At 47.8% G+C, this 66,969-nt stretch overlaps 5 protein-coding genes across 8 annotated transcripts in view; 4 read left to right on the top strand and 1 right to left on the bottom strand.

The window, feature by feature from the left end:
• LOC139337156 (RNA-binding Raly-like protein) overlaps positions 1-1,429 on the top strand; it is a 36,063-nt gene extending 34,634 nt beyond the window's left edge. Inside the window, exon 7 of the mRNA XM_070971602.1 lies at positions 1,322-1,429. Within this exon, the coding sequence (XP_070827703.1) occupies positions 1,322-1,360 (39 nt within the window). The 3' untranslated portion in view covers positions 1,361-1,429. The remainder of the gene's footprint in view (positions 1-1,321) is intronic.
• A 5,427-nt stretch (positions 1,430-6,856) lies between these two features.
• On the top strand, positions 6,857-8,078 carry LOC139337994 (5-hydroxyisourate hydrolase-like). Its single transcript, XM_070972865.1, has 3 exons — positions 6,857-7,116; positions 7,292-7,427; positions 7,959-8,078. The coding sequence occupies exons 1-3, from the start codon at positions 6,983-6,985 to the stop codon at positions 8,046-8,048; spliced, it is 360 nt and encodes a 119-aa protein (XP_070828966.1). The 5' UTR covers positions 6,857-6,982; the 3' UTR covers positions 8,049-8,078.
• A 1,094-nt stretch (positions 8,079-9,172) lies between these two features.
• afg3l1 (AFG3-like AAA ATPase 1) lies at positions 9,173-16,707 on the top strand. Its single transcript, XM_070971600.1, has 16 exons — positions 9,173-9,445; positions 10,460-10,544; positions 10,818-10,891; positions 11,144-11,293; positions 11,388-11,459; positions 11,728-11,852; positions 11,933-12,203; positions 12,343-12,480; positions 12,573-12,726; positions 12,800-12,907; positions 13,002-13,127; positions 13,242-13,352; positions 13,440-13,555; positions 13,922-14,122; positions 14,204-14,398; positions 14,741-16,707. Exons 1-16 carry the CDS (start codon positions 9,314-9,316, stop codon positions 14,966-14,968), a joined length of 2,286 nt encoding a protein of 761 aa, XP_070827701.1. The 5' UTR covers positions 9,173-9,313; the 3' UTR covers positions 14,969-16,707.
• A 1,019-nt stretch (positions 16,708-17,726) lies between these two features.
• Positions 17,727-64,246, bottom strand: LOC139337153 (voltage-dependent calcium channel subunit alpha-2/delta-4-like). Of its 4 annotated transcripts, none has more exons than XM_070971596.1 (40): positions 63,690-64,246; positions 59,547-59,628; positions 57,915-58,031; positions 57,530-57,589; positions 56,043-56,205; positions 55,823-55,954; positions 55,120-55,180; positions 54,080-54,230; positions 53,891-53,965; positions 53,261-53,350; positions 52,968-53,081; positions 52,181-52,259; positions 51,940-52,073; positions 51,689-51,706; positions 51,112-51,189; positions 50,398-50,478; positions 50,243-50,317; positions 49,871-49,957; positions 49,506-49,577; positions 48,776-48,837; positions 48,441-48,508; positions 48,142-48,187; positions 47,688-47,785; positions 47,479-47,569; positions 47,190-47,282; positions 46,891-47,012; positions 46,743-46,811; positions 31,027-31,088; positions 28,309-28,323; positions 28,081-28,125; positions 27,931-27,993; positions 22,101-22,171; positions 21,831-21,906; positions 21,412-21,464; positions 21,227-21,282; positions 20,780-20,800; positions 20,340-20,457; positions 19,169-19,289; positions 18,885-18,962; positions 17,727-18,013 (listed from the first exon to the last, which is right to left on the bottom strand). In XM_070971596.1, the coding sequence occupies exons 1-40, from the start codon at positions 63,809-63,811 to the stop codon at positions 17,912-17,914; spliced, it is 3,321 nt and encodes a 1,106-aa protein (XP_070827697.1). In that variant the 5' UTR covers positions 63,812-64,246; the 3' UTR covers positions 17,727-17,911. The 4 variants fall into 4 exon arrangements, with proteins under 4 accessions (XP_070827697.1, XP_070827698.1, XP_070827700.1 ...); XM_070971597.1 differs by having other exon boundaries at positions 18,885-18,967; positions 19,174-19,289; XM_070971599.1 differs by lacking the exon at positions 20,780-20,800.
• Positions 36,356-45,909, top strand: LOC139337155 (leucine-rich repeat and transmembrane domain-containing protein 2-like). Its single transcript, XM_070971601.1, has 4 exons — positions 36,356-36,867; positions 42,907-43,046; positions 43,506-44,189; positions 44,505-45,909. The coding sequence occupies exons 2-4, from the start codon at positions 43,001-43,003 to the stop codon at positions 44,984-44,986; spliced, it is 1,212 nt and encodes a 403-aa protein (XP_070827702.1). The 5' UTR covers positions 36,356-36,867; positions 42,907-43,000; the 3' UTR covers positions 44,987-45,909.
• Positions 64,247-66,969: the final 2,723 nt, after the last annotated feature.

The raw sequence follows: 66,969 nt of genomic DNA, 5'->3' as shown, positions 1-66,969 counted from the left end.
TATACCTCCACTACCCCCACAGCTACCCCCACAGCGTAAATATATATCTCTACTACCCCCACAGGGTAAATATATACCTCTACTACCTCCACAGGGTAAATATATACCTCCACTACCCCCACAGGGTAAATATATACAACTACTACCCCCACAGGGTAAATATGTACCTCTACTACCCCCACAGGGTAAATATATACCTCCACTACCCCCACAGCTACCCCCACAGCGTAAATATATATCTCTACTACCCCCACAGGGTAAATATATACCTCTACTACCCCCACAGGGTAAATATGTACCACTACTACCCCCACAGGGTAAATATATACCTCTACTACCCCCACAGGGTAAATATATACCTCCACTACCCCCACAGTACAGAAGCATCTCTAAACCTCTCAAACAAACCTGCCCAGACTTTCTAAATTAATTACTCGACAGCGTCCACACAAACCCCCACAGAGGTGACTGACAGCCTTACCAGCTGCCCCCCCCCGTGCTGAGCTCCTCTGTAGAGCTGATGCGATACTGCCCCCTTGTGGATCATCTGTTATTAACTCCTGTCTCCTCATCAGGCTGAACTGAGTCTGTTTTAAAACATCAGAAAGGACTAAAAACTGTCTCAGTTCCCTGAGACAGACGGTGACGTCTGGACAGACCGACGGTCCAAAACACAAAGACACTATTCCTGTAGCATTAATCTGGCTGAGTCCGTCCCCTCACCTGTCAGTCCTCGCTCACCTGATCCAACCTGAAACACTGTGAGTGTGTCTCGCTGCACAGCGGCCCAAACACAATTTGCATAATCTGTGGAGAATGATGTGTTTACTGTCGCCTCGCGGCTCTTTTTATTCAGCAGCTCGCCGGCGTGAAGCAGATCAGCGCGTTTCTGTTTCTTCACAGCGAAACGTAACGATTCAGAATCAACCTGCAGGCGTCCACCTGCCCGACACAGCGAGCCGCCTCATTAATCTGAGCCAGGCAGCCGACGGACGGCCGTAATCTGCTGCACTGTTCCTCTGACAGGAAGTGTGTCTGTGAATACGAGAGAGTGTGTTAGTAATCACCATTTGTCAGCGCGTGTGTGTGTGTGTGTGTGTGTGTGTGCATGTGTAAGAACAGGGGTTGTATTGTGGTCTGTGGGTACAGATGACTTGAAAACATACGTATGTGCAGAAATGTGGCTGCAGTGGCATCAGTGAGGATGATGAGGATGATGATGATGATGATGATGATGATGATGATAATGATGATGATGATGATGCAGGGTGCGTTCACTGACCCGCTGCCTCGTTAAGAACTGCTTCCTCTGTGTTTCCAGATAAAGCAGCATCAGTCCGATCTGGACGACGACCTGTGATGTCGCGGCTCAGATATGAACTCGCACCAACCGGACAGGTGAGTTCAGGTGATGCGGCGCGTTAAAGGACCAGGCTGTGTGTATTCTGCATTCTGCTTCCTGTCAACAAAAGTCATTAAAAGACAAACACCAACAATGAGACAGTCTGTCTCTCAAAACCTTCAGTCCTGAGTCCGCTGGTTCCTGCTGAAGGTGTGAATCTTTACAAGCTGCTCACACCTGTAGCGTTTCATCGTAGACATGCTAGCGGCTCTATGGAGGGACGTTAGCGGGTCGGTTGGTCCGCCACTTCGCTCCAGACTGAAATATTTCAGCAGCTGTTGAGCATCAGCCTCTGCTGTGCTTCTTAATTCAGTGCTAATTAGCATATGTTAGCATGCTAACATGCTAAGATCTGATGTTCAACATGGTAAACATAACCTTTGGAATATTAGCGTGTTAGCATTTTTATTCTGAGCGTGCTGATGCTGACTGAGCATTGTCGGGGACTATTTTCAGCAGAGGATGAATTTGTTTGGAGTGTTTCAGACGGTGTGTGTTCAGTAACGTGTGTCGGCTTTGGATACACACACATTGCTCGTTTCATTGTTGGTTTTGGAGTTTTTATCGGATTTGTTGACAATAAGAAAACTATAGTCTGACCCTTTAACTTAAACCAACGTCCACACATTTTACATCAATGTATAACCATTGACTTCCAGTTTTTCAATGGTGCGTTTAAGGAGGCTTGAACGTCTGACGATTGTTTTCTTTTGCATGGTGGAATAAAAGGTAGATGTTCAGCAGCTGACTCGGGTCTCAGGTGTTGAAGTCCTTACCTGCATCAGCAGCAGTCTTTTGTTATGTTCGTCACTCACGACTCGAACACAACGCGACAATAACGTAACTATGACAAAGACGAAGAAATGCGACAAACTCTCAGCCGAGCGGTTCGAGCTGCTCTTCAGAGAGCCGTGAAATGAGCTGAGTCCAATGGCTGCTTGGAGGTAAGACGCTGATGGTATGCTTTGGAGAAGAGCAGTAATGTAAAGTACTCTTCACAGTCTGGAGTTAATTAGATCAGAGGCACAATCTGATGCGGCAGAGGCGCTCTCCCGCTGAGCTCTTCCTCTTTCATTAACTCCTGATGGGCTGAAAACATCACAACTTTTGGTTCAACTTATTTGGGATAAACTGTTTGATTTTTACGCAGAAATCTGGATTCTTGCATTCTTCATGTTTCTCTGGAGGTCCACCTCGTCTCAGACTCTTCTTCTTTCACAGATCCTTCCAGAAGCAGAAGCTCCGGTCGGGATCAGCTGGGATGGAGGACGCTTCGTGGAGGCTTGACAACATGAGGAGCCTGAACTTCTCTCTGAACCTTCCCTCACCGTCAGATTGATCATCGTTGATTTGTAGCCTGTTTCGTTATCTCTAGTTCTGGTTCTCAGTCCACGTTGTTGTGGTCCTGGTCCTGATACTGACACATGGGACAATATGGCTGAACTCCTGTGTCTCTATAAATCTACACTGATGTTTTTACGTTGCTTTTAGAGGATTTCTAACATTTCATGCAGCCATTGACTTCATTTATTCTAAAAACGAACCTGCAGAGACGTCAAACTTTCCGTGGACAATTATTTGACTTTATTTTGGCCTCTCGTTAGAAGAAGAAGAAGAAGAAGAAGAAACTGTACTTTATCACAACATCACATGCACACGCCATGCTTCTTGTGAAATGAATTCTCTGTGTTTGACCCATCTCGGTCCGTTGTTCCTCCGCGGCAGACTGGGAGCGGTGGGCTGCCAGCCGACAGCGGCGCCCAGGGACCCATCCTTTTTTCGTCACCATTGGTGACACGCCACCAGCGCCCACAGCGGGATTTGAACCGGGACCTTCTAGCTGTGAGGCGACAGTGTTACCACTTGTACCACCGTGCCACCCAAGTGGTAGTGGTCAATAATTTATGATCAGTAATAACTCAATATCTTAAAATTAATCGAGCACCTACCCAAAAAAGCTGAAAATTCATTGCAGATTTTTTTGTAGCTTTATATTATATTATATTATATTATATTATATTATATTATATTATATTTCTTACTCCATGCCCAGATTTTTAGGAAACCTTTGCTAGCGTTGGTAATATGGGCTCCATTTGTCACCGCCCTCGCCTCCCTCGTTGCGCCTCCCTCGTGGCGCCTCCCTCGTTGCGCCTCCCTCGTGGCGCCTCCTCTGTGGCTGATGTTGATGAAGTCATCGTGCAGCAGCTGGCAGCTCGTCATCACACACTTTACTCTCACCAGGTGTGTGGTCGTTATGTGTAACCTGTGTGTGCAGGCAGCGCTGTGGGTCTGTGTTAACGGCTCGCTGAGCACAGCTTTATGACGCTCTGGGTGAATTACACTTTAATTCACGCAGGAAATCACTGATGAAGTCACACGTAGACAATTTCCTGAAACGGGCATGAAAAGTACACACAGAGGAGGAGATCACGCTTCCACCTGTGGCTCAGTTCAGCAGGTGAAGTGTTCGTACAGGTCAGCGTGAGGCTCTCGTCCAGGCTCAGTGAGTTCATGTAGAAGTACCAAAAGTACCTTTAAAGTACCTTTATGACATGAAACCCATGTGTTCACTCTGGAGGTCCGTTCAGCAGCATGTTTGGATTTGTGTCCCACTGTCTTCTGTCCATCCGTCCCATCGTCCGTCCGTCTGTCCACGCTCTTGGCCAGATGCATATTTTGTGTGAACGTCCTGCTGCCCAGAAGACAAATGTGAATTATTGATCCCGTCCAGACTCACACCGCTTCCTGTTTCAGGCACATTTATGACATCATGTTTGTTTTTTCGGGTGTTGCGGCGAGCGAAGCCTCGACCTGTTGTCAAGTCAACACGTAGAAACTCCTCCTCTCGCATGTTTACCCAGCTGGACAACATGGACAACCGTGACTGACTGTGGACACGTGTGGAGCTTTGGTGTGAAATGCTCGTCGCTTTGGGACATGAAGCGATGTTTATGTGTACAGTAGTGGCTCTTTATACTTCAACAGTATTTGAAACTTTGAAAAAACGACGCTGAGCAGAATCGTTTGGCTTGCTGTAGTTTTCGTGTTCGTCCTCAGTGCTAAATGTCACCTGTGTCAGTGTGAGTGTAGTAAAAAGTATTTTTCACAAAACGTTTTGAGCTTTGTGTGTCCGATGACATGATTCTCTGTTTATGTCTGCAGTGACTATGGCTCTCTCTGAAGGGAAGCCGGAGGTCAAAGGTCAGGTTTGGGAGAAATTTGGCATCTTGCTCAAATAACTCTTAACCTTTTCAGTCTTTGTGCTAAGATAAGCTAAGCTAAGCTAAGCTAAACTAAGATAAGATAAGCTAAACTAAACTAAGCTGAGCTAAGCTAAGCTAAGCTAAGCTAACATGCTGCTGGCTGCAGCACTAAACCCGTCTTTAGGTTTCTAAAGCAAATAAGCACAAATGTCAAACTGTCCCTTTAAATCTGAAAGTCTTTAAGAAAAAATCCATATTTTCCGACGCCTGCTGCCTCACGATCAATGGATTTAAATATGTGAGAAAACTTAAAGAAATAATCCTCAAGAGTTTCAGAAGTCTGAAAACACTTGAAATACATTGAAGCATGAAGTGTTGTGCTGCAATAAAACCTTAAATCATGTGATGAGAGTTTAATTAAAGAGCGGTTTGACGCGACGAGCTCCGTGTGACTGTCAGCGTTTAATGAGATCAGCTCGACCTTATCGAGGACAAACAGTTTGATGAACCTCAGTCAAACAGAGCTGTTGACTGAAGGAAGCTGCACTCTGCCGGTTTTAGTGATTCATTAGAGCCGGGGCAACCTTTGACCCCAGGCCCGCTCACAGTGCATGCTGGGTAAGCGGTTCGGGCAGTGGGCGTGCGCAGCGGCGGTACAAACTGGTTGGACGAGGTTTCCAAACTGAATGAAGAGGCTGCAGCAGAGAGGTGCGTTCACAGCAGGTAAGACTGAGGCGGCTTCACTGTTCAGAGAGTCAGCGAGCGACTTCAAACATCAGACGACAGTTTGTTCAGCCGCCATCTGTTTTTACTCTGATCTCTGGAAGCTCCTCGTGTGTTTTTGTGTCTCTGTGCTCTTTAATGTGCACGTTGGTGATCACTGCTCAGGTTTCCTCTGCAGGGATCAGCCTCTCAGGGTCGGGGGGGTCCTTCATGCTGTTTATATGTATTGAGATTTATTTCCATTTGAATGTAAATGAGCTGTGCTGCCTTCACATGACAGCTCTGACTGCAGGGGTCATGAGATTTTGGTGAAAACAGGAAGAGTCAAGGGTCAAATGTCTGAAAGTCCTGGTTTGTTTAACAGACTCGGTTTAATCTGCTGCTGCTTATTGATTTATTCTCGAAATCGTTTCAGCAGATTCCTGCGACGCGTCTCCAATCTGTTCAACAAAGAAATCCACTTTAAATCCAGATTAAGCAGCGGTTTGGATCGTTTCCTCTCACGCTGTCCTGTTCCACCCTGATGCCGTCCCTCAGTCTGCGTCTCGTGTGTCTTTTTAAGTCGTCCTTCCTCGCAGACGTTACGCTCACAGAGTGAAGACGTAGGACTGTGGACGGTGCAGCGGATCGTCCGTCCACACTTCCTGAGATGCTGCAGGACCAAAAACCTGCTTCACGCTGGAAGTGACGCATCAAACTTACAGCTGCTGCTGGCGTGAAGTGTGATTATTATGGGATGAGATCAAAGGCACTGCAGCGTTTCACACATCACGGTGTGTTTAACTATAAAAACTTTAGTTTCTCCACTGCAGCTTTAAGCATCACCTCTGCTGCAGAATAACACGCCTAAATCTAAACCGTCGAGCATTGTGGGTAATGTAGGCAGCTGGTTTTGAATACATCTTTATTGAACGTGCTGCTCTTCACTGCTGTATTTGCACCATTAACGCTCGCTGCGTTACTGGTTTCTGCATAACGACGTCCTCAGAACTTAAATAAGGACGTTTTACTGTCGGCCTCATGAAGCCTGAACACGTCTGTGGGCTCAGTTTGGCCATAAATGTTCAGAATCCACAGAAAAAGGCTTGAGCATGGCGAGAAATGAACCCGACCAATCAGAGGACTGAACGTGAGGATGATGCCAATCCAATCATCTTGTGGTTGCCCTCAAAGGCCTTTCATGGTCTGACACATACCTCTCTCCACCAATCAGGATTTAGAAGTATTGGAAACAAAAGGACAAATGACAGGTGATTGGTTGTTGATGGCTGTCACTCAGGTCTGATCCAACCACGCCCACAGTCCTGAGGAGGCTCGTCAGCTGAGCGTTGACTGTTAAACTCAGCGAAAGCTAAAGCTAAAGCTAAAGCAGAAACACTTCAGCAGGTTTTCAGGGACTTTGAGGATCATTAACTGTTTAATTCTATTCAGATGAAAACTTCAACATTAAGCTTTAATTGATCTGAAACTTCTTAACGAGCGGCGTCACCTCGCTCTCCTGATATCAGATGACAGATTGATGCTGGAGGAGGAACGTGGCTCCATCATCATTTATCGCTCCATGCTGAGGAGTCGTGATGTCCACTGAGCCTGTAGACGCATTAAAGGCCCCACAGGTAAAGTTTACCTGTCCACACCTGTCCAGCAGATCATGGCGGCGGCAGAGTCCAGCCCTCTGACCACTCACGTGCTGAACACCGGAGACGGCGTCCCGGCGTCCAGGATGGCCCTCAGCCTGCACCGACTGGACTCCAAGCTGATGATCTGGAACCTGCTGAACGTCGGGTGGGTTTGAAAAACTGAAACTGAAGCTGAATATTAAACATCTGCGATCAGCCTGAATGAGAATGTTTGTCAGAGACGACCACGAAAACCGAAGGAAAGCAGTTTTTCTTTGTTCATGAGAGAAACTCCCGAGCTTCACTGAAACTTTACAACTCAGCACTTTGATGATTTTTAGGACAACAAATCAAGATGGCCGCTGCCCAGGACTCATCAGCCAGCAGGATTTCACCCCCGGCATGTACAAGCTGCGCTTTGAGACGGGCTCGTACTGGGAGACTCTGGGACAGACGTCCTTTTACCCATATGTGGAGGTGAGCTTCAAGACGGCACTCTGATCTGTATCAGGACGCCATTTACACACAAAATATGTCTGAGATCATTCAGCTGACGGTCCGTTTACCACGACTGAAGAGCATTTTAAAAAATCCTCTGAATAAGACTGTTTTTAATGAATCACTGGAGGAATGTGTGCTTAAAGGATCTTTTATTTTAGAGTTAGATGTTGTTATTGTTGTTTTTAGATTATGAATTACTGCAGACGAATCCCATGAAAAGACTTTCTGCTCTGACTGCAGCTGAGTTTCACTTAAAAAAGGTCAAACATTCACTAAAACAGATGAGAGCCGCAGTTTTCAGCCAGCGTCAGCAGTGACATCCCGCCAGGCGTCCGCTGCCTCTCAGCAGCCGCTCCTCAAACGACTGTTGACATGACCAGTGATCACCACAAGGTGTCGCCAGAACGCTGAAAGCAGGTTCAGGATCAGGATGAATAATGTGTGTGTGTGTGTGTGTGTGTGTGTGTGTGTGTGTGTGTGTGTGTGTGTGTGTGTGTGTGTGTCCAGGTTGTGTTTACCATCAGTGACCCTGCGCAGAGGTTCCACCTGCCTCTGCTGATGAGTCGCTTCTCTTTCAGCACCTACAGAGGAAGCTGAGCGCTCTGAGCTCGACCAGCTGCAGCCAGCGGTGGACAGATGTTTCTGTCTTCATGGAGATTTTACGACTTGATTCATCCTGTCACAGCTTGTCTTTGACCCACCTGAAAAGTTTCATTACATTTGCTGACTGTTGAGTTTTAAATACTTGATTATAGAATAAAACGTTCATGTGAAGTTGTTTTCCCTTCAAGCGAAGTTACTTATTAAATACATGTTTAACACATACTGTATGTCTATTTAAGTGCTATTTCATGTTATTTCTTATAACACTGCAAACCAAACTGTTCTTTCAGAGTAAAACCTTAATTTACATTTTCCTGCAAACCGCTGATTGATCTGCCTCTGACTGAGACTGATATTGATTTTGTATAGAATTTGTTGTATGAAGCAGCTTGAATGGTGAGATAATTTCTATTTCATGTTTTCTATTTCAATTTATTGTATATGTTAATAATTTAAGACAATTTTCAAGCAGAAATGTGAAACATTTGATAATTTCAGCTTTTTCACTCTCAAGATTTACTGATTTTCTTTGTCTAATGTGACAGCAATTTAAAACTTGATGGTTTTTCCTACTGTTGAATAAGGATGATTCATTGATTCATCTAAACTTTTCAATCAAAAATCATTTTAATGTGATGTAATGTCCGTGACTTTTTGACCTCTTACTAATCTTGTATTGGCTTGTATTCCTTTCCGCGACATGTTACATAATATTTCCAACATTTTTCTGCTTTAATCAGTGTTAAACTGCGTGTTTTTTATGTGTAATGTCAGGAACGTCTGAGGAAAAGCGCACAGTCACGCCATGTTTTGGTAACTGTTACATGACGTTAAAGCAAGCGCTTGAGAAAATGCCTTTGTGTCTCAGCCAATCAGAGAGAAGGGGTGCTGTGAGGACCTAGAGCTGGCTTTTGTGATGCCTGAATGTAAAAAAGTACTTTTAAAAAGAATCAAACGTATTCACGGGTGTCAAATCGGTAACATGCCTTTTTGCTGTACTATAGTGACCTTTTTATGCCTAATATTTTTTCCAGAAGTAATAAATCGCTTTCTTCTTACGGTAATTTCCGGCAGGTATTTGTAGGGGTGAAGCCTTTCGGGCCTTTACATCATCCTCATTACATCCGACCGGTGACATTACATGCTTTGGCTGTTATTCAATAACACTTGTAGGAGGTGCGCGATGGAGCTCTGAGGAGGAAACTAAACAAAAAGCGTTGTGTTTCGGACTGAAAGACTGGGCTCGCGGTGCGGGGAGGATGTCTCAGGTGCTGAGGCTTCTCTCGGCGGCCGCCCTGCCTCTCTGCCGGGCTGGAGGAGCCCGGCTTCGGCTCTCCGCGATGACGGCAGGTCGTCTCTTCACAGCCGGATACCGAAGCTCCGCTGCCCAGGTGAGTGAAGGTGAAGGTGGTGTCTGTTGTGTCTGTGTAACGTACGAGTCCTTCAGTGACTGAGTGACCTAGATTGAATCCTCCATTGGGTTGGAGGTTAAATTTAAACCCCCGTATTTCTGTGTAGTGGAACAGATATCTAGCTAGCCGAAATACGAGCCTTTGAAAAGCCGTTCAGCTTAGAAGTCTTTTGCTTCATAACGAAGCAGCACATCCCCTAAAACTCTGTGTAAGACTTCATCTGCATGACTAGAACCTACTTTTTAATTCGGCATAGATCCGATCCAGTAAATAACATCTGTTATAGCTCCACATGCTTTTTCTGTTTGGAGTCACTGCTCGCCGTTAGCAGACAGACTTTGTGAATTACAAGCAAAAGGTCGGATTTGAGATCACAGCGAGAGTCCCCCCCCCCCCCCAGGTAAATTCGGTACATGTTGACATGTGCCACTAAAGCTTTACAACTGCTTGCTGAGGTTTTTCTTGAGGCTCCTCGGGCAAAGCGAGCTAACGACCTCCTTTAGCCCTGCTGCTCATGCTAGTCTTGCTAACGTTATGTTGAAGTTTCAGTGAATGTGTAGTTTTGTTTGTGCACTTTATAAGGCGGGAAGTAACTTAGCCTTAAAACTTAATTTGTACCGATATTTATACCGATATCTCACTTACCTTACGATACCGAAACAGTATTTTTCTTCATCAGTGTCTTAGAGTAGTCCACCATTGCGCCGTTAACAGCGTCCACGCACCATCACGCTGGAACCATGAACAGACCCAGAACAGAAGGTGAACCAGGCTGTCCACATACTTTTGGCCACGTATTAACAATGTTAAGATCATGCTGAGCTGTTTTTGGCTTCATCTTGTTAATTCTGATGTGGTTCAGAGGAGTTTCAGGTGAGTGTGACCTTCAGCAGGTGTTTGCTCACCTGTCAGACGTCGTGGTCGTCATGAGCTGAGACCTCTCGGCTTCTTTTGGCGCTGATGTGTTCTCAGTGGTTCTGTGTTCCTCTCCAGAACGTCGGTCGGACTCCGGTGAACTTCCTGTCCTGTCGCAGATTCCAGGCGGCTCAGCGACGGCTGTACTCGACTGAACCCAAAGGTGAGAGCCGCCAAGTACCTGAAGCACAGGTAGAAGAAGCAGCTGTCTGAATGTGGAGGTTTACCGTGTGAACAGACTCCGTCCACAGCTGGCAGATGAAATCACATCATTCCTGCTCAGTTTTTACCTTCTTTCAACACAATTAGACACATTTTTCAATCAGGTCACAAAGTTCAGCTGAATCAGAAAAAACATCCTGATAAAGTCGTGAGATCAATCATCAATTAATCATCAATCAATCATCAATTAATCAATCAATCATCTGTGTTTCAGATGGAAAAGGACGAGCAGGAGGAGGCAAGAGAGGAGGAGGAGGAGGAAGAGACTGGTGGAGCCGAGTGCAGAAGGTGCGTCAGACAGACGAAATGAAGACGTGAAGCTCTTCATCGAGTCTTCAGGAAGCTCCTCTTCTTCTACTCTTTGGACTGTTGTGACACGAAGCTGCACGTTGACAAAAACGACTTTTTGAATGTTTGCTTAATGTTTCCTGAGCAGTTGTTCGTCAAACTCGCTTTGCCTTGAACATGAATCTAATCGTTCTGTTAAATGTCCTGCGTGTCTTCATCACCTGACCGTCCACCCGTCTCTGCCGGCCTCAGGGCGACTTCCCCTGGGACGAGAAGGAGTTCCGTTACCTGGCGGTCATGCTGGCTGGAGTCAGCTCGGTTCTGCTCTACGTCTACTTCAGAGACGGCGGCAGAGAGATCAGCTGGAAGGAGCTCGTCCATCGCTACGTGGGCAGAGGGCTGGTGAGCGGCGCGGCGCGGCACGCCTCAAACACGCTACCGTCATGTGATCTGTAGCCCTGCTGCTGGTCCTGGTCTGACTGTGTTTCCTGTCCAGGTGGATCGGTTAGAGGTCGTCAACAAGCAGTACGTCAGAGTCATCCTGATGCCGGGCGCCGACCCCGATGCGGTGAGAGAACGGAGATCTTTGAAAACGTGACCTCAGAAGTTAAAGAGATTCAGTGTTTGTGTTGATGTTTGCTGCATTTTTCCAAACTAAGTCAGAAAAGGAGCCAGAACGCATCATGAGGCCGACGGACGCTCAGCCTTTAAGATGTGTGGTGTCAAACTGATGGAGCACAAAGCTCCTGAACAGGTGGAGGCGGCGCTGCGTCTCATGCCGCCGTCTCTTTGTTTGAAATGAGGTGTTTGAGGTTAAAACTCGCTGTGACCCTCAGAGCTACGTCTGGTTCAACATCGGCAGCGTCGACACCTTCGAGAGGAACCTGGAGGCGGCGCACGCCGAGCTCGGCCTGGAGCTGTCGCACCGCCCCGCCGTCGTCTACACCACCGAGAGCGATGGGTGGGTGCGCCGTCACCATATCTGCGGTCAGACTCCACCCTCTGCTCCGCCCACGATAACCTCCTCCTCTGCTCCTCCAGCTCCTTCCTGCTCGGCATGGTGCCCACCCTGCTGCTCTTCGGCTTCGTGCTCTTCACCCTGCGGCGGGGGCCGATGGGGGGAGGCCCCGGCGGCGGGAGGGGCGGGCCCTTCAGCATGAGCGAGTCAACGGCGAAGATGATGAAGGACAACATCGACGTGAAGTTCAAGGACGTGGCCGGCTGCGAGGAGGCCAAGCTGGAGATCCTCGAGTTCGTCAACTTCCTGAAGAACCCGCAACAGTATCAGGACCTCGGCGCCAAGATCCCCAAGGTCAGCACGCACGCACGCACGCACGCACGCACGCACGCACGCACGCACACATCTCACAGCAGATAATAAAGCTTCAAATAAGACTTCAGTCACTCAGTCGGTGGTCTCGTTGGTCTCGGTGGTCTTGTCGGTGTCTCAGGGCGCCGTCCTGTCCGGACCTCCTGGGACGGGGAAGACGCTGCTGGCCAAAGCCACGGCCGGAGAGGCCAACGTCCCCTTCATCACCGTCAACGGCTCCGAGTTCCTGGAGATGTTCGTGGGCGTCGGCCCCGCCAGGGTGAGCGAAGCTGAACCAATCAGACGCCCGCCGGAGCCTCGGCTCTCCTCCCGTCTGTCCCTCTGAGGTTGACCGAGTTCTGTCCTCCGCAGGTCAGGGACATGTTCGCCATGGCGAGGAAGAACGCCCCCTGCATCCTCTTCATCGACGAGATCGACGCCGTGGGGAGGAAGCGGGGAGGAGGGAACTTTGGCGGTCAGAGCGAGCAGGAGAACACGCTGAACCAGCTGCTGGTGGAGATGGACGGTGAGCCGGAGACGGACTGAGCTCTGTGTCCTCTGAGGTCTCAGCGTCTCACGCCTGCTGTCCTCTGTTCCAGGTTTCAACACGGCCACCAACGTGGTCGTCCTCGCCGGAACCAACAGGCCCGACATCCTGGACCCTGCGCTGATGAGGCCGGGACGCTTCGACCGGCAGATCTACATCGGTAGAGTCCAGTCATTTCTGATCGATCGATCGATTGATTGATCTGACCTCGGATCAGTGAAGCTCACATCAGCTGCTCTGTTTTCTCCTCTCAGGGCCTCCAGACATCAAAGGCAGGGCGTCCATCTTTAAAGTCCACCTGCGACCAATCAAACTGGACCCCAACATGGACAAAGACGTCCTCGCCAGGAAGATGGCCGCCGCCACGCCAGGATTCACCGGTACGTTTCAGTTTTCATGAGAGCTGATTGGTTTGAGCTCAGTGAACAGCTGACGCACGGACTAAGGCGATGAAGTCAAACCTCCTCGCTGTTGTTTCTCTCTGAACCAATCAGGAGCCGACATCGCTAACGTCTGCAACGAGGCGGCGCTGATCGCCGCCAGACACCTGAACGCGGCCGTCAACGCCAAGCACTTCGAGCAGGCCATCGACCGCGTGATCGGAGGTGAGCGCTCACGCTCTTCAGCGCGTCCAGAGTCCTCCTCATGTCTTCATCTGCTGTCCTTCTGTGGACTAACGTTTGTGTCTTCAGGTCTGGAGAAGAAGACTCAGGTCCTGCAGCCCACAGAGAAGAAGACGGTCGCCTACCACGAGGCCGGGCACGCCATCGTGGGCTGGTTCCTGCAGCACGCCGACCCCCTGCTGAAGGTCCGCCTTCGCCACACACACACACACACACACACACACACACACACACACACATACACACACGCACGCACGCACACACCGTGTTTGTAGTTCAGGTCTGAGTTTATTGACGGTTTTAAACTTTTGATGATCAGGACAAAATGAGTGTTTAAGATTTAACTTTTAACTGAAAATAAAACTAAAATCATAAAAAGCAGAAGAAAATAACAATTACAGTTCAAAAAGAAACAAACAAAACAAACAGGAAACAATTTAAAAAATGGTAAAGAAGCCTTTATCTCTCTCTCTCTCTCTCTCTCTCTCTCTCTCTCTCTCTCTCTCTCTCTCTCTCTCTCTCTCTCTCTCTCTCTCTCTCTGTGTGTCCAGGTGTCGATCATCCCTCGGGGGAAGGGTCTGGGCTACGCTCAGTACCTGCCCAGAGAGCAGTACCTGTACAGCAGGGAGCAGCTGTTCGACAGGATGTGCATGATGCTGGGGGGCCGCGTGGCCGAGCAGGTCTTCTTCGGCAGGATCACCACCGGCGCTCAGGACGACCTGAAGAAGGTCACGCAGTCCGCCTACGCTCAGGTACGCCGCGCTCCGCCGCCGCTCCCGTTTGTCTCGAGCATCTCTCGTGTCGTGACCCCCGTTTCCCGCCGCCCCCCGCAGGTGGTGCAGTTCGGGATGAGCGAGAAGGTGGGGCAGGTGTCGTTCGACCTGCCCCGGCAGGGCGAGGCGGTGATGGAGAAGCCGTACAGCGAAGCCACGGCCGAGCTGATCGACGAGGAGGTCCGAGAGCTGGTGGAGCGAGCGTACGAGAGGACCACGCAGCTCATCGAGGACAAGAAGGAGCTGGTGGAGCTGGTGAGGCCCTCTGATGCTCCGGGTTCGGGTTCAGGTCCTGGAGGTCCAGGTTCAGGTCCAGTTCCAGGTCCTGGATGTCCAGGTCCAGATTGAGGTCCAGGTCCAGGTCCAGGTCCAGGTCCAGGTCCAGGTCCAGGTCCAGGTCCAGATTCAGATTCAGATTCAGGTCCAGGTCCAGGTCCAGATTCAGGTCTAGGTCCAGGTCCAAAACCTGCAGAGTACCATGAAAATGAAGTTTTTTCAAGCTAAAGTACTTCACGATGTTTCTTTAAGCACAAACGATCAAAGACATTTATGCTAAAGAAAACTTCCTGGATGTCAAAGACGTGTTTTCGTCCTCAGGTGGGGAAGCGTCTCCTGGAGAAGGAGGTCCTGGACAAGGCGGACATGTTGGAGCTGCTGGGCCCGCGGCCGTTCGACGAGAAGTCGACGTACGAGGAGTTCGTGGAGGGAACGGGGAGCTTCGAGGAGGACACCAGTCTGCCGGAGGGCCTCCGAGACTGGAACCAGGAGCGAGGAGGGGAGGCCGAGGACACGAGCCCGACGCAGGACAAACAGCAGGCGGTGTAGAGACGGGACATTTGATGAAGGACCTCCACCTTCAGCTCAGCTTTCTCAGGTTCACATTTCAGACGCTCACATGATGAAATCCATTAGAAACCATCGGCGGTGAGGCGCCATGTTGGAGACATGTGGACATCCAGCTTCTGTCCGTCTCACACGGATCCACAAGAGGACGGAAGTTTTGAGTCATTTCAGGTCATGAGTTAGAACTTCGGTTCCTCCTGAGAACCGCTGAGCTCCAGTTACACGTCGAGTCTCTCCAGCATTCGACAGGAAGTTCGCCTTAAACAGGAAACTGGTTTTAACCCTGAACAAGTGGAAATGGAAACTTTCTATTTATTTCATAAAGAGGGAGTTTGGCTCCCTGACGGCGGTCGGCCTTCAGCGTCTGAAGAACTTTAAACGTTTTTACTGCTTGAAATGTTTCAGAAGTGAAGTTTTGTTTCCTGTCGATGTTTTTGATCTTCAGCGCTTCAGTTTCTACAAACACGCTGACGCTGACTGATGATTGGACGCTTTACACTCAACAGGAAGCTGGATTGACGGGAACTTTGAATATTTCCTGCTGAAGGATTTCTGCTGCTTTCAAGGAAAAAATCCTCCGTAAACATTGAACGTCGTCGTGACGTCAGGCTTTGTTTTTCTGCTCAAAGAATTCATGTTTTACTTTAATGAACCAATCAAATTTATCTCACTAACGAGATTTCACAGCGTGCAAAAACTATTTTAACTCTTCTAAACACAGCAGAGACGTAACAAAGTCTAAATTTCATCAGTCGGTCCTTTAATTGTCTTTAGTCTCTGAAGAAGTTCACAAACCAAACGCAGGTCATTTAACGTTCATTCATTTTCTCTTTGGTCTGTTCCCAGATCAGATTTAAAGGTTTAAAGATGCCATTAAAGCCTCAAACTAAGCCTGGCTGCTCCCACGTGAAGGCATGAATGACACCTGAGCTGAATTCACCTGTAATTCACTTATTTTACACTCACTTAATAATAAAATCATGAGTTCGTTTCCATCCTGAAGCAGCAGAGAACAAAAGCTCAATGATCAGTAATCAATAATCATATCTGTGGTGGGATTTTGTCCTTTTTAGCATCACGTTACTGCAGTTGTCCAGCAGGTGGCGTCCTCGCTGCAGGCTGCTGTGAAACGTTTGATGTTTGAAAGCTGCTGAACGTGACTTCAGGCTGGTCTGCAGACGTTTGCTCACTGAATGAAAATATTAAAGTCATTCTGTCGAAGCTTCCTGCTGAAGCCCCGCCCCCCTGTGACCTCACATGTCAGGACAGAAATTCATATTAAATTAAAGGAATATATTCAGAAACTTTTCTTTTTGTCAGAGTCTCAGTTTGAGGTTAATTTTCTCCTTTAATTTAATTCATATTTACTGAAGTGATTTATGTAAAACTTAAATTTGGACGTTTGATTTGTTTTTTGACCCACATTAAAAATCCCAGAGTTTCCCTTTAACCAATGAATGAGCTCCACTGGTTTCACCTCAGGACACTGTGACATCACTGTTGGCATGGCGACATAAGTGATGTAAATCTGACTGAACGCAGCAGCAGGTTGTCAAGGAAACCAGTGGAAGACGTGAGACTGGGACTCACCTGAGGTGGTGGTGTCCTCAGCAGCACGTCGAACACACCTGTCCTCAGGTACGAACCTCAGTTTTCTGTGAATTTGATCTGCTGGCACAAAGTTTCAGCAGCTGTTTGAAATGAAATAAACTGAATGAAACACAAACACGCAGGAGTGAAAAAACGTATGTTTATTCATGTTTCTGGGCAGATTTCACACCTGTTGAACCTTCAGGTGTGTCACATGTTCACCTGTCCTCACACTACCTGTGTTTCTAAAGGAAGGGTCGGGTCATCTTTTGACCTGGAAATGACCAAAACAACACCGACTTTACATTTTCCTGCTGACTTCCTGTGTAACGTGTGACTCCTACCTGCCATCACAGGTGTGAGCCTCACCTGCTGCACAGTCACCTGGACCCTCTGTAAACCACACAGGTCTAAATCTTAATCTGAGATAAATCTGATTCATTTTCACCAAACAATCAAAACTAAAAACAAAAGGTAAGTCCAGAGTGTTTACACCTGTACAGCCTGTTTTACATACTGGGGGGTCTAACTGGAACTGGTTCTGGAGTTAGTCCAGTAAAGCCTCGCGTACGTCCGCTGACGGGCTCAGGTTGTCTTTGTGTCCGATCATCGTGGAAATGATCCCACGCGGATCTTTTTGTCAAACAAGAAGCAGCTAACGTCGCTCACACCAGACTCCATTGAAAAAACAGTCGTTTTTAGCACAAAGAGCTTCTGTTCCGCCGCTGACTCGTCCGTTTGTGACTTTAGTGTTTGAACGCGTTCGTCCGTTCGGTCCAGGCCGACTCTTCTTCACGTTCTTCATCTTCTCGACTCAAACCTCTTATCATTCAGACCCCAAAATATGTAAAACCAGGCCCAGGTTTAAACCACAGGGAGTAGCTGCAGCGCTCGAAGCTAAAATCCTCTAATGAAGAGCTGGTCCGTTAACATTTGGCCTCTGTGTTTTCTGCTGACCTTTGACCTCTCAGACAGCCGAGAGCGTCAGTGTCTGAAGCTGAAATCAACCTATTCTTTAGTTGAATGTAAAACTCTACTCGTACAATGTTTCTGTATCAAAAAGCTACAAAGACGCTACATTCTGAGTGTAATGGCAACGTTTCTCCACACGCGGCGCTGTTTCTCACGAGCGACCTCAGCGTCGCAGTCTGTAAAAAATCAAGTAGCCCTTTAATCTCCTCGGCAGAGCGAGACGAAGCTCGTCCAACAGCAGGACAGGAAGTCCGACACGTCCGTCGTCTCTGTGGGAAGTAAAAAACATCCTTTGGCTTCCTGCTTCGTCATAAGTCCAAATCCTCACCGCCGCCTCCGCAGAGCGTCCGGCTGGAGGGTTTTTTACGTCCAGCGGAGGAGGAGCGACCACACGAGCAGAGAGGCCGAGCAGAGCGCGAGCGACGGGAACATGGCCGCCGCGCCGCCGCACTCCTTCGCGTCTTCCTGTTGGACAATTTCAACATTATTGGAAAATGCATTTATTGATTATCAACGTGCAGCAGATCAATACTTTATCCACTGGGACATGCTTCATTAACGGTGAGTCACGCTGCAGCAGCTCTTCTTCAATCATCACCAAATTTATTGATTATTAATTAGTTGCACCATTAAAACTTCAGAAATGTCTCAGCCAATCAAGAGTGGCGTCAGTAAGTGTGTCCAATCAGCTGCGTGAACAGACGGAGACCTTCGTCCAGGTCAGTTTGTTTCATTGACACCTGAAGACATGAGGACATTCCCTCCGTCCAGGCTCAATCAGAAGTATTGATCAGCTCTTTGATTGACTGGTCTGAAGTTGAAGATGTGCCTGTACTTTACTGAACATTGTTACTTTGTACTTGTACTACATCTCCTACATTTTTACTACGTTGGTCAAAGAGCTGAAGTTTAACTTCAGACTTAACAAACGAAACGTGACGAGTTTCTAAAACGATTCGTTTCAGATTAAACGACTAAAAACAGGAAGTAGCTTCACTTTGACCAACGACGACTTTAAAGTACTGTTCACGTATTAATACATCATCAACAATGACGTACTACTATGAAAGTAACTGAAGTAATACACAGTGTCCACTCTCATCATGAGTACTTCTACTTTGACACTTGAAGTACATTTTGTTTCTGATACTTTCACTGAGGTGAGACTGGATGCAGGACTATGCAGGATACTGCAGTACTTGTACTTTGGTTACTGTGATACTGAGATACTTGGTGTGAGGCTGCTCAGATCTGCTCTGGGATCAGTCTGAACGTGCGAGCAGCAGCTTTAGCTTCCCGCGATCGCTCTGATTGATCCGTCGGCCTCAGCGCTCACCTTCGGGTGGTAGGCGTGGCACGACTCCGGACGCCGCCGCACCTTCTGGGATTTCATGCGGTTGCACTTGACGGTGGCGTTATGTTCACTGTCGTTAAGGAAAACTCACCGCTTCGCTAACATGACACCAGAATGAGACTTTGGGGAAAAGAAATCAGTTCACATCAGGAAGCGTTTGATCGATAAAAACAGCAGACATGACGACAGAAAGGTGAACAGAAGCATCAGGAACGTCTGTGCGTCTGCGTCCAGCAGGGGGCGCCGCCACCGCCGCCGCTCTGAAGGATATATTTGATCTCTTTGGGCTCCAGCAGGATGGATCCATACTGACGAGAGCAGTCGCAGTCGGCCTGAGTCACGACCAGAACCAGGTTACTGTCGGGGATCTGCTGCACCACGAACATCCTGAAACACAGCCGACCATCAATCAGTCGATCAATCAGTCCATCAGTCGATCAATCAGTCCATCAGTCGATCAGTTCATCGATCAGTCTATCAATCAGTCCATCAGTCGATCAGTCCATCAGTCCATCAGTCGATCAGTCCATCAGTCGATCAATCAGTCCATCAGTTCATCGATCAGTCCATCAGTCTATCAGTCAATCAGTCGATCAATCAGTTGATCAGTTCACAGCCCCTCCCTCATTACTAACAGTGTAACCTCTGGATTCAGTTTACAGTCAACGATCGATCAATCAATCAATCAGCTGTTTGCGTGCTGCCTTCAGGCTCCCGTCGAGTTTTTCATTAAAGGTCAGAACTTCAGTTTTACATGTATGTCTGGATTATTGATTCGTTCATGTGTTCATCAGTGTTGTGGTGCAGCTGGAGGACTTTGTTTTTTTTGTTCTGTGGGAAGGTTGTGTATTTTTCAAAAGTATCAATAAAGTTTCATCTTCATTCATAACAACACATCCTGATTCATTTATTGATTCTGTATCAATAATCTGAATCTGCAGAGTCACAAACTACCAGAAAACAGATGAAGAAGAATCAGAAAGAAAAACTCAAGAAAAGTACAAGTACCTCAAAGTTGTACTTAGTTACTTTCCTCCATTGACAGTTTGACATGGAAGCATGAAGTGAAAACTGCAGTATAAGTACATAAAAGGATGTAACTCCTCGTCTTCAGAGTTCACAGATAAAACCAGGATTACTTCAGAAATAGTTACTAAAATAAACTCCACCTGGACGCCGTGTTGTTGCCTCACTACTAATACTCAGACAACATGAATACCACATATAATACTCTGAATTATACTTCTACATTAGTACATTTTGCTGCTGTACTTTTACTGCAGAAAAACTTCAATGCATGACTTTTACTTGTAGTGGAGTATTTGTACTTTTACTTAAGTAGAAGGTCTAAATACTTCCTCCACCACTGGGTGTAAGTGTGTGTGTGTGTGTGTGTGTGTGTGTGTGTGTGTGTGTGTGTGTGTGTGTGTGTCGTACTTCTGGCAGCGTCCACACTTGATGAGGCTGTTGGCTTCTCTGACAGACGAGTCGTACATGAAGCCGGGATACGCCGTGTCGCAGGGCTGCAGAGGCTCCACCTTCTTCTGCTTATGAGCTGAGACAGACAGACAGACACGCACACGCACGCACACGCACGCGCGCACACACACACACACACACACACACACACACACACACACACACACACACACACACACACACACACACACACCCCTCATTACACTCCTACTCTTAACCCAAACATCCAGTGAACAAAGACGACCATCAAATGTCCTCAAACTGCCTCAAACTGTGGACAGATTCCATGTTTCTGTCTCTGTGAGGACGTTTCCTCTTTATACACACACACACACACACACACACACACACACACACACACACACACACACACACACACACACACACGTTGTACTCACATGTGTGATAACCAGCCTTGGCTGAGTGGATGAAGATGGATGATGATGAAGACACAGAGATGACACCCGGATGATGATGATGGTGATGGTGATGATGAGGATGGAGAAGATGAAGATGAGGTCGGCATTTTGAAAGAGAAAATGAGACACGTGAGTGATGAAGAGGACGGGGACGGCCGACAGACTCGACTCTTTTCTGTTTAACTTTATTGATTGTGGTGATTGATCTTCATCCTGATCTGCTGCTGTTTTATTGGACGTGTCAGTGAACGCGTCACGTCAGATCGCCTGTTTATCGTCTGTCAGCTGACCCCTCAGTCACATGTTTGACGATTCCATCACAAAACACACAAAAACAAGAAAACTGATGAAGAATAAAAATCCACAGTGTTTACTCTGCAGCCAAAGATGCTTTCAAAGACAGCTGGGAGTTTACAACTTCCTTACCGTCCACAAAATAATCCGAGTGCCAGAGACCACAGAGATTAAAGTCCAGCAGGAACCTGAGGAGACACAGAGAGATTGACAGAGAGTGCGGTCTGACCTTCGACCTCCGTGTTCACTGGTGTTAATAAAGTGAATGAAGGGGTCATTTTAAGGTGAAGCAGATGAAAACAGCAGCTGACACCTACATGAGCGCGTTGGAGAACAACCACCTGAGCAACGCTGCGATGCTGTAGAACGGCTGCAGGAGGAGAAGGAGAAACCAATCTGTGAGTTCAAACACTGACGCAGAGTAAACGAGCTCCTCTGAGGCGTCTGCAAACACGCCAAAATACACTAAATCAGATCCACTTTAACCTGGAAGCAGCCAGATATTCAGTATCTACAGTGGAAGAAGTACTCAGATCCTTCGCTGCAGTAAAAGTACTAATATCACTCCATGACAGGAAGGAACTCTTCATCCTTCAGTTCAGCACAAACACTCAGCATCAGCACAGCTGGAGATACGAGCTTTTCACTGGACAGAATGTAATGGAGTAAAAGTACAAAGATGCTTAACAGTACCTCAGAGTTGTACTTCAGTGCAGTAACTGACAGAAGTACTCACGCTGAGCAGAGGGCGAGCGCTGCTGGAGTGATGATGGTTGTTCTTACACATCGCCTGGTAGTCGAACAACGACACCCTGACCACAAACAAACAAACAAACAGAGCTCAGAACAACAAACAATCATCAGAACAACAAACAAACAATCATCACAATAACAAACAAACAATCATCAGAACAACAAACAAACAATCATCACAATAACAAACAAACAATCATCAGAACAAACAATGTGTTTCTCGAGCTTTTATCTGAAAAGGTTTCACTCGTACTTTTTGTACATCCCCATCTTGATCAGCGACGCCATGACGGAGCCGTCGACCTCGCCGAAGAAACGACCGACCTGGAAGAGACGACAGGAGCAAAGTGTTTGTTTTCCTTCATTCCATCCATCAACGAATCAGAGCTGAGGACGACCATTCAGAGGAAACTTTTTATGTTTCTGTCTGTGTTCGATTAAACAAACGAGAAATAACTTCACATCAGATTTGTCTTCAGCGTCTCCTGTAGGACAAATATGTCTGACAGTTGACAGCAGCACACACACACAACCAAACCACAGATGACTGCAGTCCGACACACACACACACCAGGACATCACACATCAGAGCCTGAAGACAGATGGGACAGACGATGTCCTGAGTCCATTTCTATCTGTGTGAGCGTCAGAAGTAAAACGCTGACGTCTCTCTGAAGAGAAGACGTCCCTGATGGTTTCTCGCTCTGCTGTTTGACCACAAACATCCGACTGAGCGTCTTTTATTTTAACTTTATCATCAGTTTCGTTCTGCTCCCTGAAGTCTCCTCCAGTCTACTTTTACAGCAAAGACTGAAAACACAACAGATGGAGGCAAATAAAGAAGAAGAGGAGGAGGAGGAGGAGGAGGAAACACTGGGAGGTTACGGAGGGACTGAAGCAGATGGTGTGAAGTGTTAAACAGTGATTTAAAGTCCTTTCTGCAGTGGGTCGTCCTCTGGGCCCTCAGCAGCAGCAGCAGCAGCACAGTCTCTGAATTATTCAGAGCGTTTTGTCTTTACGAGCTGCTCCCTGCCCACTCTTCATCTCCGTCTGGACGGGATTCCACCGGCGGCCTCGGAGGACTCGCAGGTCGCTGAGCGTTAGCAGTCCGATGCTGCTTACGCTGAAACGTGACCCTCTGTTTGTCCAACAGCAGAAGGCAAACCTGCTGCGACAAGCAAAAGAGCACCAGGAGGTCTGTGGACGTCCAGCAAAGCACAGCTTCAGCTCTGCTTCCAGTCTGCAGGACACGGCGGGGACACAGCGAACTGCAGAGCGTCCTCACACAGAGAGGACGTCTGGTATTCAGTCAAACGTTTGACAGACGCAAACATCTCAACGACGGCTGGACGGACGCTCATGAAGTCTGCTTCTTTGACTCAACAGTTAGGTTTGTGATAGAATACCATTGTGATATAATAGTATAATACATAAAATAGTTCATATATATATATATAATAGTGTAATATATAAAAAAACAAATAAACTATATACGTGTACATTCTACACAAAAGGGGTGTAAAAAATAATACTATGTAGCGAAGTACAGTGAACATCTGACGCATTCCTGTCACCTTCAAGGCTAACGCTAACGTTTACAAGGTTAGCATGGTACCATGTTAGCACGGTAAATATATCGAAGTTGAACTAAGGTTAAACACTATCATCTTGCTAAGCTAACATTCTAATACGCTAAACATTCCATTCTAAACGTTTGCAGCCGAGCCTTCGTAAAGATGAGGCTGAGCTCAGACTCCAAAAGTAATGACTAAAGTTAGCATCTTATTGTACTAGCATGTTAGCATGCTAACTTGTCAATGGCGTGTGTCGCTTCCTGTCGCAGTGTTTTTTTTTTTTCACTTTTCCCAGATTTTTGAATTCTACAAATTGTGACTTGAACTTGTGTGCTAACATGCCAAGTGTGCTAACTTCTGCAAATAGTGCATAATCTTCGTGTGTAGATGTTTTACGTGCATTTCTATTTTAAATCATATGCTCAGTTACTTTGATGCATACATGCTGTGTTACGTGAAGCTGCGGGCCGGCGGTTTCATCTTAAACTCAAAGTCCAGAATTGTTAAGTTTCCAACAACATGAATTTAAGATTTGTTAAAATGCCTCCAGGCAGTTTAGCATGCTAACATTAGCTTCCAGCTGAAAGCACAGCTAAAGCTGAGAAACGTAGAGTCTGACAACATGGAAGCATGTTAGCATGCAAGTGCTAACATCCAGCCACGAGCACAGCCGAGGCTGCTGACGTCCAGTGTGACAGAGAGAGCTGAGATGTCCTAACAGGCCACCGTACAGAGGACACAGCCTTTTAATTTATTCATTAGTCACAGTTTTCTGCTGTCTCTGATGTGAACTCCAGGACTTGAAGCTACGCCCTGAGGATGAGCGCTGGAGTCCTGCAGCAGCGCCTCGGACAGGATCATTGATCAAACAGACGTTTCCTCTGCATACGGCGGCGCTCTGCACCGACACCCCCTCGCCACACTCCCTCACTCCGACCTATTTCCTTTAGTCAGCGCAGACTTCATTTCTCTGCTGATGAAATATTCAGCGAGCCCTGCGACGCACCACGATCTGCACCTTCACACCACGGCACCGGGGAGGATTCTGGGTGTTTCCACAAACTTCCTGTAAAGTCCAGAGCTCAGCAAAACAGCGAGGAAGCACTTTATCATAATATGTGCTTAGCGAGGCCGCTGGGACGCAGGAGACGTGCAAATAATGAAAAACGAGCTCCTGCGGTGGCTGATTGTGGCTGTAAGGTTCCTCTAACCTCTGTACAAACTGTCCTTCATGACAAATCTCACCACTAAGATTCGCCTGTGTTAGAAGTTACAGCCATTTACAAAGAAAAGGAAATTGAATAAAGACTTTCAGGTGATTAAGCACTCCCCTCTGGTGGCCATATTGGATTTGGCTTGTTGGTTTCTCGGTGTTATTGCTCAGATATGATTCATTTCCTCAAACCAATCATTGGATCATCAGAAAAACTGCACCAAACATCCGGTTTTGTCACCTCGAGAACTGTTCTGTGTTACAACTTTGCTGCTGCTAAACGGGCTTAAAGTTTCACTGAGTTGCCCGTTAGCTAAGCTAAGCTAAGCTAAGCTAAGATAAGAGTCCTGAAATATTTCCTCCCTTTGTGACCGTGATATTGTTTGATGTTCAAACTGTTTCAGAGACGTGTTGATTGAACTGATGCTCACTCTGGAGCCTTTGAACTGTTTCACATTATACACAGCAGTGATTTAAAGGACCAGGCTGTGGGATTTAGTGCCATCTAGTGGCGAGGTTGCAGAATGAAAACATAATTCTAAATACGAGTTTCTGCTCATAGATCGTCCTGAATCCTCCACACTGGACCTTTAAAAGTTTCAAAACTTCACATTAAAACCTTCATGAGGGGATTTACTGCATTAGTCTACAGGACGTTCAGATGATAAACTGGAAACCAGCGTGTAATCCTACACACTTCAGTCCTGGTTGACTGGGATTACTGGTGAAAATGGTGAGTGTGGATTTTATTCTAAGTCTGAGTTCTGTGTGAAATGATCACATATTGAATGATCACTGCTGAAGAATATGGAAGCTAACCTTGTTTTAATTAAGTTATTTTGTCCCATTTTTATTGATTTGACATCAGGTGAACTCTTGTCTTAAGTGTCATTTTCATTGAACAGATGAGTTTAGTTTAGTGTGTTCAGATCAAAGACATTCAGATATTAAAGCTGCAATAAGTTCTTACATTTCTGGCCACAGAACAAGCAGAAAACTGACATTTTATGGCCTTATAAAGCTGAAAGTTGTGTACTCTGGCATCCAGCAGTTTGTCCACCAGCTGAAATCCAACATTCATCCTCCTTTTCCCTCCTTTTTCAGTCTAAAAAGTAAAATATCGCCTCTTTAGCTGCTAAATGTTCCACCGTGTTCACTGTGTGTGTCTGCTGCTGAGGCTGTCGAGCACAGTGGCTTCATCAGAGCCTCGCTGCTTTCACTGGCTGGCTGAGAAATGTGGATTAATGTGTGTTCTTATGAAAAGCTAAAGACAGGACGTCACACGGAGTCTCATGAACGTCAAAAATCCTGTTTGGAAACTTCTGTGCTTTGCGTCACGCTCACACACTGCTGCACTTCTTTTAACACGCTGTTTGGTTTTATTCATTGACTTCATTCCATCTTATTTTACACTCATTCATGTGTTTTTACGTCCGTTCACCCTCTCATGCATGTGATTCCTTTCCTGTGAAGCACTTTAAAGTTTATCATGATGCCTGATGAGCCTGTGGGACACAGAGCGCCTCAGCTGTTTACATCCTGCTCACACTGACACTTCTTATATAACACATAATTCTGCAGTGTTCCTGTCTCACAGACCGTGGACGCACACATACATTCGCCCATTTGACCCTGACAGCCTCACAGATGTCACAGGACGGCAGCTAAAGCTGGTGTGGCCTCGGCGCAGCCAGCTGCTGCTGCACAGCTGGCGGCCTCACGGACACCGAGAGCGTCCTGCAGGGCAAACGTCACAGGTGAGACGTCCTGAACCGCAGAGCAGCAGCCAAAGCTCCAGAGACAGATTAAAGACTGACGGACACGGTGTGTGTGTGTGTGTGTGTGTGTGTGTGTGTGTGTGCGTCTGTGCGTGTGCGTGTGTGTGTGTGTGTGTGTCTGTGTGTGTGTGTGTGTGTGTGTCTGTGTCTGTGTGTGCGTGTGTGTGTGTGCGTCTGTGTGTGTGCGTGTGTGTGCGTGTGTGTGTCTGTGTGCGTGTGTGCGTGTGTGTGTGTGTGTGTGCGTGTGTGCGTCTGTGTGTGTGCGTGTGTGTGCGTGTGTGTGTGTGTGTGTCTGTGTGCGTGTGTGCGTGTGTGTGTGTGTGTCTGTGTGTGTGTGTGTGTGTGTGTGCGTGTGTGTGTGCGTGTCTGTGTGTGTGTGTGTGTGTGTCTGTGTGTGTGTGTGTGTGTGTGTGTGTGTGCGTGTGTGTGTGTGTGTGTGTGTTTACGCTGAGTGGTGGGCTCTGGATTAATCCTCAGTAATATGGCTCTTAACAGGCTGAGTTAATCCGCAGCTAACGAGCAGCTGTCAGATGGACAGCAGGCTCAGTCTGCACACGAAAACACTTCAGTCCTTCAGCAGCTCGTCTGCACCGGACGGAGCGAAGGGACACGAGGACGAGACCAAACATACACATTATTTATGTGAAATAAAAAGTAAAAGCTTTGACACCAAGTCAGCGAATAACGTCCAGGTACAGACATGCTGTCTTCACTTTCAACCCGACATCTGAACCATCAGCTCAGTCTGAAGGTGGACGCCAAATGTCCTCTGAGACATCTGTGTGAACTTCTGTCATATTTAGCCTGAACTCTGGTCTCAGCGACCTCTGACCACCAAAATCTGATCAGGTCATCCCTCAGAAATCACACTCACAGGACTAGAAAGGAGGTAACTGAACGCCTCTGGCTGCAGCTGCTGCAGCATAAAAACACATCAGTGAAGAAAACAGTCGATAGCTGCAGCTAAAAAGTATTTTTCGTTTTACTGTAACCATGAACGACATGCAAAGAGGCACAGTGACACCGAAACAGAGCAGAATGAAGAGAATCACACAGCGAGCATCAGGATGCGACACTGTTCTGTCAAACCTCCAGACATTTAATCACAGTAAACTTTAAATTCAACCTATTTCCTCCTCTTCCTCCTTCCAGGATGCCTGTTAGACTGTGAGGACACAGAAACTCTGACTGTAACAGACGTCCGTGCGTCACTGAACGCAGCACAATGAGAAACTTCCATCTTTCAGTCAAATTAACTCCTTTAAGACTTTAAACTCCGGCAGCTCGCGGCGGCCTTCTTAAGCTCCGCCCATGTCAGATGAACACAGATTAAGACCAGAACCTGTCCCCTCCAATCCTGTGAGCCATCCAGATGTTGTTTTTAAAAGTCACCTTCGCTCGCTGCTCGTAATTGACAAAGATTTAACTTCCTGAGTGCAAACAGGTCGAAGCGTTTCATTAACCCCAGACTTAAAGTGTGATCTGATGCCACGAGGCGGCTCAGGGCGGGGACCTTACCTCGCTCCTCTCTTTGGACAGCATGATGAAGCCGTTGTTGTCGACCAGGAAACAGTTCAGATCCTGAAGAGGAAGAAGGAAGAAGGAGAGCGTGTTTAGGTGTTCGACATGGAGGACTGCGGCGTGGCGATGAGCAGGCAGGATACTTACAACGGCCTCACAGCTGAGAGGACACACGCCTTCGATGTTCGAACACTGAGGGGAAGAGAGAAGGTCAAAGGTCATCAGCAGGAGCCGCCATTCACCAGTCTGAGAATAAAGCATCTGTAATCTGAACGTTTACGCAAAACAACTGAAAGAAGGTGGAGACGAACTGACAGCGAGGTTCACCGAATGTAAAACAACACAGCTTCAAATCAATAATCAGTGTTAACTTACGTCTGTGTCGCTGGGCTGGAAGCAACAGAAAAACACAGTAAACATCATGACAAAAACAACAACAACAACAACAACAACAACAACAACAACAACAACAACAACAACATCATCATCATAACAATGTGTTAAAGATGACTTGAATCGTGCAGCTCGTCACAGCTGTCAGACGAGTCTCGTTAATGTCGTTATCTGCTTCATCAGCCTCTACGGGACATCAGACACACTCTGCCTCACTGAGCTGCAGGAGACGTCCTCAAGGTCAAAGACCTGCAGAGAGTGTGTGGACGCCGTCTGCCTTCTGTCACATCCGGGGACACGTTTTATAATGGGATTAAAAGTCAAACTCGGGTCCCCGGGAGGCTGCGACGCTCGCTGCATGCCACAAAACAAAAGCGTGGGCGCATGAAAAAACTGGATGAAAATGGAGTTTTCTGTTTTTTTTGTTAGCTTTTTTAATCAGTAACAGCATGAAAATAAGTAAAGTTTATCCCACAGAGGGCGACAAAGGAAAGCTCCCACTGGTGCCTGAATGTAAGCGTTTATCATCGTACGGTAGTCATGTTAGGACATTTCAGATCAACTTTCATCAGTCTGAGGGGAACCAATCAGGGACTGGCTGGCAGACGAGCAGTAAATCTTCACTGAACGTTCAGGTAAAGTTCAGCTCTGATGAACTTGAATATTTGTGTCCTTGACGTCCTGATGGTGCTGATCTGAGATGGAACGAAGAGCCAGAGAGTCCAGAGCAGGGACAAACAGAGGACACAAGAGCGATGAGACAGGAGCAAACCAGCTAGCCTGCTGGGCTAATGTGGCTGGCCTGCGCTAGCATATTAGCATGCCAGCACCACAGTGCTACGTGCTAGCATCCATACACAGATACAGATGTTTGGTGAGAGTAGGTGAGAGGGCTGAAAAAGAGACAGGCCTCTAATTACTGAAATCCAAAAAAGTTTGGACTCTGAAACGTGAATAAAAACAGAATCAATCATTTCTAATCAATAATTTTTCTGAAGTGTTCCGGAGTCCATCTCCTTTATCCAATCATGTGTTCACAAAGTGGTGAACCTCTTTGTTTGTGAGCGACTGAGCCTTTCCAAGCTAACATTTAGCATGTACATGTAACATGTTTGAGCATGCTAACCGTTAACTTTTGGAGGGTGGGGCCCATTTGTTTAGAACTACACCTTCTGAAGTCTGTACCAAACGTTCCTCTTTACTTTGGCCTCTTCAGGGTCACGTCCGGTTGCTTTACATCTTAATGGGACATTATTGTGTGCACATTCCACTTTCATCTTAATATGAAAAGTCTGAGACTTAATGAGTACAATTAATGGGCTCTGGTCCCCACTGAAGGAAGTGTTAAATTGAAAGAATGACCTCTGAATCCAGAGGATTATTACTGGACGGTCAGAGAAAATCCATTCGTTCGTCCTTGGAAACTTGTGCTGCTTCAAACTTGGCGACTCTCTTCATATCTGCTCGCTCGCCCGCTCGCTAGCGAGTGGCCTGACTGCAGATCAGGCTGCAGCTCCCACAGAGCAGGAAGCAACACAGCTAATGTCATCACTTCCTTCATTTTGGACTCTCCAGCTCCCCGTAGCCTCAAAGCTCAGCTCAGTCACGCCTTTGCACGTCTTCCCCGTCCAATAATGCTCTCAAGTAAAAGATGTGACCTTTATGTGATGAAGAGGAGCGATTTTTCACCTGAACTGAAGGTTTTGCTGCTGTTGAGTCAGCAGATGAAACAGCTAGCTGCTCGTTCAGACGTCGTTCTGCTCGAGAAAACAAATGAAAGCAGACAAAAGTCTGGAGGAAAACAACTTTCCTGTTAGCGGCTGGTCCACGGCCTCTGGATGACTGTCGTTTGGTTTTTTAAGGGTTTGTAGTTTTTATTGTCCTGAGGATTAACGAGCAGCAGACGTTCAGCGCCCGCTGTGCTGAATGTTGATGTTCACGTTACGGCTGTTTGCTCGGTTAACCGCTCGCCGGTGAAACATCGCTAAAGACGAGGACCATGTCAAAACAAGACAGAGTACGTTATTTACGTTCAGCTGTCTTATGTGAAACCGTTAACGCTGATTTAAAAAGTGTTTGTCGTGTTGCTTGAAGCTGTTTCTTTACATCTTTCACCACAGATTTAAAACAATAGCTAATGTTAAACCATTTCCACCATTAGTCGACTTGACTCCTCCTGATCGCAGACGCTAACAACATTTTTCGGTCTATTTTTTGCATTTTTCACTCTTATGACCAACAACTTTTGGTGCTCAATAAAAGCTGCTTTTGGTTTCTTGGTTTGATCGATCTGAGTGACCGTAAACGATGCTGAACATCTGCATTTTGAATTTGTGTTGAAGTGTTTCCTGTGCAGAAAATCACTTCCTGCCCTCCGTCTGCAGTTAGCACCACAACAAAAGAGCGACATGATGGCGGTTTCATTTTTACTGACAGAAAACTCCACAGAGAGCCGCGAAGTCTTCAGCCAGCTCACGTCTGTTTGTGCCGCTTGTATTTCTGAGAGTTCGTTAAAGTGACGAGCTCTTGTTAGCTCTCTGTTAGCCGCTGTGTCGTGAGATCAGGTTAATGTTTGAGGGATGAGAGTGTGTTATCAGTCAGTTACAGTGAAGGTTATCATCAGCCTCAGAGACAAAAGACACTGAAACGTCCCCGACAATAACATCAGGCAACATGTGTGAGAGCGAGTCCTCCGGTCACCTGCTTGGCGATGGCCCAGAACCTCTTTTCCAGCCAATCCAAGGAGAACTGCACCCCGATAGCTAAAAATAGAAGAGACACACACACACACACACACACACACACACACACACACACACACACACACACACATTAGAGACAGATGCAGGACAAGATGGACTCTGCAGAGGCGAAGCTGAACAGTTTGCCGTGTTTGCGGAGGAAAGGAAATCAATTCGACCCTGCGTTCACCTCTGCGGTGTCCTGACACTAATGAAGGGATGTAAACACTGATGAGCCTGATGGCGTGTGCGCTCCCTGCAGGCTTTGTAATGGCGCCCTCAGTAATGCACTGAGGCAGCTTTATTACTCTGATGTCTTGTCCACACGTACACAAGTATTTGTCCTTTGTCCTCAGAATAAACAAAAAGAAAACCAGTGAACAGTCTGTGTGAAATCAGATGTGTGCGGCCTCAAACAGCGTGTTGCTAGCTTTGGGCTTCAGTCACGACCCGCCACCTGAAGGTTCGCTTGACCCCTCCCCTGAATGACAACTGTCCAATCAGAGCTTAGCATCTATGTATCCAGAGAGTGCCTTTTTCCACCTTTCCACAACCAAACATACAAGTGCTTACGTGTAAAGAACGGTAGCAGCATTTATCTGCTTTAATCCAAACCGCTAATCTTACCTTCCAGAGTTAGCATCATTAGCAGCCTACATTATTATTCTGCAGGGTTAAACTTCTTTTCTGGCCAATGCTACCTGATTAGCACATTCGAGGCACCTTGACTTAAAGTCACCACCAGAGGAAATGACACACAGTGTGCCAGCTGACACCCAGTGATCCAGTTTGCTCCAGTAACCGTCCACAGCGGCCCACCATGAGGACCAGTGAGGCTCGTTTCCACTGACACCAGCATAATAACTGCAACTGTTTTTGTCACTTTTATAATGAAAGCTCTTCTTCACGCAGACAGCCAGCCTGCAGCCGCGCGCGCACACACACACACACACACACACACACACACACACACACACGCACACGCACACGCACACACACACACACACACACACACAGATGAGTGATTGGAGGCGACACGTCGCGCCTCTTGTGTACTGGTGTTATTGGAAAAGCAGAGCAGCTGTAAAACCTTTTATTTCTGGTCGTTTGTGGCTGTTGAGCTTCCAGTTATTGAGCTTTTCCTCGATGCTGCAGCAAAGAGAAGCTCTGCTGTGTGTTCGGAGGAGTTTAGCGGTGACCGAGTCGAGGAATTAACTTCCTGATGTCGTTATAAGAGACTGAAATATTACATTTGCTTTACTGGCAAACAAAATTCTCTTTATTCTGAAAAGATCAGTCTGAACTTGAGGTTTGAGCTAAAAACTGGAAGCTCAGTCATTAATGATGATGATGATGATGATGATGATGATGATGATGATGATGATGATGTTTGAGGAGGAGAGGCGATCATTTCCTTCTGTAATCAGATAGTTTGTTATTGATCACTGTTCGATCCCACGCTCTGGAGACGCCTCAGTGGCGCCTGTCTGCTCTCGGCGTTCAGAGTTGAGCTGTTATGAGCTGCCCTCGATGCTGAGGGAAGTGAGGAATCCCTGTTTGCCTGCTGAGGACTCACCAGTCGTTTCTCAGAGTTTTGAGTCCACAGGCTCGGTGTGACGCTGCAGAGGGAAGAAACGTGACGCTGCGTTTCAGAGAGGTGTGACCTTTGTGTCCTTTAAACTCTGGCAGCGTCGCAGCCTTGTTCTGTGAAGCAGCCTCTCTGCAGACTCAGTGGTCTGCAGCTCTGCTCTGCCGTTTGATTTCCTTTCTTTTCCCGTCAGCAGCGTCCTCATCGCCGCCCTTCAGCGCTGCAGCCACACTGTTTCTGCTGCACACTGCAGTGTGGACAAGGACGAGTCCACGGCGGGACGAAGCACCTTCATCCTCCTGTTCAACACCAGTACCTCACAGATATTTAGCGGCAGCAGGAGTCTCTCTGGAGCTGCATTATCATCACACTGTGTCGAGGGTCGAGGTCAAGTCTTTTTAAGCTGCAAACACGAGATCAACCCGTGATCAAAACGGTACGAGTTTCCTCAAAGTTTTGGGTGTTTTTGGCTTTTTTGTTCATATTTTCTCTCTGCGTGCCTTCACAGGTCTGTTGCTGATTATCCTGCTCGCCTGTTGGAAGTGACTTTTCATCTCTTTGTCTCTATTGTTTCTGGCCTCTGCTACACATTTGCTCTAACCAGCCGACTGATGAAAACCTTTAAATCTAGTTTGATCTGGTGTGAAACTGCACAGCGACACACACACACACACACACACACACACACACACACACACACACACACACACACACACACACACACACACACACACTGACCTGGACAGCTCCTCTTAACCTCTAAAATGACTGACGATGCTGCAGTTTGGACTGTGATGATACACACATCTGTTTTTCACCATGATTAAGCAAAATTCATCGTTTCTAGTTCTTTGTGAGAAACACTCACATCAGCTAAAATCCAGCAGATACGTTGGAGCTGATTTTATGGATCTGATGTCCTGATGAATCCAAAAGTTGTTTAACATCCTGCTGCGAGAACATTCTGTTGGCCGGAGTCTGCAGGATAATTACTCTGGTGATAAAAACTCAAGCAAATGGAAGAAAAACATAAAATGGTTTAGTCATAAGATGTAGTGTTCACGCCGTCTTCAGAGGTGTAAAACTTAGGAGCTGAGTTAAGTTTGGATGAAGATCATCAGATGAGTGTGCGTAAAGCACAGAGCTGTGGTCAGGATGAGGTTAGCCTAGCTTAGCATAAAGAATGGAAGCAGAGGGAAAATGCTAGCCTGGCTCTGCCCAGATTCAATATTACACCTGCAGCACCTCAGGGCGTGTGAAGCTAACGGCAGCTAACAATGACGATAACGATGATGCTAACGTAGCCTGGAGCGCGCAGCCTGCAGCAGAGACGACGGCGAGCTCACGGTCAGAAAGATGAACAGGAAACGGTTTGTTGCCTAAAGCCGATAAAAGTCGTTGAATGATCGCTGAACGATCCCTCTGTCCAACAGTTAGTCAATTTAATCTAATTCACTTCTGGAGACTTTACTGGGTCAAATATTGTGGGGACGATATTACCAAAGCATCCAAAAATGATGGAGGAGAAAATAAACATTCTTACCGACAGAGGAAACGTTTACATACACAACAAATTTAAGGAGAAACATTTGGATCAAGAAGATAAACAGTTAAAGGAAGAGCAGAAGACACGTCAACTAGTCAATTATATTGATGTTTGCAAAGGATTAAACCACGATGAGGAACAACAACAAACTACAGACCGACAACAGACCGACAACAGGCCAACAACAGACAGACAACAGACCGACAACAGGCCAACAACAGACAGACAACAGGCCGACAACAGGCCAACAACAGACAGACAACAGACCGACAACAGGCCAACAACAGACAGACAACAGACCGACAACAGACCAACAACAGACCAACAACAGACCAACAACCGACCAACAACAGGCCAACAACAGGCCAACAACAGACCAACAACAAACTACAGACCAACAACAGACCAACAACCGACCAACAACAGGCCAACAACAGGCCAACAACAGACCAACAACAGACCAACAACAGACCAACAACAGACCGACAACAAACAACAGACAACAGACCAACAACAGACCAACAACAGACCAGACCAACAACAGGCCAACAACAGACAGACAACAGACCAACAACAAACAACAGACAACAGACCGACAACAGACCAACAACAGACCAAAGACCAACAACAGACCAACAACAGACCAGACCAACAACAGGCCAACAACAGACCGACAACAGACCAACAACAGACAGACAACAGACAGACAACAAACAACAGACAACAGACCGACAACAGACCAACAACAGACCAAAGACCAACAACAGACCAACAACAGACCAGACCAACAACAGGCCAACAACAGACCGACAACAGACCAACAACAAACAGACAACAGACCGACAACAAACAACAGACAACAGACCGACAACAGGCCAACAACAGACCAAAGACCAACAACCGACCAACAACAAACTACAGACCAACAACAGACCAACAACAGACCAACAACAAACAACAGACAACAGACCAACAACAGACCAGACCAACAACAGGCCAACAACAGACCGACAACAGACCAACAACAGACAGACAACAGACCGACAACAAACAACAGACAACAGACCGACAACAGGCCAACAACAGACCAAAGACCAACAACCGACCAACAACAAACTACAGACTGACAACAGACCAACAACAGGCCAACAACAGACCGACAACAGACAGACAACAGACCGACAACAAACAACAGACCAACAACAGACCAAAGACCAACAACAGACCAACAACAGACCAGACCAACAACAGGCCAACAACAGACCGACAACAGACCGACAACAAACAACAGACAACAGACCGACAACAGACCAACAACAGACCAACAACAGGCCAACAACAGACCGACAACAAACAACAGATCAACAACAAACAACAGATCAACAAACCAACAACAGACCAACAACAAACAAGAGACCAGACCAACAACAGACTGACCACAGACAGGAAAGTTCAGCTGCACTAGTCTCGTGACCCTCTGACCCAGCATCACACCTGGGTGTGCTCAGGTGTGATCAGGTGTGGTCTGTAATGCTGCAGTCCATCTCTGCTGCACCGTGTGGCGTCTGAAGCTGGATGACAGCATCAGTCATCCGTCAGGTCGGTTGTTCTCAGCCTGACATCGTTCAGTCTGAATGCAGCTTCTCGCATCCTGATCAAAATATGGTTGTTTTATGATTTTGGTGACGCTCTTTGTACTTAATTACACTGAATACTTATGTAAGTTTAATTTAGCCAAAGAAACACCTTTGGAAGCTGAAGAAGTGCAATCAAACCACCAGGTGGCAGCACACACACTCCACTGGAGGTGGAGTCACACAGGTAGCTCCACCCCGACGCCCAGCCTGCAGTGCGAGGTGCTCCACCTTGTCCTCCGATGAATTGAATGTCTTTTTGTCTCTCTCATGGCGTCTCTTTGTGTGCAGTACTGCAAAAAAAAATACTACACATTACTACAATCACCCTCTCTCTCTCTCTCTCTCTCTCCCTCCCATACAAAGTGCACCTCTCTCTCCCATTCATTCAGAGCTCCGCCTGCAGCAGCAACACACTCTGCTGTTACTATTTCTGTCAAACTCTGCTTTAATGCAGAGGACACAGTACACACTGAGTACTGCTGTGCGCGCGCACACACACACACACACACACACACACACACACACAGACACCATTAGCGGCAGCTCAGCAGTGGCATGTGGCCGCCCCCCCCCCCCCCCCCCCCCCCCCCCCTGTAAAACACACACACAGGCTCACTCGTCCTCAGTCGGCGGGCTGCGCCTGTGTTGGACGGAGCTCTGAGACGATCAGAGCTGAGAGAGCGGCGATGTGATGAAGAGGAGGAGGACGATGATGACGAGCGGTATTTGATCTGGGATGAGACTCCAGTCCAGCTCCTGTTTCTGGTTCGAGGACGCTCTCATGCTCTGGTTTTAACGGGGAATCAAGCTGCTGGCTTTTTCAGAAGAGACCAGTTTCTGTCCTTGAAGACAAGTCTGGTTCCTGGACTCAGATCCGAAAAACAAATCCAGATTGTGCTTTTAGGAGAGGAGCTTCGGCCCGTGTCCGGCTCAGATTTCCAGCTTCTCGTCTGATCACTGCAGATGAAGGAGAAGAAGAACAGTTTCTTCTTCTTCCTCTGTTTGGAGGCTGAAGCAGCAGAGCAGATGGTGAGTGGCGTGTGTGTGTGTGTGTGTGTGTGTGTGTGTAGATACTGAATGTACAGTAAAGTGCCTTTGAAAGTGAAGAAGAGTGTGTGTCCTGTATGTGTGTGTGTACACATATGGCCAGAAATAAGTGGACACTCCTGTGCTCACACTTCAGTGTACTTTTGTTCTGTTTTTCCTCAGAGAAATCTTAAAGCTTTCAGCTCATGATTTCTTTCCTTGGTCACGATTAATCTGTTTACGAGTTGGTTTACAAAAGGTCAATCTCTGTTTCCGAGAGCTTAAGATAACGTCTTCAAATATCTGTCCTCTTCTGACCAAAGTTCTTTAAAAAGACTTTTAACGATCAAACCTGCAGAGCAGAACGTTTGTCTCCCCCTTCTGGCAATGACAGTAATTACACAAACACTGGCGGCACGCTTATGACGCCATAGTTTCCGCCCTATCGCTAGGTGCTGCTATGCTTGCTCTCACCTTCAAACCAGATAAAAATGCATCACCAGCGATGCACCAGTGTGGGTCTGTAACTTGTATAATAGTACATTTTTGTCATTGTGTCAATGTCCCACCTACTGCTCCTACTGCGATTTGCAGGAATCCACTGTGCCTGACACAAAACAACCAATCAGAGCCAGAGGAGTGTCTGAGGGAGTGTCTGACATCTGTCAATCACAACAGCCAATCACAAAGCAGAAACTGCCCATACCACTGCTGCCAACAACCGCATATACGGCTAAGACAATAAATAACCATGCAAGCTAATACGCTATGTTAGCAACTGTGATGTAGCGGCTGGGCAGAGTTAGCTTGTTTCCGATGCTAAGGCTAACGTTCCTGGTTGTCAGGCAGACGCCGCAGGGAGGAGGGGCTTAGAGGCGAGGCAGGGAGTGACGTGGACCTGGTCCTGATTCAGATTTTCAGGCTGAGTCTGCTCTCTTCTCCATCTTACCTGCTCCCTCATTCTGCCTCACCTGGTGTTACAGGCTCAATCATCGAAGGGTCTGAAGTAACAACAGTACTTTAAACAGTCCGTCGACAGCTGGTGTTTTCCTGTTTCTGTTTCCTGTTTGCTCCCACACACAAACTTACATAAAGAAATGGTTCTCCACTTTGATGTGGAAGAACCTGATTGGCCTGCACAGAGGCCTCACCTCCACCCCACCTAACACCTTCAGGATGAACTGGTACACCAACTGTGAGGCAGAGCTGATCACACACTTGGCTGATGCTCTGTTGTCAAATCTCTGCAGCAGGTTCAACGTCTGCAGGAGAGACTGGAACCACCATCGATGCCCAGAGCTGCAAGACGAGGGAGGAACCTTCTGCTGTCCGCATACTTTTGGCCATGTTGTGTGCATGTCCATATCTGTGCTTTTAATAGAGAGAGAGTCTAAAAGCATGTGGGAGTGGGCTTGTGTGTGTGTTCTGGCATGCAGTCAGCGTGTGTGTGCGTGTGTGTGTTACGCTTGCTGTTTACTTGCTCTCTCGCTCGTCCTGCCTCGGCGTGGATGCTGCAGTGTGTTTGCGCTCTCGGCCTTTTGGACCGAACGCTCAGCCGCCTCGTTCTCAGGCTGTTTGGAGGAAAAGTGCAGCCGCGGGGGGTGGGGTGGGGGTGGGGAGGGCTGCCTGTCAGAGGCCATTAGGCAGCCAGCGGGACGCCACGCTAGAGCCCAGAAAACTGGAGCGATGCACCGCAGATGAAGCAGGGAACATCACATCGGCAGGACTTCAGTGACAGGATCCAAACAGCAGAGTTTTAAATCAAGATAATAACCCTCCACTTCTCCACAGCAGAACTGAGAGCTGAACTTAGGGTCAGAGGGCTGCCGGTTTGAATCCCTGGACCGCCTGGAGAACCATGAAAAGAGTTATAAAACACAGCTGGGATGTCTCTGGGGGGTGCTGGTCAGTCAGCTGATCAAACACAGGTGGAGCTGAGCTGAAGGAGTAAAATCAGACGCTGAGACTCAAACTTATTGAAGGAAAAAGCATAAAATGAAGGACAACGTGGGGGTTTCCCATTCAGTGCCATCTTGGCAGCTAGCGGTTATGATGCATTCACTGACCAGACATGTCGTCAGCCACGATAAACAAACAAAAAACAGCATCAACAGAAAATCCACAAAGGAAAATGGGCCTCAATCCCTCCAACACTGTTTGGTTTCAGGCTGCTAACGTAGCGTTTAGCTCAGCAGAACGTCTCCTCTGGGTTTGGCGGTCTGTTAGCGAGCACAAGAGGAAAAGCAGATGTGGTAACAATGACGGACAGCTGGGACAGCGAATGAGCACGCAGTCGATCAGGCTGATCAGGGATGAAATGTGCCGTCTGTTCAGTTCCACAGAGCAGCCAGAAACAAGACAGCTGGTCAGAGCTGGACCAACAATGGCCGCCAGTAAGTGTCGTGCTGTCGTCTGCTTGTCGTAGCTTCGCCTGTTGTGAGGCGCGTCCTGCGTGTTTACTGCAGGTCCTGTGGACGCGCTTTGAATGAAAGTGTCGGCAGCAGATGTGCGATGATGACGCAACAGTAAAAACAGAAAACAGAGAGCGAGCATGGAGGCGGGCGGGGGGGGGGGGTTGTTGGACCAGTTGTTCTGACACCATCTGGACTCTCGAACAGGCGTCGGCACCGCTCAGGGATGGGGTTTTAATCTGCGGTGTGGGTGGTGTCTAATCTGGCTGATGGTGCTTTTGACAAGCTGCTTCAGGGGCTGCTGGGGGGGCGAATATGGAGAGAAAGGACTGTTTGATGAGCAGAGCTGGATATTAAACTCCAACAGGAGAGGACAGAGGGACAGACACTGAGGTCAACCGGAGCAACAAATGTCACGGCCATCAGGCATCAGAACAGCACCAGTAACAAAGACCTTTAACCAGACGTAGACCCAGTGAGCAGTCAGATGATCCTCCGCCATCTTCAAATTCTACTTTCCTAAAAGTTAAAATGTAAAGTCCTAAAATTTTTCACTTTATAAATTACCATAAAATAAACACGCCACAGAATACGACATAAACAAAAGACTCGAGTCGAGTGCTGATGGAGTTTGAGTTTAGGCCAATGTGACGTCCTCGATCGGCACGCGGCGGCAGCGCTCTGTGAGGTCCTTTAAAGACACGAGTCCAAACAAAGAGACGCCAGTAACGCAGAGAGGAGCGAACGCTCGGGCTAACGGTGAGCTGGTGAGGAGCTCCTGATAAACGCGAGGTGACACACCAGCCCCGTGTTTGGTGCTCGGCTTGCGGCGGCGAGAGCGCGGAGTGTCTTCAAGTCTTTAGACGGAGACGTCGCAGTGGACTTTGTGTTCGCATCATTCGGCTCCATCTGCAGGATTTATGTAAGGCCAGATCAAGTTTTCTGTAAATCCTTCTGCCTGTTTCCAGAATGTGTAACATGATTCACCGTCCATCTGTTGGTACAGCCATCAGACAGCGAGCGGGGTCAGAGGTCACCCTCTCCATAAGATATTCCAGGGTCTGCTCATCCTCTTACAGACTTCTGTAGTAGAACTAATGTGACTGACAGCTGTCAGTCGACGTGCCATCGGAGTCCTTCTTGTACGATATAAACGATGGAGGACCTGAACCCAGCCAACACGTCCTCAAGCTTTAAAGACAGGAGAGCTGTTTCAGGCGTCTGTTATATATGACCTCGTTTAATAAGACACACAACAAACATGGCACTGATATACAAAGAGGATCACAGACATCTCTAAAAGCTCCAAACTGAAATATTAATTTGTCAAATGAAGTTTTTGAGTTCATTTCTCAGCTGCCAAGTTCTGGATGGCAGGTCAGTATTTAGCTGAGGGCTATCAAGAGTTAGCCAACATCACGTTTCCGTTTGATGCAGGTCCTCACGACATGTTGGAATTCAGTCATGAAATGTAGCCTAGAGACAAACGTCTCTGCAGACAAAGGTGTCGTGGATGCAGAGGTTTGAGGAGAAGCCTGATACTCGACCAGGTCTCAACAACCGCTTCTGTGGTCCAGCACATCAAACAGGCTGATCTGTTGAACCGACCTCGACTCTGCCAACAGGCCGAAAGAGAAGAGCCTCACAAACCCTGAGTGCATGTTCAGGTCTGTATTTAGCAACGATAACAAGGAGTCCTGTAGGTAGAAGACTGATGCAAACAGTGTTTCATATCCGTGGTTCACCTGGAGGTTCTGTTGTAGTGTCGTCGTTGTCGTCAGGAAATGGAAACATAGGTCGTTAAAGGCTTATAAACAACCATCGCACTCGTTTTGTGGTGAGAAAAGTGTGAACCTGCAGATTGACTCTACTTCGTCCTGCATCACATCTGCAGATCTGCTTGTGATGCTCACCTGGGAGCCAAGGCTCCACTCGATGACGTGAGGTGACGTCAAATATTCGGTGTCACATCTGTGTCACGTTCGCCTCTTCGCCCGTCTCCTCTCTCTGCACTGTACTTCCTCTGTTCTGTAATGTCAGTTGTGGCCTGAAGGCATCTTCCTGCGTCACGCAGACCACAGCACAGCGACTCGTATCTTTGTGCCAACTTCACAAAAGAAGGACCTGCGACAAAGGAGAGACCTTGAGGCAGCGTTTCTCCAGCTCGTTACAGCAGCCGCAGACAGCTGATGGAGTGACGCCACTTCTCTTTTCCTCTGCAGCTTATCTCTCATGCACACTTCCTCCCCTGCATATCTGAGCTCCCAAACTGCCTGAGATACCCGGAGGAGAATGAGTGAATTAAAAATGAACGATCATCAAAAAAGTGCCAGCGTTTTCCTTGATTGTATGTGTGAAACAATGCTGATTCTGCAGCGTGCAGGAGCTGCGAGTGGGCGTTTGTTCAGAAGACTCAAGTTGGCATTGACTTTTCCTCCGGTGTTGGTGTTGTTGGATGAAAACGCAGAGGATTATTTCACTTCATCATGAAGCTCCTTGTGTGTTCTGTGAGGAGCGAGAGGCAGAGAATGAAGAGGATTGAGGACGAGCGACAGGCTGTGAATCGCAGCACATCTCCGGCCTGTGGCGCTCAGCATCGGCTCTGCCTGAGACTAAGCTGTTGGTGCTTTTTAATCAGCGCACATGAAATACTCCACTTAATCTCGTACAGCGAGTTGTGCTCTTCGTGGTGGCTGAGAGGTTTGACAAACAGGTTCATGTCAAGAAAATCCTCAGTTTGAGTCTGCGGAGCACGATGCACAAAGCGGGAAGTGCACACGAGCAATTTTTCCTTTGCTAACAACGAGACGAATGAACGTCGAGACTGAAAGAGAGCAAAGTAAATCTACAGCAAGCTCACGAGGATTATCGCTCAGCGCAGGAGTGAAGGAGGCAAAGCCGTATGTATGTCGCACTCTTTAAAACACAGGCTTACAACGTGCTTCATAGATAGAAAACAGAGCACGATGAGAAACAGACCAAACAACAAGTGGAAGGAGTCACTTCAGCCGTCCGTCCATTTTCTCCTTCCAGTGTTCGCTGACTGACAGCTGAGCACTTCAGGGCCTGGACCAACATGAAACTCTCCTGCTTATAATCACCAGTACAAACAAAACCGAGTCTGTTTTGTCTTTAACGCAGAGTCAAAAGTACAAGCCTGCGGACGTAAAAGCTGATTGGAAACATCCAAACGTTCTCCGCTGACAGCGAGCTGAGGATCACATTTGTAGAAAGCTGGTAAAACATTTAGCGGTTTAAATGAGTGAACGGTCAGATTCTGCTCCTCTGACTGAGGTCTTTACTGAGGCGAAACGGTAAATCAGAGAGTGAGGGGACAAAACGTCAGCACATCTCCATCGCATCGTTTGTCAATCAGAGATACCTGCTCATCCCTGGTCATCAAACAGCGACGCTGCAGCGACATGAACCCTGGTCTCCAGGTGAAGGACTTTTCTTTTCTGCTGTGTCGGGCGAGCACTTGCTATGAGTGTCTGAAACTGAGGCTGACGGGCATCGTGATGTTCAGAGCCATCTGCTGCACTAAAGAGTCGCCGTTTGTTGAATATGTATCTAAATACTGATGGTTGTAAAGTCAATAACGTCTCCTCTGTCTCCATTTTCTGTTCTCCAGGACGTCCTCCTCAGCTGAATGTTGGTATGAACCAGCAAACGGTGAAGACAGCCGGATGAGAGCTTAAATCTGCAGCGGAGTCGATGTGACAGACATGAAGAACCCGGACCAGTATGGACGCCGTCACCTGGAGAGTCTGGGTGAGTCTGGACGGACGCTTCATGCTCGATGCTGCTGCTTTTAGCTGAGAGCTGCAACAGGTGTGAAGGTGTTGAAGCAGAGCGTTTTCTGAAGGTTTCGCTCTGCTTTGCTTCACCTTCAGTTCAGTTGTTGGTCTCAATACAGTTTGTAGAAAAATCTCATCAAAACTTCAGAGAACAAGATTTTTAGGGAGATCTGAAGGAGAAATTTGGCCGTTGAAAATGGATTTTCTCAGAAACAGAACATTCAAATTCCAGCTCTGTATCTTGTAACTTTGTGTTTCTACCAACTTCAATGAAAAGTCACGTTCAGGCAAACAGAAGGTCTGCAGACCAGAGGTGGTATCAGCGGTCAGTGGTCAGGAGTCAGTGCCAGGTGAAGCTGATTAAAATGTCTTTGTACAGTGCTGAGGTCTGGCAGTCCATAATGTTGTCCTGTTTGTCCCTCATGTCTTTCAGTCTGTGCAGCCCTGTCCAGTCTGGTGTTGGTTCTACTGGACGTGCTGGGCTCGGTCCACGGCTGTCCAGGTGTCTGCAGCTGCTACGGTAACACCACTGACTGCTCTGCTGCTGGCCTTCTCTCTCTGACGCCCATCCTAGCACTTCTGGACCAGGACTCTCTGATCCTCCGCCTACCCCAGAACAACCTCTCCTCTTTGGACACAACTGAGCTGTCCAACCTGAGCAGCCTGGAGCTCCTGGATCTTTCCCAGAACCAGTTTTCCACCCTGCAGCCCGGAGCTTTCTCAAGCCTTGGCGGCTTGCACTGGCTCAACCTCTCTGCTAACTACCTCGGGGTGCGCCTGGCAACCTCTGACCCCTACAACAACACAGAGGTCCTCCAGGGCTTGAACGGAAGTCAAGGGAGTATTGGCCTGAGCAAGGAGGCTTTCAAGGGGCTGTGGCGACTGCGAGGCCTCGACCTGTCCTCCAATGGCCTCCTGTGGCTGCCCAAGGGCCTGCTGGATGCGCTTCCAAGACTAGCCTGGCTGTCCCTGGCCAGCAACCGGCTGGTGGCCCTGGACAGAGTCACCTTCGAGCCCCTGGTGGGACTACAGCAGCTCCAGCTGGCAGGAAATCCCTGGGAGTGTGACTGCAAGCTGAGGGACTTCAAGCACTGGATGGAGTGGTTGATTTACAGGGGTGAGCAGAGCTGTTAGCTGGCCTCTCCAAATCTCAAATACTGGGGAGTTGATAGTTTTGGCAGCCGGCTTTAAGACCTTACCGGAGCGAATCACTTTGTATTTTCAGTCAGTACTTCAAAAGCTGTCTAATCGAAGCAATTAATCTCCGCTCCGCAGGATGGATGTATGCTGAGCAAAGACATCTAAGAATATAATGACCTCCATCTCTCTCAATCCTCCCCCGTCTCTCCCTGTTTCTGTCCTCCCCCTTGCCTCTACCTCATCTTTCCTCTCCCTGATCTGTTTTTGTGTCCCCTCTCTGTCTGTTTTATAGATGGGCAGGTAGACGCGATGCAGTGCAGTCTCCCGGTGGATTTGAAGGGCAGGGACATCCGCAGCGTACCAGCAGAGATGTTCAGCTACTGCCTGCAGAGCCCGACCAAGGAAGGAGCGTCAGGTTACGCCACCCGGCCTCCCTGCCCGCCCGGCCGGGTCAGCAGCACGGACGAATGCGTCCGCCAGCGCTACCGGCCCGTCAGCGTCCGCCGAGCGCACGGCACGCAGATCGTTGCGGGTGTGATTTGTGGCACGGTGTGCGTCATGATGGTGGTTGCGGCCACTTACGGCTGCGTCTACGCCTCGCTGATGGCGCGGTACCAGAGGGAGATGAAGAACCGCGGCCAGCCTCTGATGGCCGAGTCTGGAGCCGAGACCGACCAGGAGGACGGACAAATGTCCTCTCCCAACTCGCCTGAAGAGACGCCGCCCAAAGAGACCTGCGGCATTGTCCACGGGTATCGAATCAGCAGCTTCTGACCTACTGCTTATTACTGATTTCAGAGCCTTCCAGGACGCTCTGGCTGCTTCTGCTCCTCAGCTCTCATCACTGATGAGACAACGTCTGGAGAGAGAAGCCCTGCAGCTCTGTGATCGCGCTGAACATCTCTGGGTGGGGACTGATCGTGCAGCTAATAGGCCGGACTAGATTCAGTGAAAGTGGAATGCTGCAGCACTTCCTCTAATGTATGGATGCTCTGTGAATTGTTATTCCCTGCGCTGCATCTCTCAGCCAGCTTTGAAACTCCTCTGAAGCTGCTGTTTGGCACTTCTGCACCTTGACTTCCCTTCATTTGTGTTTGTTTCTTCTTTAGGAGTACGACGCTCCCTTTTCGTTCGAGCTCTCTGTGTTTGTATCTGAGCCCAACAAGCACAAGCTCCAAAAGTACAAAAGTACAAATGTGTGTGAATCTGTGAAAAGTGATGTTTCTCCTGCTGTTTGCTGCACAAACTCTCTCGCCTTTTTCTTGATCATTTCATCTTTAACACTTTGAGAAGTAGTTCCTCCTGGTACGTCTGTTAGGTGAAGCCGTTAAATAACACACACTTTAAACCACGTCAGAGTCCTGCTGCTGTCAGGGAAATGCTGCTTTAAGCGTCATCACTGAGGTAAACTGCATTCAAACAACACTAGAGCTGTGCTGCCACCTAGAGGGCAAGCTTTGAGCTACAACGGCTTTCAGTCCAGCACAAATAAACCCTCGAGCTCTGTGACAAACATACAGTTACTCCCCGCGTAGCAAAGTGTGAGATACTGACTGAAAGTGTGTGAGGCTGTCAGCCCACATAAACTGAACCGTCCATCTGTTTCCACTTATTTTGTCCATATTGTCTGATAAGCACATGAAACTCAACTCAAGGACTGTTAATCATGCTGAAGATAATAAACTCTATATTTATCTAAAGTGGATTTTTTTTTCTTCCTAAAAACACCACAGAACAGTGACTCAGCACAGCTGGCGTGACGACCAGCTGGTCCCAAATCCCAAACCAGATGATCCACCAAGAGCCAGAACAGCACATTCATCAAACCATTAAAAAGAGTCAGATGAAGCGCAGGGCGAGGCAAACAGCACGATGGTCTTTTTCTCAGCGGCATGTCGCGTCCTGCTGAAACTCTGCCCTGACAGGCAGATCTGAGGACGACCGATAACCTCCACCCGCCACAGTAACGTCACAGTCTCTGCAGGGATCAGCATCCACGCACTGAAACTCAGGGGCTTCATTAGCAAACCAGATCATCTGCTGTGTGTCAGAAATCACTCTGAAATGATCTAATCACTGAGTCCTTGACCTCTGAATCTACGAGTTACTCGACTATTCAACAAACATTTGTGTAATAAAGGAAACGTCTCCTGTAGCTCCTCCTGACAGGCTGCTCGAGTCCAGCTTTACATATGTGCTCAGGTTTGTGCAGGGCTCACACAGTTCAGACTTTTTAATATCACTGAGGATGCAATAAAATACCTGTTTCACACTCACAGATGAAAGTTTGTAGGAAACTACCGAGGGCGAATGGACTGACTAAATAAAAGTGACTTCCTGCTCAGGTCTGCTGGTTCTGACTGAAACAGCCATCTCCAAACAACCATCACTTCTCAGGCTTTGTGATCCTCTATGCACCACCCAGCAGTGATCATAAACAGCCAAGATGTCCCACAGATGAGACGCGGAGACATTCCACTGTCCCATTTTCAAAGGCGTCCCAGCTTGAGTGTCGAGTGTTTTGACTCACCTCCAGCCATGGCCGTCTTCCCTCCGGACGACACCGTCACTGCAGTCGTGGCCACCATGAACTTCACTCCTGTGGACACAAGAGTTCACTCAGAATCAGCTGATTGCAGAGACGTGAGAGGCACGAAGTTCACGGGCTGAAGACGGACCTTTGTCGTTGATGGGGAAGTAGTAGAAGCTCCCGGGAGTGTTTTCCACGGCCAGGCGGTACCACAGAGGGAAGTGATCGATGGTGAACAGGTTGTCTTTGTCAGCCGGAGTCAGAAACCGTCTGTCAGGAGGAAACAGCTTTACCTTCTGCAGTGTTTCAACAGTAATAATGATGATGATGATGATGATGATGATGATGATGATGATGATAAAGCAGATGAAGGCAGACTGCTTGTGTCTGTCCAACATGCTGCTGCTTGTCTTTGGATCACGTTCAGCAGATCCTCTCTTCTCTTACTTTGCCACTCTGCTCTCCACTCCTGCGTATCTCATGATCCTCATCAGGCCGGCACGAGTGCCGAGGAAGGCCGTCTCAACACCTGGCTCCAGCCTACGGGCGCACGCACACGCACGCACGCACGCACGCACGCACGCACGCACGCACGCACGCACGCACGCACGCACGCACGCACGCACAGACAGACAGACAGACAGAAAACCGTTGTTTTATCTATGCGTGTGTTTCTGGGTGAACTGGCCCTTTAATGCTCCACATATCCAATGATAAAAGGTAAACGTGCTCTCACCTGTCGTTCAGCATCAGGGCGTTCCAGTAGGCCTCCAGCGGCGCCGTCACCACGGCGTCAAACAGCGTCTGCTGCAGCAGCACCTCGTCACCTAGGCAACAGACAGACGGGGTCAAACAGAGGTGACGAATCAGGAACTCCTTAAAGTTGAGATTTAGTTTCATGAACTCATTATTAAAGTGTCCCGGCTCTTCGTTTCAGCGTCTTACACTCGAGGTCGGGCTCCTTCCCCAGCAGGTAGCGGATGGCGGCCTGAAGCTGAGTGTATTTCCGGTGGCCGGGGTCGATGTCCGTCTCGCAGTAAGTCCTGAGGACAACAGGTTGATTGAACCAGACGGACAGCTGCTGGGAGCTCAGTGCTTTCAGATGATCGTACAGACGGAGGTTTGATACACGAGAGGAGTTTAATCGTATAAATCCTGACTTTTACTTTTCACACTAGGCTCTAATCCTCTTTCACTGCATCACCTCTGATAACACATGAAACACTGACACACCTTCTGCTTCTCCTGCCGACCAATCCCCACTCACCTTTTCATCTAACACCTCATCATTTGTCACCTGCTGCTCTACTGGACTCATTCTCTGTCGTCTGCATGTTAACTGATTAAAGGTTGAACTGCTTCATGAAACCTTCTGCCTGAATGTCGCTCGTGTACGTACCACTCGGAGGCGATGCTGAGGTCTGGGGAGGTGAGATCATGCAGGCCTGCAGAGGAAGACACACACACTTCAGGGTCGTTTCATGAAACTGGGCGACATGACCATTAAATACAACAAACTTTCAGAAACGTAAACTTTTTAGAATAAACATGTTCTAAATATATTTCTGCTCTAAAAGTGTAAAAAAAAAAGAAAGAACCCAAAAGCTATTCTAAGGAAACAGGAAGTTGTTTGGATGAGTATTCCCAGGAATAGATTTAACCTGAGTCTGTGCTGCAGGGGATTGTGGGAAATCGTACCTTCCTCCACGGAGACGTTTCCCACGAACATCAGCCGTCCGTGACCCCTCGTCAGCACCATGCCGAAGCTGCAGAGACACAGACAGGTGAGACGGTGACGCCTGACTGGACCTGGACTTTAAACAACATGTAGCGTAACATGCTGCCCTCTAGTGGATGAAACACACAGATCCAGCTGGACAGACTAACAGTGAGGACAGACACCATGAGACAGTCGTGTTTGTGGAGGGATGGACTGCACACAGAAATCACCATATTCAGTTCACAGACAGAAGATAAACTTCAGTTTAGCGTCTTTAAAAGCACCTTTAAAGCTGTCTGAACAGCTGGTTTACCTGAAAGGTGTCTCATCGATGTTTGTGTAGAAGTAGTCGTTGGTGAGGTACAGAGGACGTTTCTGTTGGAGGAGAAAGGAACCACGATCAGATCAACGGTCACGCAGAACATCGTAACGGTTCGTCAACAGTCAAGCGTCAGTTAATCAAACATCCAGGAGACATCAGGAGGATCTGAGTTAACGTGGCTGTGACTCACCTTTAGATCACTGACTCACCTGTTAGCCTGAACTGTTAGCTCGCCAACTAGCCAGCCGTTTAATAAGTGCTGATGCTAATGATGATATGCTAATGCTAGCCTCTGGTAGCTGCTTTAACAAGTGCGCTACATGTGACAGCTGAACAGGTTTTGTGGTTAGCTAACAGAGATCAGTCACGTTCACACAAACTGTGACCAATCATATGAAGACCAATCAGGAAGAGTTCTTCGTCTTCCTGGAAATAAACAGCCGGGAATCAACATTAACAAAACACTACTGCCATCTGCTGAGCTGGAGGGAAACTGCAGCTCTGTCCTAACATTTACTGCACTTGAAACGAACCGGGAGCTTAGATGACATCACTTCCTGTGAGGCACAACCAGAGCAATGCAGACGCCAAACAGGCAGATGTGACAGCGTTTATTCACACTTATTCTACTTCATTAAAGTCCAGGATCGTCCGTTGAAGATAAACACTGCTCATCACAGAAACAAAAGGTTCACTCGTAAGACTGGACGGACCCACTCACCCCTTTATCCACCGACGCTCTGATGTTCAGACTGATGCTGCCCGTCTCTCCCTTCACCATGGCCGTCCTCAGCTGGAGGACCAGAGGAAACGGACGAGTTCAAAACAAAGTCAAATCTGTGTCCTCCTCCTTCCAAAAGCAGCGTCCCAAACTGGACGCCAGCTGCTGTATGTGTCAGTGGTTGAGCTTAGGTCGGGCTGGGTTAATACTGGGTTTAGGTTAAACCACGGAGGGTTGAATCGAGGGCATCTGGAGTTTGTACAGTAGGAAGCTTGAAAACATTTTGTCTTGTAACTCTGTTTGCGTGTCTGTGTGCATGCGTGTGCGTGCGTCTGTGCGTGCTTCTGTGTGTGTGTGTGTGTTACCTTCTCCTCTGTATCCTCCCACTCCACCTCAGACAGATCCACACTGTTGTAGTTTGGCTTTGGCTTCAGTTTCTTTCCATCTTTATACTGTAGGACAGAGGACACGCTGTGACTGTGTGTGTGTGTGTGTGTGTGTGTGTGTGTGTGTGTGTGTGTGTCTGTGTGTGTGTGTGTGTGTGTGTGTGTGTGTGTGTGTGTGTGTGTGTGTCAGTAGTGAAATACTGTATAACTGTCCTCATAAATACTTAATCCGGCGTCCCCTCGGTGTACCCTTCAGGACGCCTGCCACACTGTAACAGTGCTTCTTTAAATAGAGATCCAGTGAATCAGAGCTGCAGAATCTGTTTCCTGCAGTCATGAAACTGGACTCACCAAAGGTCGAAGGTCAGGGTGAGCCAGGATGTAGCCATTGTTGGTGATGAGGAAGGCGTAGCCGTGAGCTCCCAGCTGTGAAGCATGAACACATTTAGGAACATTTAAAGCTTTTATTGTGAAATCCGTCGTCTCGGCCTTGTGCCTGAGCTCACCATGTATCTGGGCGCCAGCTTCATCACCTCCATCAGTGGGATGTCGGAGCCGACCACGCCCAGCAGGATCCCGTGGGACAGCTGGAGAGACAGGAGTACTTAAAATGTGAACTTCTACAGTTCGTCTCTGTTTCTTAAACTGTATTCAGCTGTGAGCCAACAGGCACAAAAAGATGCGTATGATTGTTGAAGATGGCTCTAAAACAGCAGCTCTAGAGATAAATCCTGTTATCATGCTATCATGTTAACATGCATGTTAGCAGCTAGCGTCATAACGTGCTAACTCAACTTCCTTCAGTCTGAAATCAACTGACTTTCTTACAAACATTTGACTTTGACATTTGTTCACATTAGTTTACGTTTTAACATTCATTGTACATCATACAGCTAGATGCTAAGCTAATGTTAGCTCGCTGAAATATGTTCACTTTGCACGTAATTTAGCACGTTTGCTAGTTTTACACAGCTGGTGAGACTCATGGAAGTGGAGGTCATGAAGTGTTGGACAAACTTCGACCTGCTGCCGGCTCAACATTTGCTCGACATTCAGATTCATCCTCTGGACTCTGAATCTGATATTTCAACCTGGACCAGTGAAGGACCAAAGCTATCATCAGGAACAGCTGCTCTCCGCTGGCAGAACATCTGGGCTCATGTGACAGGCTGTACACAGTGTACAAGTACACGCTGTACTTCATTTGAGCGGACACTGACCGTCTCCTTCTTCTTGCTGAAGACCGGCATGGCCACCGAGGTCATCAGCAGCAGACTCTGAGCTTTGGTGGTGAAGAGCTGAGACACGACGAAACAGCGAGAAAACTGTCGTTACTTTCATCAACGCAAAGACGGATTTTCAAAGATGGACGGTCATTTGAAATGACGGAGAACACGACACATACAAATCACATTCTCTCTAATCTGAACTCAGATGTAATCTTATGACAGTGTGTGCAGCTCTGACGCTGACCTCCAGGGGGCACTGGAGGTCAGCGTCAGAGCTGCACACACTGGTGCTTCTCAGCATCCTGAAATAATTTGGAGGAGGTCGTTAACATGCGTTCAGTTAAGTCTTATGAAGCAAATGAAATGTGAAGAGAGAGTTTGGGAAAACTAAGAAAACACTTCAGACGTTTGTGAAACGTGTTCTCAACACACTCCTCAAATCTGAGGCGGAAACAAGTAAAACGAAGAGCAGAAACGTTTACTTCACTAATAAACACACACTGAAGGAACACATGAAGAAGAACAGACGACTTGTCTAAAACTACGACTTCCTCTTCTTCTTCTTTACCTCTTTGGTGTTGGGAAGCTGCCGGAGCGATGGAGGGAAAGGCCCAGAGGATCATGGGAGAATGAGCCAAAACACAGGGAAGAAGCAAACAGACAGATGAAGGTGAAGTGACAGTGACGATGATGATGATGGTGAAGATGACCACTGTACTTAAAGGAGCAGTTCAAAGGATTTATTACATCATATCCGACCTGATAAAAGCCCCTCTTATAATTAATGAACAAGCTCTCTGATTGGTTGGCTCGACTCACCACCGTGTCCATGTAGGCCTCCGTCCAGATGATGTCATGGTCGTGGTTGATCACCATTGGTCGGCTGAGCACGTGCAGGTACTCCATGACGTTCTCCTGCACGTCGGCCAGCGTGGAGATGTGTGTGTAGTAACCTGAGTACACACACAAACACGGTGTGTGGCTGCACGCACTGAACACACACACACATGCTCGCACACACATGCTCGCATACACGTGCACGCACTCGCACGCCGCTGACCTTTATTGTTGCAGGCGATCCACTTGGTGTTTTGAGCGAAGGTCATCTCTCTGCCGATCAGGTAGGTGAAGACTCGCACCTGAGCAGAGAAGCACAGCTGTGGACACCTGTGGACACCTGTGGACACCTGTGGACACCTGTGGACACCTGTGGACACCTGTGGACACCTGGCTGTGTGCTGTGGTGCTTCCGGCTGAGGCTGAATATTTTCTCTTGCGGTTTTAAACTGCTTTCTGTATTTCTTTTTGTTTTTTGTGGAACTTCATAACTGAACTGTGCACACTAACACCTGCACCAGCTTCAGCTCCACTCCCTCCTCCTCCTTCATGCTATTGGCTGTTGAATCTGGACCTGCCATGTCTGTCCCTGTGACAGGAGGTTATCATTATTACTTCCCGTTGTGAGTCGGCTGATGTTCCAGCTGTCACTCTTAAAGCCACTGATGGCGACCTCTTTATTTAATACTGATATCTTTCTTTAAGCTGTGACTGGATGTAAACTAAGGAAACTCTGTCTCACGGGCCGTTTTCACAGTCTGAGCCTCGATGGTCTTTGGTTGCTGCTCTGACAGCTGTGACTGTTGGTGAGGAACTTGTCCAGGTGTGTATGGATTTATTCCAACTAAACGCTGCACACAGCTGAACTGTGAAATGAGCTGCATGAGTTCATCTTTCTGCACTTTATGACACCCTAAACACAAACATATGGGGGGGGGGGGTTTCAGAGGGGTCCCAGAACAGCTGAGGGGGATCAGGTCTGTGTTTCTGGCCTCAGGCCTGGTCCTCACCCTGCGCTCAGGCCAGTTGAACTCCTCAAAGACAGACTCAAAGTCCTCCATGGCTCCGTCTGTGATCAGCATGATGGCCTGGTTACACATGCTGCCCTGACCGTTGGCCCTCGCCTACACACACGCACACACACACACACACACACACACACACACACACACACACACACACACACACACACACACACACACACACACACACACACACACACACACACACACACCGTTTAATGAAGATCCAGGTCTCTCTCTGTGCCGTCAGTCTGTGACTCTGATCATGAAGGGACACAAACCTCATTGAGGATTTTGAAGGACTCCTTCATCGCGTTCTTGATCTTCGCTTCTCCTTTAACATGCAGGTTCTCCACCAGCTGCTTAAAGTGCTGCAGGAGACAGACAGAGACGGACAGAGAGATGGACAGACAGAGAGACGTTATCAGCAGATCGTACTGTGATTCCATGAAGATGGTTTTATCACACTTATCCTCCACACAGAGTGAGTGGAGGTGAATGGACTCCTGGTCACTGTGGACAGTCCCAGACCTCACTGTGACTGTCTCTACTGGGACTGTTGATGCTGTTGTTGGTGAACGGACCTTTAAATTGAGCCTAAAACAAAGTCTGAATGCAGTGATTTAAAGACAAAACGTCCTCACGGTCCACAGATGTCCTCACTGTGAAGGTCTGAAACCCACACCGGTCCTCACAAAGACAACAGATCAGCAGAAAAACACACGCAGAGCTCCAGGTGGACTCGCTGTTGTCTCTGATGCTGCTCAGGGAAGCAGGCCAAGAGGTCGACCTGACGATGACGTCGAGGGTGTTCCTCTGTGTGTGTGTGTGTGTGTGTGTGTGTGTGTGTGCTGGCTGCTAAGACGCCTCGTCAGCTCTTTAAGTCTCCATGAAGCAGATAATTGTCTTACCTCTCTGTTGTCCAAGTCGGCCTGGACCAGAGTTCCTTTGAAGCACGGCTCCACGTAGCGGACGTAGTCGGTGTACTGCAGACAGGAGACAGAGACATTTACTGAAGCGAGGGACCTGAAGTCATCATGAGGCGCCGGTGCACTGCTGTGTGTGTGTGTGTGTGTGTGCGCGCGCGCGTGTGATCTCACAGCGATGACGTTGACGAAGTCGTTCTCTCCCAGTGTGTCCAGGATGGTGTTGATGGTGTGTTTGGCGATGGTCATCTTCAGCCCCTTCATGCTGCCGCTGATGTCCACCATGATGATGATGTCTTTGGGGGACGTGGCCGCCTGGATGTACCTGAACGCAGCATGAAAGACACTCGCTGATCATTTATTCTTACAAAAGCAACGTCAAAAAGGCAGAGAAAACAACATCAAGTGTGACGGACTTTGCTTTTCATGTCCATCACTGAGCTGGAATGAAAACGTCTCACCCAGGACTGTTTGACGACGTGTCTCATACTTACAGACTTTAACATATTAATGATCAGTCCTTCACTTTGTGATGGTGTTCACGACACCTAAACGCCGCTGTGACTCCACGCTCTGGACGTAAACGAGTAAAACGTGCCGCCCTGCGTCGCAGCTGATGCAGCCTCCAGCTCAGCTGCAGTAATGCGGCATGACGAGGCGTTCAGGGACATATGCAGCTCTCTGGTATTATTTTAGAAATCCATGAACAGTCACATATGGTGCCATGTGGGCCGCAGTGACCCGGCTAAGGAGCAGCTTATCGTCTTTTCAGAGGATCAGGACTCTGCTGGCCGCTGCTCAGCCGACACACGGCCGGCAGAGTGACTGAAACGCAGCGCTGCGCCGGGATCTCCGCCATTTTTCTACTCATTTCTCCTGTTAGTGAACAGACGCTTCACACCACAGAACCTCAGAATTAAAGAGTTTACTGAACTTCATGTTGTATTTTGCCATCAGACTCAATTCGATGCCATTTTTAAGGCTTCAGTTTGTCATTCGTGGTGACGCTGAGTGTCTTTCAGTCTGTGTTTATGAGGATTTTAGAGACTTTTCTTCCTCCCACTCGATGAAAGTGAGCAGCATTTGTGACAGATTTGTCTACTTTAACATGCAACCTGCTGAAGATCAACTCAAAGATAACTTTATGTCCATAATGTCCAAACTGAAGCTGCTTCTGTGTGTGGAGCTCTGGACAGTGGACAGACCAAACTCACCAGTTTCTGTTCCTGCAGTCGAAAGCTGCCACGCCGTTAGAGTCCGGCGTCCATTTGATGCCTGCAGAGACACACGGAGACAGCGACCGTGTTACCTCGAGACGCTAACTGTAAAAACACTGAAGCTGATTCATGAGCAGTTTTATTTCATCTTTTATTTTCTGAATCACTTGCTCACCTGTTTACACACCGTGCTGCACATGTTTCATAGAACTCACCTGCACGACCTGCACATACCTCACCTGTTTATACCTCACCTGTTTATACCTCATGCCACTTGCATGTATTTATATTTTGGATATTATGACTGTTTGTACTTCTGGTTAGATGCTAAACTGCATTTCGTTGTCTCTGTGTTTCACTCAATGACAATAAAGTTCAATCTAATCTAATAAAAAGCAGCGCATTGCATTGTGGGATTGTTAGCATAAAACAAAATGGCGGACAGCGAATGAAGAGGACTTCGGGGTAAAGAGGGGCGGAGTCTGGCTCGCATCTGGAGACGAGGACGATGGCTTAAAAACGGTTTAAAATCAAATGATTTGATTGGCTCTCCATCCACATACGCTGATGACCAGCAGGATGCTGATTGGCTGATGCAAATATAAAGTCATGAATCAACTACTTCCTTCACAAAGTAGAGCAGAGGGGTTTACAGAGGAGACAAACAGAGGTTTACATGTCGACTAGCTGATAAACTCACCCGGGTAGATTCTGAAGAAGCCGGTGGAGCTGCCGAAGTACTGCCAGGTGAGCGTCGGATCCTTCTGGAAGTTGCCGATGAAGACGTCGTTCAACGCCTCGGAGTTGTAGATGGCGTTGAGGATGTTGGGATCTGCGGACAGAGTCAAAGCTGAGCCTGACGGGAAACACCGAGCGCTGAGGACACAAACCCACGCTGCCGCCCGGGGACGACCTCTGACCTTTGTTGTAGACATTGGTGGGAACCTGGATGTCGCTCTGCTGCGTGTTCACCAGCAGGTTGTTGAAGTGCTCGTTCTCCTCCAGAGGAAACTCTCCGCCCAGCTCCACGTTGTTCCCGTCCTCATCCACCGTGTTGATCAGCATTGAGTTGTAGTAATCAAACTGAGCGGAGACAGGAAGGGGACACCCTTTCAGAATAAGACCAGGCAAGTTGACATGTCTATGCACGTCTGTCCAGACTGTGAAGGGTTAAATTAAAGGTGTTTGTTGGTGAAGTGAAGTTCTGTGACTCCAGTGATTAAAGTCCAGGTAGAGACAAGCTGTCTTCACTTAGAGACTATTTGTCCAGAGGAGTTCGGAGGACGGACACAGACCTTCATCACACTGAGCAAAGACCTGAACATCAAAATCAGCTCAACCAATCAGCTTCAGCTGGACTTCAACGCTTCATGGACGCTCCACACACACGTTCAACCCGACAGCACAGATCTGAACAATCAGCCGAAGATGAGCGTCAACGATTCAGGATCTGAGCAAACGTGAAATACGGTCCACACAAAGCGGCTCTGAAGAGAGAGAGCAGCAAGAACGCCTCAGTCTCACCTGGACGACTTGTTCCGCCTTAAAAGTACGTCTGCAGGAGGTGAATCTGTGTGACTAAGGAGATAAACCACAGCCAAAAACGTCTTTTTACCGACTGCGGTGAAGCTAAAAAAAGCTCAAATCAGGTAAGAACTTTAATTTTACACCAATAAATTAACTGAAAACATGACACCGTCATTTATAACTGTGGTCAAAAGGTGAACAAGCTAAATCTGCAGACTCAGCTTAAAAGGGCCATTAAGTGAAACATACATTTTTAATTGAGTCCCAGCAGGTCAGGAAATGTGGGTTTGAGTCTCACTGGATGAGCTGAGAGCAGCATGAGCATCACTGCTCTGTACAGCCGACAGCGTTCAGAAGGTATCCTCAGCTTAAACTTCCTGCGCTGCAGCGCACTCTTCTCATGATTGTACTTCCTGCCTGGCGTTCCTCTCATGATTGTACTTCCTGCCTGGCGTTCCTCTCATGATTGTACTTCCTGCCTGGCGTTCCTCTCATGATTGTACTTCCTGCCTGGCGTTCCTGTGCTGCGGCGTCGACCCAGTTTCCTCACAGGATCAGTGAAGTCTGACCTGATCTCAATTCAGGTGTCAGCTGAAGCTTTAAAGCTTCAATCTGCTGAGCGTCCACTGCTGACTGGCCGGCAGTTACCTCTGATCTGCACGCAGCTAGCATGCTAACGTTAGCGCTCGGCTGAGCCAAAGCTCACCTGAGGCTCATGAATCACATCTTAGACCGATTAACGTGCTGCTGGGTGATCTAAGGTTTGCTAATTTAATTTCTCTGCACGTTCTTCAGGTTTCAGTGTGAACTGGAGGAAAGAAAAATGAACGATGACACAAACACAAGCTTTAAGGATGAGCTGGTGAGACACAGCACAGACCTCTAAAGAAGCGTTGAACTCGTGGTACAGATCGGCGTCCTCTGCAGACTCTGCTAACCTCTGAGACAAGAGACAGACAAGAAAGATCTGGATGAGTCACACGGACTGAAACAGAGAATAAAAACAAAGGGCAGCATGTGGAGGATAATCTGTCTGTGTGGACTGTTCACATCCCTTAATACCGCGGATCCAAACCTTTTTGAGGATTGTGAACTCGTAAAATGAGGTAATGTCTGATTCATCGTCATCACAGGTTACATAAGAGCGAGAGCTGTGAGCGACCAGAGCAGCTCGACCCTGAAAACCTTCCTGGACTGTTTCAGCTGGCCGTTCAGCCTTTGAAAGCAGAGGAGAGACTGACACAGTGAGTTTAACGTCAGCTCACCTTCACAGACTTCATCTTGCTTCCCAGCATTCGTTCGATTTCGTCAGAGTAATCCTTCACCAGGTCGTCTCCGTCCACCTCCACGATCTTGATGATGGACTCCACGTCCTTCAGTTTCTGAGAGGAGACAAAAGAGATTTTAAACGGCTTCAAGGAAACCAGAACTTCTTAGGATGAGGAGCCGTGGTTCAACGTTACCACAACCGTCTCTGCGAATTCTGCATTCGTTTTCTAGATTTTTATATTCTGCCCTTCAGGAACTGAACCTCTTGTGTCACGTGACAAACTGCAGGAACGTCAACAAAAGGAGAATCAATCACTTCCAATCAAAGTGCGCTCACTTTGCGCTGTTTTCAGGTGACTTTGAGTCAGAGAGGATCAGCAGGTGATCACATTCTGTTGTTATTTTGGGATCATTAATAAATACGAGCTGACTGCTCATCATCGTTCGTCATGTGCTTCGTCAGATCAGGTGGACCTCTCGTTTGCTGGCTGCGATCTTGCTTTGATCTGCTTTATTTACCTGAAGCAGGTGAAGCAGCGACACTGATTTTGTGCTGCTGCTGTGCTGTGGACGGGCTGGACGGGCTGCTGGGACGTGGGAGGTGCGCTGGTTTTCGCTCTCTGAGCTAATCGGGTCACTTTCTCTGGATCAAGAAGCTGGAGGTGGACCAGCCAGCTGAGAGCGAGGAGGCACGGCACCGTCTGCTTATTTACACTCTGAATCACTCCCTTAAGTCATTCACTAATTCCAATTAGTCCAAGCAACCCACTTACTGAGGTGAACACACGATGGAGCCAAACGTTTAGTGAAACTCGGCGGACGTCTCCAGACTCTGATCTGCATCCATTCACACAGAAAACAACACGGCAGGCTGGACTGCAGCTGAGCTAACAAGGCGGATTCGCCTTCGTCGCAGGCGTCCGGCTGCTTCGCTCTGACCACAGCAGGCGAGTGTGTTTCTGAGAGCAGACGAGCTGCAGACGAGCTGCAGACTGCCTGTGATGAACCTAAATCTGACAGATAAATGGATGAATGTCTAAAATCAGAACAGGCCACAAATCCTGACGGCCGCAAAGAGGGCTCGGTCCTCAATCTGGGCATTACCATGATCCCTGCGTGTGTGTGTGTGTGAGCTCTGCCTGGTGAACACACAGGAATACACCGACACAGACAGATGCTTTCACACTCTCATATCGCTCTCTGCTCCCAGTACAACCAGTCTGGTGGCCTTTGGACCAGTCTGAAGTCGAGCTGCGTTTTTTATATTGAGTAATTTTTACCTTCATCAGTAAAAACTGACATCATGGACGACTCACAGGGACTGTAATCCAACAAACTGTCATCCTGCTTTAATATTTAGAGGAAAAAAGTTTTAACAGCAGAAAAAGCAGCTATTTTTCCTACTACTCAGTTCTGCGTAACATCAAACAGCCTGTGGAGTCTGAGGCGGCAGGCTGTGCGAGGGACGCCACCAGCGTCAGTCAGACATGAATCTGAAACAGCAGCAGAGTAACTGTGCTGTGTATTGATAAACCCAACAGTCGACTGGCATTGTGGGAAACGTAGGACACCGCTGACTGACACTAGAACTACACTTCCTGCTTCTACAGCCTCTGGACGGACTTTACCTTCTGCAGCAGCAGAGAGCCGGAGTATTTGACGGTGAAGTCTCGAAGCTGGACGGAGAACTCAGACGCCCACTGCTGCACCCTGAAACACAGACGGCACAACATGAATCCACAGGAACACAACATCAGCATCATCATCATCATCATCATCATCATCATCATCATCATCAGCAGCAGCAGCAGCAGCAGCAGCATCACGTGTGGCAGCGGTCGACATGTAAACACAACAGAGAACAAATACACAAGGAGGATGTCGAATGTCTCGCTGTGTGCTGTAAATAACACATACGAGGACGTGTGATGACAAGCCAGCTGTGCACCACCCACCTCCACCTCCACCTCCACCTCCACCTCCACCCTACCCCACCCAGAGTGCAGACAGATGTACTGTACATCCAAACCAGTCACATAAAGGACGGCACAGGTGTGAAGAACAAGTAGAAACAGAGAGACGATGAAGTCTTTCAGCCTCTGGACTGGATGAACCTGACCAGATGAAATTCATTCATTCAATTAGAAGAAGAAGAAGAAGAAGAAATGTACTTTTTATTATCGCATCACATAGAGTTAGTTGCACACTACACGCCATGCTTCCCGTGAAATTATTTTCTCCGCATTTATCCCATCCTCGGTCTGTCGATCCTCCGCTCAGTACTCATGAATGAAGGTACAGTCCAGCAGCTGTACTATCATGACAGCAGTGATGGAGGTAGTGAGGATGTTCAGACTGATCCACAGTCAGTCACAGGATGTTTGCAGACAGGTAGCAGCACCTGCACCGAGCTAACGTCAGCGTGTGTGGCGGTGTTGGTTGGCGGTGGGTTAGGACAGAAAAAGGCTGTTAAATACGACAGAGATGAAAGAGATTTAGATAATCTGTTCTTCATGTGGGTCACAGCAGAGAGCTGCAGGTGTCTGCTCGGCAAATGCACAGTGACACACACACACACACACACACACACACACACACACACACACACACACACACACACACACACACACACACACACACACACACACACACACACACACACACACACACACGCTGAACCTCATCTATAACGTGTGGCAGGGTGTGCTTTCAGGTATTACACCTGTGCACTGTTTAAACATGGAGTCCAGACAATGAGACGTGATTTGATCTGTGAGCTAAAAATGTGCTCTGCGTTCAGTCTGAGTGATGAAATGTCCATCAGACGATGATGTCACCATGTGATTCAGACATCAGTGCCAGTAAACTCAGAGCGAGCGAGACGACGAGCATCCACAACTCTGATTGGAGGATGGGGCTGAAGTAAAGGTGTGCCTCCGTCACCTGCAGGTCTGCGTTCAGGTTTGTCACATTTGAGCTGGCATGAGGACGTGAGGACATAAACGAGGACGGACTGTCCCCATCAGGACTCGTCACTGTTACGTTAACGTTAAAATGATTTTTATGGTCCGTTCAGGATCATTTTGTTCTTCTTCAAAGATCAAAACGTTCAGAAGATTTGAGTCCACACACACACACACACACACACACACACACGCACACACACACACACACACACACACACACACAGAGACACACACACACACACACACACACACACTGCCAATTTACAGCACTGAAGCAGGACTCTGTGTGTGTGTGTGTGTGTGTGTGTGTGTGTGTGTTGCTTACTCAGCAGATAAACTACGTTGGAGTTTATCGATCCATCTGTTCTGGACATTAATCCTCTCAGAGCACACACACCTGTGTGCACACACTCTCTCACACACACTCTCTCTCTCTCTCTCACACACACACACACACACATGCATAGACACACACACACACACATGCATAGACACACACACACACACACACACACACACACACACACACAGTGTAGGGTGTTTCCAGGTTTAATAATGTTACTTGTTAACATGACAGAAGAAACTCAGCTCAGATTTCCAGTCAAAACAACAAAAAAACTTTCCTCCAGCAGCTGAACCAAACATGGCGCTGCAGCGTCCTGCCATCCACTTGGGTTCTCAGTGTGTAAAACCTGTGGTTTAATCTGCCTCCTCCCATCATGCTCCCCTCATATGAGCTGCACTTGTGACTCAGAGCTGCTGTTTCAGCTGCGTCAGGACTGCCGTGCTGGTTGTGGTCTTAGACATGTGAAGGGTCACTTCAACAGCCTCACACTGAAGAGCTAAAGACTCGTAGACAAAGTGAAGTCCGTCATCTGCAGCTCACAGTTACGCCTGTTATCTGCTGCCGTTCTGGAGATAACAGCTGATAATGTGAGCAATCAGTCATTCAAATTAAAGCGTCCTGATGTCTCTTTGGTCAGAGGCGAAGCTTCATATAGATACCTGCAGCGTCTTTCCGTCTGTCACCAATTCTAACTGCAAATGTACGAAAAATGAAATCCTCCATCAAGATCACCTCCAAAGTGTAATCCACCTGAGGCGGATCTGAGTGGACGCGCAGGCGGACACAACGCGCCCGTCATCTCATTTCATGAGATAGAGCCAACAGAATGAAGGTCAAACAGTCAGCAGAGGAGACGGCGAGCCGCGGTGACATAACGGAAACAAAAAACACCTGAGTGCACAGATGTGTGTCAGAAATGACCGACCGTCGTCCTCCTCGTAACGTTTGACCTGCTTTTTTTCTCACGTTCCAAACATCCATCAGAAGACTAAACAGATGAACCAACATGAGTTGTGTGCAGCCAGAAGAAGAAACACTCGAGTCAGAGCACAAACATCCTCAGCACATCAGGTTTCTGATAAACTCGTCAATCTGTCACTCAAACTGGACTCAGATAGTCTTTCATGATCTCAGGACAACAGTGCTGCTTGTGGTCTGAATGGACGGCAAAATGAAACGGCAGACGTGGTGAAGGAGCAACAGGCCTGCCCTCAGACAGCAGCCAAACATCCAGCAAACCTCGTCCTGCTGCTGCACTTTAATGACAAACACGTCACATCATCTTCACTGAACTGCTGGAGGTTCGAACTCCTCATCGTTTCCCTCTGCGCGTTTTCAGGGTGTGTTTGGGACCAGGTGACACGATGGCAGCCTCTCTGTGTGCAGGCCTGCAGCGGTCAGGCGGGTGGAGAATGTGGGTCAGGGTAGAAGGTGACCGGGCTGACGGGGTTGGGGGGGGGGGGCCGTGCTGGCCACACAGATGGTGGACGAGGGGGAGTGTGTCCTGCAGGGAGCCACTGCTGCTTTACTCTAACACTGCCTGACAGCTTCATGCTAATTATGCTATTAGTATGAAGACAGCAGGACCAACTGGATTGTCACACAGGTGCATTCTGGGAAGTGTAGTTTGAAATGTGGCTGGTGACATTTCTCACAGGAAGGTGCATTGATTAAATTTTGATTAGCTCTGATTTAGTATCTCAACTCGTTTTCATAACATTGATCTTTTTCTTGTTCTTCTAATTGTTTTCAGAGTATGTTTTTGAGTTTACAGTGTGACAAAGCTGCTTCAGGATAATAATCCCTTGAGGATGTTTTGGGATGCGGCTGGACTGTGGTTTTAAGTTGAAGTTGGGGCTGAACGTGCAGCTGTCTTGGTTAATGTTAAATGTGAAATTGGCTGATATGAGCTGATTTCAAGCAGCTGTGAGCCCGGCAGGAATAGTTTCTCAGTGAGTGTGTGTTTTCATGAAGGTCCTGAGGGAATACGTCGGTCAGATGACTGCAGTGTCCCTCAGGACTTGCATGAAAACATAGTGCACTCTGGGAGTTTGTTGTGTGAGGCTTAATTCATCTGGAACAAGTCCAATCAGGACTGTTTCCTGCAAGCTTTTCATCCACAGACTGACACGTTCGCACTGAGAGGTGCCCAGTACAATGCCCTGCTCAAAGGCACGTCAACAGCAGAAGCTTCTGCCCACTGCTCTCCCACGCTAACATTAATGGGACTGTTTGATTGGCATCGCCTGGCAGGCTGAGCACCGGCAGGGGAACAACAGACCTGTGCTGTCGTGCTAGCTTACATGGGGGACAGTGTGTTGTTAAATCAACCTAAACGTTAAAAGTTCAGCTTTTTGAAAACTGAGCATCTGTGTGTGATCGCACTTCTGATATTTATTCTCCTGCAGCAGGTGGAGGCTGAGAGCGCTGAACCAGCAGAAAAAGTGAAGGATACTTACGTCTCCGGTGGGATCTTCATCTGCGCCTGAGCTGTAATCCACAGGCAGAAAAATCCCAGAATCCCCAGGAGATTCCTCATTCCCAGCCCCCTGCCCTTCATCCTGCTTTCAACTCCCAACATCAAGCTCCTCGCAGCTCGGACTCTGAAATACTGGAGGCAGTTTCACAAACTGGGATCAGCTCTGAGAGTTCAGGAGGGTCATTAAGAGTTTGTGGGAAACGGCTTCCTCATGTTGGCTAAAGCGAGCAGTAGACAGCGATCACAGCAGTAGACTCTGGACCCCGAACCATCTCCCTCATGTCTGGATAAACCCGGACTGCTGACGACATCTTCTCACCGCTTCCTGCTGCAGCATCTCATCCTCTTTAAAGGAACTTCCAGAAGATCTTCGGCGACTTTAAAGCCATCCAGGACAAACTGACAGAAAGGTAAAAACTAGTTCTGGTACAAGAAGAAAGAAAGAAGAGGTTAAAGGTGAAAACTGGTCCTTCTCAGAGGCTCCACTGGAGTAAACTGACAGAAAGAAGTTTCCTCTTAACCTGGTCCAGGTTTTCCCAGGTTGCTAGTAATTTGTCTACCTTGCACATATTTGGGAAGACGTAACGCCGACAGTCTGCAGCAGATTTTGCAGCCGCTCGCCTCCACTGTCACCCAATTTGCAACGTAATCCACTTGGATTAAAACTCCTCTTCCCCATGGAGCGAGAGAGAGAGAGAGAGAGAGAGAGAGAGAGGAGGGGGAGCGAGGGGAGGGATTGGAGCAGGGGATTGGACGAGGGCTCTGTTTTATCTAAGAGGATTAGAGCGATTTCTGGAGACAGACTCTCCCACGACCAATCAGAGGAGCCGGGACAAAAGAAACCCTGAGGTTCAGTTTGGCTGAAAGAGAGAGAGGGCGAGCGGCCAACAGTGACATGATGCTCCGACACACGCACGCACGCACGCACGCACGCACGCACGCACGCACGCACGCACGCACGCACACACACAGAAATAACTGAGGGAAACAAACACACACTCCTGCCTACATGTTAATTACACTTCACTGAGACCTGTGGGGGGATTCGACCTCTGTGTTTCAGTCCTGAACCTCAGAGGACCAGCAGCTCTGGGGTCAGCACTTGGCTCAAGGGCTGCGGCAGGCAGACATCTCGTACCTGCGTGTGCCTGTGTGTGTGTGTGTGTGTTAGTGTGCGTGCAGCGTCAGTAATGAGGCTGAAACACACACACGCTGAACACACACACTCCCAGGTCTCAGTCTACATTCTGGATTGGATCGACCGGGCTTTAATCTAATCTGATAAAACTAATTAGAGTCAAAGCTGTTGACCAAGTACAGCTCAACATCATCTGTGTACGAGCCCTGCTCCTCATCCTCATCCTCATCATTATCAGCAGCAGAGAAACATGTCTGAGCGACAGAAACACGACCGCACAGCTCATCTGTCCATCAGAGCAACGTGACTGCGTTTACAGTGAATGATTAAAAAAAGATGCTGTCTCTCAGGGAAAAGACAGAGTTACTTCATGTCTCCCACCAACCATCAGCACTGGTTCCACCTTAAATCAGTCACTCTTGAGCCTAAGCTCAACCAGAAGCTAGCAGGCAACAGGTGAATTAGTCTATCTCTACATATATATTAAGAATTAAAACAGACGTAGCATAAAAACTAAATGTCCTGCATGATGCAGCAGACAGACAGCAGCCACTTCCTGTCTCCACCAGCTCTGGTCAGAGGACCATCTGCTCAGGCCTGACGAGACGTTCCTCCAGCAGCAGAAAGCAGAAGAACTCTCACTGAACAGAAAACACCGTGCTGCCAAAAGACGAGTGCAGGACTGCTTCACACAGGCTCCCTTCAGCTGATGGCCGATCAATCAATCACGCGATGTTCTGATAACTGATCAATCATGAAAGCCTTTTTGGAACACGGCTTCAGCTTCTCCTGTGGGACACTCTGTCTGATGTTAGAGTGCATTCAGTATGTTTGGTGTTTTGGACAAAACATCTGCTTCACAGATATGTCCCTGGAGGATTAACGATGGCTGTAGAAGATATGGGGAAAAGACTCGTGTTGTACATTGGATGAAAAAGTATGGAGGAATACATTAGAGAAGCAAATTTATTCAGTGTAGAATAATCCACAGATACTATTATACACCATCCAGACTGAATAAAATGGGTCAAATTAAAGATGAGCTATGCTGGAAATGTAGAAAAGAACGTGGCACATACATGCATGCGCTGTGGGACTGTCCCAGGGTCTTTGCTCTGTGGACAAATGTTCTGGATTATTTTAGTAAACAGTTAGGATGTGAACTTCCCATATCCTCACAAACAGGAGTAATGACTTGTGCTCGGGTGATTCTGAGATGTTGGAAAGAACCTCAAACTCCTACATTGAAAACATGGAAGCTCCAAATGATGGAACCAGCTGCATGTGAAAAGATGCTGGTGAGACTGAATGGGAGAAATGACGTGATCGATGAGCAGAGGAATGATTTCAGCCAATACATGTCCGGAGGAAACAACCTGACCAGGCAAAGACGCTGATGATGCAGTATATTCCACTCGTAGTACTTCCAAATAATACTCAGGACTATGACTCAATAATTGTCCTCTTTTAAGTTAACGTGTCAATGTCTGTTATAACCTGCCTGTTTATTGGTTTTATTTTGTTATCACTGTTTTGTTTGTTTGTTTGTCTTACTTCTGGATAATATGCTAAAATCCAATAAAATTACAATTCTAAAAAACAAACAAACATCTGTTTCACGGGCATTTTTCACTGTTTTCAGATGTTAAATAGACCAAACATTGATGGATTCACTGAGACGATGAACTGCTGATTAATCAAAAGTGAAAACAATCATTAGAAAAGATCAGAGAAGAAGACAAAGGTGGTGTAATAACAGTGAATCAACAACATGTCCAGTAAACTGAAGTATTTCCAGAGTGAAAACAATCACGTCTGGTTCCTTTATATTGATTATGAGTCAAACTCAGGATTAATGCAGGACTCATAAATAGTTTGACCTTCCTATTCACAGTAAATGTGAAATGTGAAGCCTCTGACCGTCGGTTTGAGTCCAGCTTTTCAAACACTGTCTGCCACCCGGACATGAAGTCCAGAACCACGTCGTCACAGCGCCTGTCAGAGCTCCAGGTGATCCTCACGCCTCACATTCACTCACCTGCTCTGCACTCAAAGTGTTCAGGTGTTCAGATGTAAACCCGCTCAAAGTGCTGTCTGCTGGCACAGTTTGCTTTCACAGTTC

Source organism: Chaetodon trifascialis, chromosome 10, assembly GCF_039877785.1.
Source record: "Chaetodon trifascialis isolate fChaTrf1 chromosome 10, fChaTrf1.hap1, whole genome shotgun sequence".
In the NCBI taxonomy this organism is placed as follows: Eukaryota; Metazoa; Chordata; class Actinopteri; order Chaetodontiformes; family Chaetodontidae; genus Chaetodon; species Chaetodon trifascialis.
This window is presented reverse-complemented; position numbering and strand designations above follow the sequence as displayed.

What these genes read in the sequence shown, in the direction of transcription:
- LOC139337153 (XM_070971596.1), bottom strand. Translation starts at nt 63,811, where the DNA reads ATGTTGGGAGTTGAAAGCAGGATGAAGGGCAGGGGGCTGGGAATGAGG. An exon ending in ACTTCGTCAACGTCATCGCT is followed by an intron (nt 53,966 to 54,079) that starts GTGAGATCACAC and finishes TCCTGTCTGCAG; the next exon opens with TACACCGACTACGTCCGCTA. An exon ending in AAGTGTGGACGCTGCCAGAA is followed by an intron (nt 19,290 to 20,339) that starts GTACGACACACA and finishes GCTGTGTTTCAG; the next exon opens with GATGTTCGTGGTGCAGCAGA.
- afg3l1 (XM_070971600.1), top strand. Translation starts at nt 9,314, where the DNA reads ATGTCTCAGGTGCTGAGGCTTCTCTCGGCGGCCGCCCTGCCTCTCTGC. An exon ending in TACACCACCGAGAGCGATGG is followed by an intron (nt 11,853 to 11,932) that starts GTGGGTGCGCCG and finishes CTGCTCCTCCAG; the next exon opens with CTCCTTCCTGCTCGGCATGG. An exon ending in CGACCGGCAGATCTACATCG is followed by an intron (nt 12,908 to 13,001) that starts GTAGAGTCCAGT and finishes TTCTCCTCTCAG; the next exon opens with GGCCTCCAGACATCAAAGGC.
- LOC139337155 (XM_070971601.1), top strand. Translation starts at nt 43,001, where the DNA reads ATGAAGAACCCGGACCAGTATGGACGCCGTCACCTGGAGAGTCTGG. An exon ending in CCGTCACCTGGAGAGTCTGG is followed by an intron (nt 43,047 to 43,505) that starts GTGAGTCTGGAC and finishes CATGTCTTTCAG; the next exon opens with TCTGTGCAGCCCTGTCCAGT. An exon ending in GGAGTGGTTGATTTACAGGG is followed by an intron (nt 44,190 to 44,504) that starts GTGAGCAGAGCT and finishes TCTGTTTTATAG; the next exon opens with ATGGGCAGGTAGACGCGATG.
- LOC139337994 (XM_070972865.1), top strand. Translation starts at nt 6,983, where the DNA reads ATGGCGGCGGCAGAGTCCAGCCCTCTGACCACTCACGTGCTGAACACC. An exon ending in TGGAACCTGCTGAACGTCGG is followed by an intron (nt 7,117 to 7,291) that starts GTGGGTTTGAAA and finishes GATGATTTTTAG; the next exon opens with GACAACAAATCAAGATGGCC. An exon ending in CCTTTTACCCATATGTGGAG is followed by an intron (nt 7,428 to 7,958) that starts GTGAGCTTCAAG and finishes GTGTGTGTCCAG; the next exon opens with GTTGTGTTTACCATCAGTGA.